We start from the raw sequence: 72,089 nt of genomic DNA on the forward strand, positions 1-72,089 counted from the left end.
AGTCCCCATACAATTCCCACCACCCCCTTGTTTTGATCCTACTCCCTTCTCTCCCTCACTTCCCTCCCCCTGTGTGTGTCTCTGGTTTATAGTTTCTTGTTGATTTTGATTTTTACTTTATAATAATTAGTATTTTTCCTGGTCCCTTATTTAGGTCTCATCACAGCTTTTAATTTCAAACTGTGTTGCAAAACTATAGTAATCAATCAGTATGGTATTGACATGAAAACAAACAGATTAATGAGCCCATAAATAAACCTGTACATATGTGGTCAGTTAATCTATGACAAAAGAGTATAAATATATAAAGATGAAAGGACAGTTTCTTTGATAAATGGTGTTGGGAAGACTGAAGACTGAAACTGGGCCCGTATGTCATCAACCAAAATGAATTAAAGAATTGAAAGTGAAACCTGAAATCATAAAAGTCCTAAGAATATATATAGGCAGGGTCCATGACATCAGACTTAGTGATAGTTTATGTATCTGACTCCAGCAAATATTCATTGAGCATCTTGTTCTGGCCAGGCACTGTTCTTGGCACTGGGGGGCACAAGACTGACAGTTACTAGCCTTCTGGAGGTTACTATTGTTGCATGACAATCATCCCCAAAGTTGGTGGCTTTAAACTACTGTCATTTTACTGTTATTCCGGTGTTCTGCAGATGGCCCACAACAGGCAACATTTCTCACAGAGGCCTTCCACACTTGAGGTTATTCAGGCTATAGCTGATCCTGAGTTGTCCAGAGGATTCCTTACCCATATGCCTGATGCCTTAATTCAGATGAGTTAAGCAGTTTGGGCTTCCTGGGCATTGTGGTTTGGAGGTAGTCTCTTATGTGGTGCTTCTGGCATAGTGACTTTAGGGTTCCAAAGCTAGTGACCCAGGAGAGAATGAATTCAGTAGAATCTGTGTGGACTTTTCTCACCTGGCCTTGGATGTCACACATCATTGTTTCTTTCCCATTCTGCTTAGCCAGGCTGTCCCAGAGTCAACTCAGGTAACTCCTCTTGATGGGAGATGTGACACAAGTTTGTGGACATGCACTACAGTCACATATTCTCTTGCTCTGTGCCCCCAGGCATTTCCTCCTTGCCTCCAAACCTCCCTACCTGCCTGGGCTCGCCAGACTGTTCTTGAGAACACAGTTTTATGACTTTGTATCCTGACTCCAACGTGCCTATGGGCCCCTACATCCTTCCTCTGCTCCAAACAGGGGCACAGTTTGCTTCATATCAGGTGCAAACTGTGGGGAGGTTGGTGCTCCTTGTGGACTGAGACCTCATACATCTGCTCAGCTGACCCACTTCCTGGTTGGGTTGTCAGAGAATACACATGGACACAGGCCCTAGGGAGCCTGAGAGATGGCCAGAGTGGCTGAGGGGCTAGAGTGCAGGGGCTTGAGGTAAGACTGTACTGACAGTGGGATTTGGGCAGGATTTGGCTGTCAGTCTAAGAGCATTTTGGGAAACCACTGAAGGGCCAGTGTTCTGATGACTACCTGTTAGGAACATTATGAAGACTGTCCTTATGGGAAGAACAAGAGTTTGTATTGTTTTTCAACTAATCTGTAACAATGATTGACATACCAAAAGGAGGGTATATTCTTAACTTGAGGACAGGAAGCATAGATCACTATCCTAATTGCCTCAGATGCCAGATCACTGATCTGTGATTAGTTGTCACAAAGTTGGTGAGCAGAACCAGCAGAGCTCACAGCACTATTATCTAGTACAGTTTGTTATTTGCAACAATCCTACCACTGCAGTGTTCTGCCGCATGTGCACATGTGCCCAGCTCCTGATGCAACAGACCTTGGAAAATGACTCTTAAAACTCAGGTATTATATACTAGTTCTTTGCCCTATTTAGTAGACAGGGCAAAGTTTTGTGATAATAGTACAGGATAAGCATAATAGACAGATAATAGACAGATGTGATAATAGTACAGAATATACATTCATGTAACTTATGCCTGTGGAAACTTGTGTAAATAAGGATCCTGGCTTTGCTTTTTATAAATGATAAGTATTAGTTAGGATTAGCATTAAACTGCTTTAGCAAACTATCAAATTGCAATGGTGTGAGTCTTTTCATGTCCTGTTCACCATTTGTATGTCTTCTTGGGAAAACACCTTTTAGTTCCTCTGCCCATTTTCAAAATTGAATCATTAGTTTTTTGCTATTGAGTTGTGTAAATAATTTGTATATTTTGCGTAGTAACTCCTAATCCAAAATGTAGAAATGTGTGATTTATAAATACTTTCTCCCATTCAGTTGGTGGCCTTTTCATTTTGTCATTTCTTTTGCTATGCATAAGCTGTTTTGATACAGTCTCACTTGTTGATTTTTGCTTTTATTGTCTTTGTTTTTAGTGTCAAACCCAAAGAATTATTACCAAGACCAACATCAAGGAGCTAACACATGTTTTCCTAAGGAGATTTGTGATTTCTTACTTTTCTCTAATTCATTTTGAATTGATTTTTATGTATGGTGTGAGGTAGTGATCCAGTTTTCATTGTTTCATGTTGATATCCAATTTTCCCAACACCATTTATTGAAGAGATTATTCTCCCCCCTCCCACATTGTATATTTTTGGCATCTGTGTTGTAAATTAATTGACCGTATGTGTGTGGATTTATTTTTACACTCTTCTATTGATCTATGTGTCTGCTTTGTTTTGTTTGTTTTTTTTTTTTTGCAATAGCATACATTTTTGGATTAGTATAGCTTTGTAATGTAGTTTGAAATCAGGAAACAAAATGCTTCCAGCTTAGTTTTTTTCTTAAAATTGCTTTGGCCTTTGGGAATCTTTTGTGACTCCATAGAAATTTTAGGATTTTTTTTCAATTTCTGTGGAAAAATGCTATTGGGATTTTGATAGAGATGCCACTGAACCTGTAGGTCACTTTGGTAATAAGGCCAACTTGACAATATTCATTCTTCTAATAGGTGTGGAATATCTTTCTGCGTATTTGTCTTACATTTTTTTCATTGATGTCTTACAGTTTTAGGGTACAGATATTTCACTTTCTTGGTTAAATGTATTCCTAGATATTTTATTCTTTTGATGCAGTTGTAAATGGAATGTCTTTTAAATTTCTCTTTCTAATAGTTTATTATTAATGTGTAGAAATGTAACTGATTTTTGTATGTTGATTTTGTATCCTGCATCTTTACTGAATTCATTTATTAGTTCTAACAGGGCTTTTGTTGGAGTCTTCCTATGTATATTTCCTATATAGATTACTGTGTCATCTACAAAAAGAGACAGTTTTACTTCTTCCTTTCTTGAATGGCTTTTATTTCTTTATCTTGATTAATTGTTCTGGCTAAGACTTCCAATACAGTAAGTGCACAAAGAAGGGGTATTTTCATCTTTTTCCTGAGCTTAGAGGAAAAGGTCTCAACTTTTCACCATTGTATATGATGAGTACCATTGACTTTGAGGCTTGTGTTTTATCATGATTTTAACCTAAGCTGAACCTAAGCTTTGGAGGTTGTAACAGTGTTGTTCCCTACTTTACTGGAAAGGAGTTAGAAAGCACTTCAGATCCTTTCCCAAACAAAATGTCTATGATTCTATGTGACACTGCCCTTAGCTTGTTTTGGTTCTACTATCTCTCTACCAGTGCAAAGGAGCAAAAAAGAAAACAAATTAGTTTTGAGATCTTGTTTTGGAATCTGAACCACAATCCTTGGGTATCAGCACATAGAGGGGCCCCATGGCATCCCCATCAGGTGACTGCTCACACTTAACCACCTCCATGGGCAGGAAGACTCATCCTGTACTGACAGGCATGCTTTCAGCCACCCACTGAACCACCCATCAGTTTGTTAAAAGATATTTTAAGAGGATGAAGTTCCTACCCTCCATCATTGTCATTGATTATAATCTGCACAAAACCTAGTATCCTAGAGTCATGGAATGGGCTGGCAGTGATCAAGGGTTGTGTCAAGCTTAATGGGTGATGTGCTCCCAGCCTGAAAAACACCTTTGATATCTAGTGTGCATGAGTGCTCCCATCCATGTACCCATCCAGAACAAAATCTCCTGTACAGAATCATTAATATACAAAATGCAGGTTTCAGGAAGCATTCCTATACTGTCAAGTGCCAGATTCATATTGTGAAGCTGTAATTCTCAGGACCTTTTAAGCCCCCTCCCTTTGTGTATTTTTTTTTTTTTTTGCTTTAAAATTTTGACTTTTACCATTCTAACTTTTATTGCACACCACTTGTATTTCCTGCCTATTTAATCATTTTGGGTTTTCCTTGATATTTTAGGATACTTAATTGACAAGTTTGCTTGCAAAATAACAAGATTCAGCTATATTTTTAAAGTGGCTTTGTGGTGAGTAAATCATGCCAACTACATGTTCTCCTTTTCTTGTTGAGGTACTTATAGTTGCTCTTGACATTCTAAAATAAGAGTGCCAGCAGCTACTTCTAAATCTTAAGAAATAGCAAAGCAGCAAAGTTGGCTGGAACAGACTTCTCCCAAAATGTCAGAAAAATAAGTAAAGAGGATGTAAACGTGAAAATCCTGACTTGATGAATCCATTATTTCAGTCTGTTCTGGTCCTGAAAAATGATCAGCTGCCTTGACAGGTTTGTCCTTTGTGGAGCTGGGAAGAGCCTCCAAGGAGAGAGTGTAGAAATATGCAGTTCACAAATGAAGAGAAAATGTTAATATCTTAGGGATTTAAAAATACTAAAGCTGCAGATTATCTGCCTCAAATCCTTTTTAGAAAGAAATGGTAGCTAAATAATTCATGCTGCATATTTAAAAACATGTAAAGCATGGAAGAAAGTCTTGGTGGAACGTGTCATCAGGAGGCTGAAGGATGCTGCTCTACCCCTTGTCACTGCCAGATTATACTTGAGCACACCAGCCCTGATATTTTTTAAACATATAATTAAGACTCTATGTGCTTTGATTGCTAGATCTGAAAAGTGCTGGTCCTGTCATCAGATGACTAGGTTTGAGAATAATTTTGTAGAATAATTGCGAGTGTTGTCAGATCTTCTCTAGTTGTGGGCTGTCGCTGCCTCGTTCCCAACAGAACTCTCTGTTCAGATCTCTTGCTCCTGCCCTGACTGGGTCTCCTGGAGGAGATTCCTGATTGGTTTTACCCAGTCAATGTAGTCCACTCCCCGCCAGTGCCTGGTTTGGTGTTGGCACATGTCACAGTTCTGGCAGTTGGGCATTAGAGTCTGCTGGAAGGTTTCTGGAAAAGGTCTCCTTGCTCTTGAGTAGATGTGAGCAGGATTGTCCCTTCTGCCTCTTCATATTGTCAGGGTGACTGTAATACCTGGGAGTGTGGCCTCCAACTTGTCATCCTTAGGGAAGCCCATCCTAGAAACAGGACAGACATGGAGGATGGCAGGGAGCCCAAGATAGAAACATTCTGGCTTCCCAATGATTCCTTTGACTTGCTGAGTTACCTCACTAAACTTGGAGCAGCTGTTCCTAACACTAGGATTTGTTACATAAGAGTATTTATGAGTCCCAGATCCCTTTGCATTAGCTAGGGCTTTCTGTTAACTGCAACCAAGCTGTAGGGTAAGTAAAAATGTCAGGCTTTTCTGCCCTTCCGCCATCAGGATAGATGATGGATCCTTGCAGTCCTCAATGCTTGTCTGATGGCGGGCACCTGGAATAGGGTGTGGGCATAGGTAGATGGGATTCACCTGGGCTAAGACTGTGCTTTTTTAAGGGCGGCGTCACGGGGACGCCAGCAGAAGCCAAAAGAGAAGCCGAGAGAGAAGTAAGAGAAGCGGAAGCTGAGAGAAGGCCGGAGAGCCCAGTTAGAGTGAAGACCTGCTGGGGGCTGGGAGGCCCCAGCACCCTTGCCTGCTGTCTACCGGGTAAATCCCAATAAAAGACCTGCAAAAACCACTGAGGAGTCTGACTCCTCCTTTACCCGGTCTGCTGGATCATAGAAAACCTGCTCAGTGTTCCTTCCTGCCCCTTACAATTGGCATAGTCGGCAGGATGATCCCTGCAGATGAGTATGGAGCCCTCCGAAGACCTGGAGGGACTAAGGAATAACAGACTATTTGCCTGTGACAACACTGGAGGCATCATGGCGGCACAGGAGATGGACAAGGTCCAGGAGTTACAGGACAAGACCTGGCATGAAGGAGTTGCCCGAGAGGACCAGACAACGACCCCTGAGGCAGCAAGAATCATCGGCAAAGAGGACCATGATTCGGAGCTCGCCAGTGCTGATTCAGGGAGAGGCCAACGAACTTGGCCTAATGGACTTGGACTGACAATCCCGCCAGAAGGCGGAGGACCTTGACAGGTTATGTTTTTTTTTTTTTTTGAGAATCTGGGGGTGGCCAGTGGGCCTTGATGGCCAAAAGCAGCCTGTGTATGCCCAGCAGCCAGGCAGAGGAGGAAAGTCAACTGAGAAGGCAAAGGCTGGTGCTGATGCTAAGTTTGGGAAGGCTTGAGCGGCTGTTAAGCAGCCTAAGTATACTGAAGACCTGTGAGTCTCGTAAAATCACCTGTGGGTGATGCCCTGCACGTTGTTGAGTGAGGGTGAGGAGCTGAGGAACCCATCCTTGGGGGACGGGTGGGGAACGTGGCTTGGGGTGGAGCCCAAGCTGAAGACGGGACCCAAGAGAGGCCGCATGTAGAGTTTGGATCCCCAACCCATGTGCTTGTGCAATGGGTTGGCCTGAGTGCAGGGGTCTGTGTGTTGCATTGGTGGCTATGACAGCCGGGTGTTGGAGTGACCGTAGACAGAAACCCTGAGGGTTGGTCGATTACCCCCAAAGAGTAGAGAATCCCCAATCCAGGAGTGAGTGTATCCTGGGGGTGGATGCTGTGTGTGGCTTGTAGCCGAGACTACAGCCAGAGAAGGCCAGGAAGCCTGACGGCTCCTGGTGTGATATAGTAGATGCCATGAGTGATTCCCCTCCCTCGTATGAGCAGTGCCTGCAGCAGCAGATTTGGTGGCTCATCTGCTGGTACCAATAATTGTCTTTTGCCTCTAGGTTGGGGCCCTGCCTGGACTTATTTGTGTTCTGTTGTATTTGGTTGTTATATTGTGATGTATTTGCTTTTGTGGGCCATGGCTGCATTGTTTATGCTTGCTAAGAAAATTGTGTGTGTGCATATATATATACACTGTATGGCAGAAACCCTGAGGGGGTGGACTGTAGGGTAAGGAAAAATGTCAGGCTTTTCTGCCCTCCTGCCATCAGGATAGATGATGGATCCTTGCGGTCCTGAATGCATGCCTGATGGCGGGCACCTGGAGTAGGGTGTGGGCATAGGTAGATGGGATTCACCTGGGCTAAGACTGGGCTTTTTAAGGGCGGCATCACGGGGACACCAGCAGAAGCCAAAAGAGAAGCCGAGAGAGAAGTAAGAGAAGCAGAAGCTGAGAGAAGGCTGGAGAGGCCAGTTAGAGTGAAGATCTGCTGGGGGCTGGGAGGCCTGCCAGCCCCTCAGCCCCCCAGCACCCTTGCCTGCTGTCTACCGGGTAAATCCCAATAAAAGACCTACAAAAACCACTGAGGAGTTTGACTCCTCCTTTACCCGGTCTGCTGGATCATAGAAAACCTGCCCCTTACACAAGCGTTCTTCATAGATACAAAGGTTTCTGTGACCGAATATCCTTTATGTCCTATCTATGAGTTGACGTTCAGGCTGGAGGGTGATAAGATTTCTCTGCTTGATGCAATCCATCATGAGTGTGTGTGTGCCCACTCATCACGCCCTACAGAAGGGCCCCATGAAAAGAATCCATGTTCTTTAGTGCTAATGGCAAGTTCTAGTTAGGATATTGGTTGACTGCTTTAATGGAAGTGAAATAACAATGGCTTTAAAAGGTTATGAGATTGATTTTTCTCTCCCCAAACCATCTGAGCTGGTTGGCAGTCAAGGAGATGAGTGGCCTGCCTTGGGTTGTCCACACAGATATCTCCATGTGCATCGAGAAAGCTACTCACACCCCACCAGTGTTTCAGAGCCCAGGAAGGGGGGATAGAAATTCAGAGTAGAGTGGGGCAGGTGCTCTCTTTTGACCCAGAATTGTACTTATTTCCAGTCACAGCTCATTGGCCAGAATTTGATCACCTGACACCAACCACTTGCAAGGGGATCTGAGAAGCACTATTTCTAGCTGGGTGGCCTTATATCCAGCTAAAAGCTAGAGGATTCTGTTAGTCAGAAGGATGAGAGAATGGACAATGGGGGACAGTTAGAAGATTCTGTAACATTGGGTGTCCTCTGCAGTATGGAGAAAGACATGATAAGGGCAGAGTGCTGAAAGCCAGTCTCTGATTGTGAAACAGGGGTTTGAGCCCCAAGAGCCAAGCTCCCCAAACCGCCTGAAGCTTTGTGCCAGTTCCAACTTGTGCTGGTCTGTCTTCCGGTCAAACAAGGTACTTGAACCAGGTGGTATATAAAACCTCTTCAGACTGATTTTCTCTGACACAGTCTGGCAGGTATTCTACTTCAGGGTAGAGGCAGAAACAAGGTAGAAATGATGGGTACCTGAGTAGGAGTGGTGGGTATTAAAATCATAAGGGAAGTTACTTTAGGCATTTGTAGAGAGCTCATTAGGAGCCAGGTACTGTATCCTTAACAGTGATTAACCCCATCAGCCCTTACACAGCCTCTGCTCTGGACCCTGGGTTTGTTCTCATTTCATAGACAGGGAAGGTGAGGCACAGTTAGGGTTAGCGAAGGGCCCTATACCTAGCCAACAGGTCCCTGAGCCCTTGCGTTTAACTGTGAGTTATGGGAAGGACTGGGTAGGATTTGTTGGATATGGCCAGATCATCATGAGCCTTGAAAACAGAGCAGGAGAGCTTTGGGCTCGATGCCACCGGCATCCAGTGCCAGCTTCTCCGTCTGCAGCATTAATTGGCCCCCTGCTGGCTACCCCATACTCAAAGTGACTGTTGTCACCCCTGTGTCATCTGAGCATGATGTTGTTGTGGTTACATCACCCTTTGCTACTCTGGGGTAGAAAACAGACTTTTTTCAGGAGAGTGCCTGGGTAAGAGAGGATTCCTGGGAGGGCCAGTCATAGGGCAAAGGGAAGACTGGTCCAGGGCTGGCATCATGCACGGCTGTGCCCCTTTAAAGTATTGCCCCTCCTGTGTGGGTCAGGACCTGCTTCTGCCCTGTACTTCCAAAGGGTCCTGGTGCTTTTCACTAAGAGCACCCTGGTCTTAGAAAATGAGAGCCAGTCCATGAAGTGGGCCTGTGCCTCAAGCTGCAATTGTTTGGTGGCATGGCTCCTGGGATCAAACCTCTTTGCTCCCACCTGGGAGTCAGTGACTTCGTGCCCAGAAGGGATGTTAGGGAGCGGGTGGGAATCCTTGTGTATGTTGTCTGGTCCCTTTGGTGGTGGACTCCTTGGGGTCCGTGGGTAGACTGGCCTGCATTGGGAGTCAGTGACCTGACAAGGGTGCCCTCACCCTGACCTTGTGGGGCCTCTGGGCAGTTAGCTTTCTCAGCTGCTGCAGAATCTACTACATGTGCAATAGAAACTGTGCAGCTGTTGGGTGGTTCTGGTACCAACCCACATCCCTTCTCTGGCTCCTTCTACTTTCCCCTAACAGGCAAGATAGTCTTCCTTAGTGCTATTTCTTTGGTTCATTCTGTTTTCCTAAATTGTAATTACAAATGCACCAGCTCCAATGAATTTTAGGGTTGAGCTCTGGCTGAGCCTCTGCCAGGAAACCTAACCCTTCCTCTCAGGGCCTGGATCTTGCTTCCTCACGATGGCACTGGTTTCATGTGACCTAACAGTCTGATTACTCATCGCTCTACTGACCAAACTGGGGCTGCTTTTTCTTTTAACTCCTTAAAACTGAAAAAATTTTTTGACTCAAAATACCCAAAAGCAGAAGTATCATGTGTCCTCAGACACCCATCATCCAGCTTCTGCCATTGTCACCATTTTGCCAATCTTGCTTCATTAATTCCCCCTCAACCTCCCTCCACCTAAACTTCTCTGCCCCTCAGGATATTTTATTTTATTTTATATTTTTTATATATATTTTTACATCATATTTATACAATGTTTACTTCCCCCCACCCCTTCAGGTATAGTCCCCATAGAATTTCCTTCATGGATGCACCCGTGCACCATCACCTCAGTCCCCTGAGCCTCCCTCCCTCCCTCTGATCCCTCTCCCGCCTCCTCCCTTGCAGGATGTCTCTGGTTTATAATTGTCTCTTTGTTTTTGTTTTGTTTTGTTGTGTTTTGTACTGTTATTTTTTTCCCCTGATGTCTTATTTGGTTCCCCTGTATTCCTCCTATAAGTGAAACCATCCAATATTTTTCTTTTTTCTCCTGACTTATTTCACTGAGCATAATTCCTTCCAGCTCCATCCACGTTGCTGCAAATGGCATGAGTTTATCTTTTTTGATTGCTGAATAGTATTCCATTGTGTTATATATACCACATCTTCTTAATCAAGTCATCTATTTTTGGGCATTTGGGTTGTTCCCAGGTTTTACCTGTTATGAATAGTGCTGCAGTAAACATAGGGGTACAGGTATTCTTTTGAATCAATGTTTTTGTGTCCTTTGGGTGGATCTCTAGGGAGTTGCTGGGTCATATGGTAGCTCCTCAGGATATTTTAAAGCAAATTCTAGGTCTCTTATCATTTCTCTAATAAATACTTTAATACATTTCAGCTGTGAGTTTCAAGTTTTAAATTGGCAGAAACTATCTCCTGTGTTCTGTGTCCTCAGCATTTTGAATGGCACCCAAATGGGTGGCATATTGGAAATAAGTTGTATTGAGCCAACTGACTGAATGAATGAATTGGTTTCAATCTTTAGAACCAAGCCTGCAAATTAGCTGAGATCCCTGGAATGTGAATAACTTCTGGAGACCGCAGCCACCATGGTGCCCATAGTGTTGCTAGGGTTTCCAGGAAGTTCTGGAATTTGTCTGTCATTCATCAGACTGTAAGGCTGGTGTATTCTTAGCCAAGTATCTTTGATTTTGCAATTAAGCTCCACATTGAGGTGACCTTGGAGATTCTATTAAGATGTAGTTTTTACCTTTGCTTCGTATATATTTAGTTCACAATTATAGACTTGAGGATTTTTGTAAATTATAATATTGTATTTATTTAAGCCAAAATGATTAGGACCCAACAAATTAAAATGTAAACTACATCTAAAACATTTTCCTTAATGCCATCTTCCTATTTCTAGTAAAGATGTTTTAACTACACAGGTGAGAGGTAATTGAATGTGCATTTTTCTTTCAAGCAGTTGTAGCCACATTTAAAATCCTAAATCCTATGGATCCTCAAGGAGATCCTGAGACCAGGGTCACTAGACATGGCATTTTAAGCTCTTAGAAAGTAAAAAAATCAGTCAGGGCCTGGGCTTTGGAAATCTCTGGTGATAACATAGTACCTTGAAAAATGCCTGAACCACATTTTTTCCTCTTAAATTCAGAAGTGATGTTTTACCATAATATGAGAACTGCCTATTAGTACTTTTTTCAAAATTATATTCTAAAGTATTTTCTTTCACCATTTAAATCTGTCATAAATTTGAATTAAGTTGGCTGAGTTTTCTGTTTATTTTTTTTGCTGTCTCACTAGGAATTCAGAGTAATACTATTTCTGGATTTAAGATATTTTTACCATGTGGGTTTAGCACAGAGGACTAAACTGGTAACTGTTCTAAGTTCAGTTTGGAACATAAAACAGTTGTTTCCACTGAATTATTTACATAAATTGGATTTGGTCATAATGCCATATGGAGCCTCTTGTCCATAGAAGGTGATGGAACTTGAGAGATGTGTGGGATTAAGAGCCGCGGGAGCCACACTACAGTAGGTGAGAATAGCACAGGGCCTCACCTGCTGATGTGGGGGTGACACTTCCCAGGGACTTGACTTTCTGAACTGCGAGTGATTCGGCTATGGAGTTTCCATTGTGAGCCCACAGTTCTGACTGTCACTTGGGGTGTCTGGGGAGTTGCAGTAGACCCCATGGAACCCCTGTGGAAGAAATATGGAGGAAAGTGGCCAGAAGGAATCCAAGAATTGCCTCATTTCTAGCGTGACTGTGCAAGCCCCTTCCCTAGGGTTCAAAAAGCAGGGAGAGGGCTCTGGAGAGCAGAGGGAGCCTGCTGGCTGGTGTGCTCCTCTTAGGATAGGGTCCAGCAGAAGCTGAGACAGATGTTCCAGGCTGGAAAACCTGCAGTGAGGCAGGGACTCTGCAGCTGAGTCAGCCCCAAGCAAGGCTTACGTGGTCAAGGAGCCAGGAGCGGGGCCTGCAGAAGTGGCTGGTGGGGGTGGGACCGGGATTTGGAAAAAGAACCACCAGTGGGGCATGAACAACAGCTCAGGAAAAGGGTAGATCTTTGTTTCCATGATGGTGAGGGATTGTGTGAGTTCCTTAGAGCCCAGCAGGCCAACACAGCTTACCGGCTCCGGGCCAGGTATTCTGCGTGTTGTATTCGCTCGTCATTGCCTCCTGCTCCTTCATACTCTCAGCCCCAATCTTATTTAAAGGTCAGGATTCTGAGACTCAGAGAAGTAGAACCAGTCAGGAGGTCACACAGGAAATAAGTGGCAGAGCAGGGAACTGTCACAGACCTGCCTGTCTCTGGGGCCTCTTCCTTTCTACCACATCAGGGCTCCTGTCAGCCTCTCCCAATAACAAAGTGACCCCAGCGAAGAATTGGACAGCACACGTGCACACACACTGGGGTCCTATGTTCAGCTGCAAACACAAGGACCTGCAAATCTATGTGAATTTTTTGGATTTTCTCATTTTTATTTCCCCATTTAAAAAATTAAGACTAAAGCATGTCCACCATCATCTCCAACTTTTCTAGGGAACTAAGCTCCAGAAGTTGGTGCATGTTTATCCTGGGGCTTGGTGTGTTCCCCTACCTTGCCTGCCCCCCTTCTTCAGGGTGGTGATCACACCAGGTTGGTTCCTAGCACAAGTGACGATAATGAGACACCGTTATGTGGCATTTGGCCTTTGGGTACTGCCAAAGGAGAGTCAGAAGAGGGAAGGTGCAGAAACCCCTAGCCTATCAAGGGGAAAGATGGGCGTTCCCACACCCAGGCCTGTGTGTGCCAATGAAGAGCCACCGATAGGCCACAATATCACTAACCAGGGAGCTAAAAGCAGTAAGGCAGTCACGTGATCCCAGCCATCTGGTTAACCCAGCAGATCCTCAGCATTTTAAATTTAGAACTAAATTTATCCCCTTTCCCAAAAAGTACTGACTATATTGAGGAATGCAGGCAAGATGGAGCTTTCTGTGTGGTGCTTGCAGATGAGGATATGGGGCGCCTGACCCTGGCTTTGAATTCCTGGTAAAGAGGTAAGGCATTTCTGCTTTATTAGATTGGTTAACTTTTGCTTTGTATAAAACTCCCGAAGCTTAGTGACTTCAAACAGCAAACACGATGCTTGTGATCGGCTGGCCATGTGGATTTTAAGTCTGGGCTGGCTCTTGTTTTCCATCTGCTGGTGGCCTCGCGAAACTGGATGCTCTAGGACCACCTTGCTCCCTGGTTTGCCGATTGGCAGGTTGAAGAGACCTCAGCCAGGACCGTTTTCCTCGGCACCTCGCAGTCTCTCACCCTCCAGCTGCTAGCCTGAGAGTCCAGGCAGTAGTGTCACCGTTCACCAGTAGCAAAGCAGGATAAGCCTTGTGCATTAGTACCTCCCACGCCCTGCTTGCTGCTCACTGCTCTCATCCCATTTGCCCCACAGCAAGTTTAGAGTCAGTGTGGAAGGCACCTGCATGGTCTTGGATCCTGAAAGGTGTGAACACTCAACAAATCCTATAAACCTGAGCTTTAGCTCAGCAAGTAGTGACTGTTTCCTCCTCATACCCACCTGACGCCAACTCTGAGCTATACTGTGTTTCATCCTGCATGCAAAGGCAGTTTTCAGTAAAACCACACGCAGCCAGCTTAGCAGTTCTGGTGCCTAGCCTCAGCTGCCAGCAAGTGTGGTAGAAAATCCACTGAGAGGGTAGAGGCAGGAAGTGGTTGCAGGACCAGAACTGACCCAGCACAGGAAGAAAGACCTCATATACCCAAAACACAGAGCAACCAAGAGTTAGGTCTGGATTCTGACATGCCGAAGTGAGAGACCTCACCAGGCTCAGAAAATGGGGGTGACTGATTCCTCTGGGCCAGCAAGGTTGCTCCCCAGACCCAGGTTAGAGGGAGCACTGAGCCCTACCCACAGGGGGAGAGATGTGTACCAGAGCACGTGAATGGTCAGTCCTCATGTGGCTGAAGGAGCCAACAGAGAGGTTAAACCATTCCTGTTTCCCAGGAGGAGGGAAGCAGCAGCAAAGTGAATTGGTAGAAGATGAGTAGGTAACAAAACCAGTTAAAAACATTTTCTTTTGAATGTTTGCAGTACCCTGGGAGTTATACTTAACCTTTAATTTAGTCCTCAGGCAAGCAGTCCCAATTTTCAGATGAGGAAACTGAATCCAGAGATGTTAAATAAATTGCTGTCACTGAGCTCATTGTCCTACTCAGGCCTGCCAGACCCTCTCATGCTGTGCCCCCTTCTCTGTCCCATGCTGTTGCCATGGTCCACAGCAAAAATCAGAAGCCTCCTGCCCCTAGAACTCTGAAAGACCCCAGAGGCCCACTCCTAGCCCGGGACACTGGAATGTTTGTGTCAAGGAAAAGGAGAGACTAACAGAGGGTGTGGAAGGCATGAAGCTCAGCACATTCACTTTGGGGGGCCAGGGATACCCCAAAGGAGACATTTGCCCTGAACCCTCTCCCCATTCTGTGGCCTGACCTCCATCCATATCCTCCACTCACTTTCCCCCATTTGGAGGACCTTATAAGAAGGTCATTGGTAGAATAAGTCCATTCAAAGGGGTTCGGAAACCCCCAGGCTATTTAGCCAGCAGCTGCCGGCCATCTCTGAGTATCTGAGAAGCTGGAACTTGTCCAGAGTTTACTTACTCTGTGTTGATCCAAAGGTTGCAGCTAGAATGGATGTGCAGACATGGGGGAGACTCTAACCCACACAAAAACTGAGAGGCACAGAAGTCCATTTTGTGTCTTGTCACTCTCACTCACTCACTGTGTACCTTGAGTTTGGGTCTGTCTGCACATTAGAAACACACACAGCTGCCCTACAGAGTGTAAATGAGGTGACGGCAAGGGGCCCAGGTGGAGACTGGCTCAGCCTTTGTTCATGAATGAAACCTAAGGGAACTGATGGTTTTGAGCAGTTAGATGGTCCTGCTTCCTGGAGTGACAGCAAAAGTTGGAGGCTACCTGGGGAGGCTGCTGAGGGGCTCCTGTCCTGGGTGTGAGGGTATACTGTTCACATGGGTTATGTCTAGAAGACACTGTGGCCAGTTTGCAGGTGAATATTGTCACCTTCCATGTTCATCCCTCGGGAGTGCAGCCAGGTAACAGAGTCTGGCCAGGGCAGAGGACAAAGAGATGGTGACTTGGATTTGAATTAGATGGCTTTCTTGTAGGGGGCTTTCCTGTTGAATCATCAGAGCTTTGGTAAGGGCATCCCCTAAGGTCAAAGGTACCAGACAGCAGGTTATTGTGACTCCCAGGGGCCCCAGGCAAGGAATTTATTAGGCTGAAGCAGGGGCCCAGGGCCACCCAGGAATGACATATTATGTGTGGGATTGTCCTGGTGCTGCAGGGTTTAAAGTCTCAGCTCTGTCAAGCTATTGCCAGCCACTGTGGCATGAGTTCGATCCCTAGCCAGGGAGCTGACCCACATGGCAGAGCAGACCTCTTCTGTCTTGCCTGCTGCTCCCCTCAGCAGTGTTTTTCAGTAGATCCGCCTGTTCTGCTCCCCAAGAGTGGTGAATCCTCTCACCCCTGCACCACTGGTCTAGACCCCAGTTGTATGCATAAATAATTAAATATGTGGGATTGTGTTTGTCAGCATCAAGCACTCACCCTTTGTTGCCTCGGGAGGGAACATTTGCAGTGCCCACAAAACAGCCCATGTTCTATCTTGCACTACCACCTTAGCCACCTTGGGGGTCAGGGCAGTCGGTCTAGTGCCAACATGCACAGGGAGGTTTACTGTTGGTTCTAGCATATGGGTAAAGAGAGTCCAGGAGCCCTCGGTGGATTTTTCAGGCTTTAATGCTCTCAGGGAACCAGGCACACAGGGACCCCAGGCAGGGATGCTGGCATGCAATGAGGCAGGCACAGGCTGGGTACGGGGTATCTGAGAGGCAGGCAGGCAACCAAGCCCCCCAGGCCCCCACAAATCTTTCTTGGCCTCTCTCTGGCATTCTCTTTGGTGTTCTCAGTCTTGAGTCACCTCATGTCTCACCTCAGAGTGGTCCTCCCTGCCATTGTTGCCCCATCTCACAATGACGCTGCTCTTTTATCCATCACCTCTAGGCCCAGGTGGGAGCATCCATACATGTGCATGCCCCGTGCTTGCTGGGCCCAGGTGTCCATTATTGGATGCCCATGAGCACCTTGGCATAGCAAAGGTTGGGCATAGCAAAACCTGACCACTCCATTTACCCTACACGCGCCATCCTCTTCACCAAGCACGAGCTACCTTTCAGGGTGTACGTGTCCTTTCAAACCCCTCTGGTGGAGGCTTTGGTGAGTTTGAATTTTGGAAACTAAAACATTTATTTGGGGTGCCTAACAGGTTGACTCCTGGGCGGGACCAGTGAAGGTGATGTGTTGTCTTAGCCAGAAATGCCAGAGCTTTGTAAGACTAGTGAGTCCCTCTGCCCTGTGCAGGAAGGGTGTGTCCCCAGAGGAGCCCCACATCCTCTTGGGACACTAGGCCTGGGCCCTGGTTGGGAGCAGCCAGGAAAGGGGCAGGAGCAGTGCTTGTGTAAAGGGTGGAACTGAAACCTGTTTCAGTTAACAGAGCAAACAGGTGGCTTGAAGTACAGGTTCAATCATATGGTACAAGTACATTTTTGTCCATCTTCTAACAAATGTTCTCTTTTTTGGTAGACAGACTGACAGATCCCTTAAAGTAATGACTTCAAAATTCCCTTCTAGGGCCCATTGGGGGAGGGACAGGGGGCTGGACCCCAGGATTCTGCCTCCTGTTTCATTTCCTGCAGATGTGTCTCTTTAAAAACCACCTTTGTGGGGCCTCCCCTGTGGTGCAGAGGTTGAGCGCTGGGTTGCAAAGCTGCCTGGCAGCCCCTGCAGCGCTGGTTCGATCCCTGGCTGCTCCCTGGCCACTGGAGGAGGGTCCCACATGGAGGGTCCCACATGGTGTGCAGACCTCTCCTGCCTCTGCTGCTCCCCTCAGCAGTGTACTTCGGTCCTTCTGCCTGCTCTGCTCCCCGCTCTGGCTCTGGTGAATTCTCACCCTGACCACCCAGCTTCTGACTGTATCCAGTGCTTGTATAAATAAATAAATAAATAAATCTTAAAAAAATAAAATAAAATAAAATATAACATAAAAAAGAATATTATATTAAAAAAAAAAAAAAAAAACAAACGCCTTTGTGGAGATAGAGCCCACACACCACACAGTACACCCAAAGTGTTAGTAAATTCACAGAGTTGTGCAACTCTCACCACAGCTTTTTTCTGCTTTTGTCTGTGGAGGTTCTGTAGGAGATATGTTTAAAGGAGGAAAAGATAATGCCACAAAAATAAGGTTTGAAATGACTCCTGTCACCTTGCTGCAGTTGAAGAACCTGTTCTGCAGACGGTGCTCGTTTTCAAGGTTTCTTTCAAACCACAATGAGAATCAGGAAATAAGCTTGATTTCTAAGTCTGATGGAGCAAAATCGACAGCAACTGTTTACTTTTTTCACAGAAGGGTCACTAAGGACTTATTCAGCATTTTTTAAAAGTCCTTTTGCACCTATTTAACATGGCTAGAGGAGATTAGAACTGGTGGAGCAGGAAGACCCCTGGATGTGGCTGAAATAGGTGAATGACCAGGATGGGGGTGGGGGGTGGTCTATAATCAGCAGCTGGGGCTACTTAGAGAGGAAATAAATGCTCGGCATCCCTGCCACCCTTTCCCTGAGGCTTTCCTGCAGGACTTGTTGCAGTAACTGACAGTGAAAATCAAAGAAGACCAGAGTCATTTTAGCAAAATGTGCATCAAAAAAAGTCGAAGAGCTAGAAGTTGTGTACCAGAATGGATGAGCTTTTGCTGTTCCATGAAAAGCTCATTGAAAAAAGCTTATTGAAAAGCTCATTGGCGCACTATAAGTGCTCAGTGAACTTTCTTTGTTAATTTTCCCCTTTGGAAAGATCGTGTCTATAAAGCGTCTCATTCCCTGTCGATGTCTGATTACTGAAGCATTGAGAACTGGCTTATGTATATGAATTTGCAGGAAGCATTCTTTACTGGGCTTATGGGGGGGAGGGTGCAAAGATTAACCATAGAGTGTGCTATTGTCCCCACTAGTATTCACCTTCTTTGCAGGAGGACTGGGCTAATTGGATTATTTTCAGTTGACAAATTTGGTTTTCTACCTCTCAACATATATTTATTGCCTCTGCTTTATTCACAGGATGAGTTCCCAGCTTGAGGTGAAACCATGAAGAGCAAATAGAACAAATAAGAATGCTTTTCCGCAATCGCTTCTTGCTGCTGCTGGCCCTGGCTGCACTGCTGGCCTTCCTGAGCCTCAGCCTGCAGTTCTGTGAGTGTCCCATGCTCCTCACTCCGAAATAGAGAGCCCTTTGGGGAGGAAGCAGAGCCTTTGTTTATGAAATGAACACTGAGATTGAAAACAACCCAGCCCTTTAGTATTGGTGCTAATGGTGGGTAGGTATGAGCAGGAACCTTGAACCTGTGAGTGTTGTTTTCGGTGCTTTTTTTTTTTTTTTTTTTTTTTTTTGGCCAGGAGCACTCACTAGGCCTTGTGACCTATTTTTGGCTTCTGCATGGATTCCTGAACTCTTTGGTAATTTCCAGATTCTGGACACACAGAGTAGCAATTTGTCTTCTCCTCTGGCTGCACCCCACAGAGGCCTGGGTGTCCACTTTAAGCACAATGGGCCGTGGGGCCGCAGTTGTTAGGGAACTAGGTTACTGGTGCCAAACTCAACTCTCCGGGCCGTGGGACTGTGCATGGCATGTCCCATTGGTCAGGCAAGAGCTTGGCTAATGAAACCAGTCAGTGGGCCTTACCACCCTTCGCTTGCCCTTCTCTGGGAACCTGTGCTCAGGCTGGACCCCAAGTCTATGCACCTCTCTACTCCAAGAGCAGATATCCTCAAACACAGAGCTGATCCAACACCTCCTTGGCAGCAACCCTTCAGTGGTGGTTTTCGGTCTTCTGGGAGGCCCCTTACCCTCCTGTGGCCCCTCTCGCAACTTCTGTTCTATTTCATAGCTTTGCCAAGTTGCTTGACATTCTTCTCTGCATGTGCCAGTCTCTTTAGGGTTGTTCTATCAGCCCCCTCAGCTTGGAGTGCTCTCCTCCTCACCTCCATCCACATAGTTCACTCAGCCCTCTTCTCCGGGAGCCTTCCATGAACCCCCCCAACTGTGCCTAGTGCTTCTTTGGTGTACATCCAGGATGCCCTGAGCCTGTTCCCCTTCTTGCACTAACCATGCAGTATCATGATCTTCACTTCTTTTGTCCTTTCCTTCTGCAAGACAGTCTGCTCCTCGGGACCAGGGACCATGTCTCGTTTCCCTCTGTACCCCAAGTACCAGCAATGCCAACCATATAGTAGGTGTTTTGTGAATGATTGTCACATGAATGAGTGGGACTGCACTTGCTCTGAAAAGCAGGCTGGCTGGAGTTCCCTTTCCTTCCTAGGAACATGCCTGTATCATGCGGGAACTGTGTTTGCAGTCACCTGCCTCCTTTCAATCTAACCACCTCGCCCTCATGAATGGGAGACAAAAGGTTGGCACCCATCACCACCAGGGATGGCTCTGTAAGGAGGTGGTGTTTCTGTTGCTATTTGAATGATGGATAGAAGAGCAGGTGGTGCAGGAATGGGCTGTTCTGAGTGCATGGAGCACCGTGGGGCAGTCTTGGCATTTGGAACAAGTGGTTTGAAGAAAAGAGATGCTGAAAAGTTTCCTGACCCACCTGTGTTTTGTGACATATCCCCATGCACACAGCTGGTACACATGCCAGGCTCTTTCTCATGTAAAGAGAATGAAAGATACTTATTAGATCCTTCCAGAATAGTAAAAGAGTCCAAGAGAAGGTGAGCATAAGAAATTCCAAGATACTCCAGATGGTTAATGAACTGTTAAATATGAATCCTTTCCAAAAAATGTGCTAGGACTCTCAGTAGTTTGTTTATAACTTCATTAAAAAATTTTTCCACCCTCTGGTTGGAAAGGCAGGATGTTACAATCAAACTTGAATTTTATTCTGAGAAGCTGACAAGTTCTGAGACATGAATGTGGGTTACTTGTGTTTGCTGCGTTTCTCTTGCATGAGGTGGTTTCCATGTCCCTGAATTGGCCTGTGTACTTTGCTTATATAACTCTTCTGAAAGTACCTTCTGTTTTAGGAGAGCCAATTTTCAGCCATACTTTTTTAAGGAAAATTTTGCTGGTTAAATGAGCCTGCCTGGGTCTGTGCTCTTTATTCTTGGATTGTTGCAGTCCGGGAAGGTATTAAGATATGGACGTTCTTGCTACTCTTCTGCTTCTAGGTAAACTGTAACTCTGGCACCTACCTATATCTCTGAATATGAAATTTAATTGTTTTTATTTGCTTTATTGACTGCTAATCATAGTGGAATAAGAAATTGCACTAACTCATAATACAGAGGGGTATTCTTAAATAATACTTACGTTTTCACCCTTATCCCAAAATGTAAGGACTCTTTTTTCCATTTCTTTTGACTAATTTTTGAATACCGAATTAGCTCGTATAATTCCTGTAGGTGATATATTTGAATTTATCAAATATGACTTGGTTGTTTCTTCATGCTTTAAGTAAGCAAGGCAGTTTTGTTTTCGGAAATAATTGCATTTTGTTTTGTCTTGTTGGTAGTTTTCATTTTCTGATGTTTCAAATATGAGAAAGTTATGACGCAGGTTAAAATTTAAACATTTGATTGTTTAAATAAACATTCCTTCTTCTTGAATTAGAAAGTGTATATGTGAGCCCACATATATTCATTACCTACTTTTTTGTGTTGGGTAATTTTCAACACAGTGGGGGCTAAAGTGGTAGGGAAAGAATCCAAACAAGATAAAGGTGCAGTTTATAGTTTTTCAAAATATGTTCATTTAAAAATATGTTAATGACTTGTTTTGTGCTAACAGCTGTTAATGAAAATCATTTACTTTGTATTTTCAAGTCCTTGATGGCTTTTAGTCTGGAAATAGGAACATTCTGAATTTCTGATGTTCAGATTGTGGGAGAGAACAAGTAAGGCATAAATATCTTTAGTTGTTCTAGTTAAAACACATGCAAGTAGAAAAATGGCTTCTCATAATGAGGGACTCTTTTTGGGCAGCAAGAAAAGACAGTCAGATGTGAACACTTGTGAAGGAATAGTTATGTTTCTGCTCATTTGTAATCGTCCATTTTCCTGCATCACTCCAACCTTAATGCTTTTTTAATGCTCATTTACTGCTGGCCTTTCCCACGTGGCAGTGTACAGAAACCCACGGCCTCTGAAGTAGCTACCTTGGCTTTGAATCCTGTTCTTAGCAGCCTCGTGCTAGGCAGGTTTCACTTCCAAGAGCCTCTGTTTCCTCTTCTGTAAAATGGAGTTAACGGTTGCTGCTCTTTGATGTTGGTGTGAGAGAGGAGATCTTGTGTGAGAACCTTGCATTCCAGGCAGTAGTCATGGTTCTCAGAATATTAAATATGGACCTACCATGTGACCCAACAGTTCCACTCCAAGGTGGAGTGGAACTACCACCGTATCTCCACTATTTACCTGAAGAATATAAAATCACTAATTTGAAGGATATATGCACTCCTGTGATCTTGCAGCAACATTTACAATAGCCATACTATGAAGATAACCTAAATGCTCTAAAACAAATGAGTGGATCAGGAAAAAGTGGTGTATATATACACCTTAGAATACTAGTAGCTAGGAAAAAGGTAAACTCTTGCCATTTGTGACCACATGGATGGAGCTGGATAATATGTAAGTGAAATAAATCAGAAGGAGAAAGACAGATACCAGATAGTCTTACTTGTATATGTGGAAGATAGAGAAATCAAACGAACGGTCAAACAGCCAAATGCAAATTTTTAAAACCATAGTAAAGCCACATTGCCATGTGCCATCCTCAGAAACCAGGACTCTTGTGCCTCAGAGGCTGCCAGGGCTACTGTTACTCCAGTTGTCAGGGAAAGCCTTTGAGATAGCATATGTTTCAGTTGTTTTTGATCAGTTCATTGGCATGACTGGGGACAGCCTAACCTGGGCACATGTCACCCATAGCTTGGTGTCACTTCTTGGGTGGGACTCCAGTTGACCAGAGCATGTCAGAGGGAAGTGTCCAAGATGGACTGAAAGTTCAGATCCTTGGTGGAAGGGGGAGGGAAACCTGGAGAAGTGAAAGCCAGGGTTGTCTTTGATGTCTGAAGTAACTCTGTGCAGGACTCAGACCGGTGCTGTGTAGCACACCTGGTGGTGGAGACATGTGCCAGTTAAGTATAAGTCTGAACTTTCTACATGTCAGTGTTGCAGAGGTGGAATGGGTGGTATGCAAACTGGGGTGCATTTCTCTATAAAGAGTAGAACATGAGTCATTTAACCTGATTCCATTTAACGTCTCTTCAGACCCCAAAGCTTTATGAATGTTATCTATCTTTGTGGATCCAGTGCCAGGAGTATGCACAGATTTGCCCTTCAGTATATGTTTTCAGGTTCCCTCCATTGCACCCCGGACTGTGAGTTATCGCTCAAGGGCCTCTAGGAGCTCGCTATACATTGGAGGAGAGTGATGAGCAGACGCTCGCACAGCATGCAAGATGCCAGGGCAGGAGAGGGGTGGCAGCAATGGCTGCAGGGAGGTGGGCGAGAATGGACTGGAGCCAGAGTGCCTAGGTCAGTCCTTGTCTTGCCACTTATCAGCTGTGTGAACTCAAACAAGTTGTTGACATTCTCCAAGCCACCTTTCCTCATCTATAAAATGTGAATAATGAGGGTGCCTATTTCATAAGGTTGGTAAAGGATTAAGTGAGCTAATATTTGCAAAACACCTAGAATTACTATTGTTAATGAAACTGAATTAGAGATAATTTTTGGGAAGATGATAGGGGAGCTAGAGGACAGGAGCTAATCCAGCCTGGGAGGTTGGAGAAGACTCCAGCAGAGGTGTCATCAAGCTTCATCCTTGAGGCATGAGTAGGTGTTGACCAAGAAGGAAGTTGGAAAGGGCATTCCTGGTGGAGGAAGGCAGGTGTGCAAAGACAGAGGGAGAGAGGGGGCTGGATTAGTCACCTTGTGTGTAGCTGTGACATTGGACTGAGGTCAGGGCCACTTCCATCACCATATTTTATCGAAGGCTTGGGAGCCATTAGTCAGGGAAGACACCCTCAGATTTGTATCTTAGAAAGACCACAATTCCGGACAATGTCTCCCAGAGTGTGGCCTTTCAGCATCTTGATCCGAGTGTCCCAGAAAGCTTGTTAAAAATGCTTGTTCCAAAAGCAAAAAGAGTGCTTTTTTTTTTTTTTTTTTTGGCCCTTCCTATAGAGTCCAAATCTTGGGAGTGAAAAGTAGAAATTTGCATGTTTAGCAAGCTCCCTGCTTGAATCTAATGTGCACAGAATCTGAAAACTACCTACTCAGAGGCTGGTGGGAGGATGAAGCCTGGAGGCAACTTGGCCATTTTATTCATCCAGTAAAGGACTGAGGATGGTGCTGATGACCCTGAAAGGAAGAAGCAAAGCCAAGCAACCTGGGGTGATGCTGTGGGGCTGCGTAGAAGGTGGTGGGGAAGAGGGGGCAGGGTGGTAAGAGAATAGGGGAAGATTCCACTGACACATAGGAATCTGGCTATGGATTTCAGAGGCTGCTTCATTCATTCACATAAACATCCCATTTCTATCTGGGTCAGCGTGCCCAAGGCTGAAGGACATGCATGCTCTGGACTGGAAAGTGACCCATATGGGGTGGATGGCTCAGTAGCTCTGGATAAGGAGATCCAGGGAGAGTGCTCAGAGCAGACAAAAAGCTGGGCAAGGCCCAGACCACTGGACATGCTGGGGGCAGAGCAGTGGCATTCATGATGTGCTTAGGGGTCATTAGAGGAGAAGTTGGGTCCAGATGGGTGCAGTGTCCTTCCAGAGTGTAGATTTCAAGGTCAGAGGATAAGAGAGACCCTAAGAGAATCCTGTTCAGGGACTTTGTGTTCACTGTTCATGAAGCCCTGGCTTGGGGTCAGGCCTCCTGGGACCATGTGGAAACTGCTCTAGACCAATAGCCTGTGGATTTGTTTTGTTTGGCCCAGCTGCTATTTTTACATTTTTTTAATTTATTTACCAATGTTTTAAAACTAGGCAATTTCACACAAATTTCCAGCCTCTTGAAAAACCAGATTTTCCTACAAGCTGAGGCCCACAGCTCCTTACAGGGGCAGTCAGTAAAAGCCAGCAGCCTGGGAGGGTGGCCCCTTTAAGGGGAGCTCAGACTCCTCCTTCTCTACCGTCACCACCTGTGGAGCCCCTTCAGCTGCAGAGTTGGAACCCTGCAGAGTTGGTGCAGGTACATGGTAAAGACCAAGACAGGGCCGTGCAGGAGACTAACCAGAGGCAGAGGTGGGGCCTTGTGAACAGGTCTGATCCTGAAGCTGAGGGAGGCCTGTCTAGCCCCAGATTGTCATGTGGGCTATGGGAGAGCCCCAGCTTAACCAGCTGTGTTTGTGTGAATGTGTTGAGCATACAAGTGTGGCAACTGTGGTGTGTGCATGTGTGTGTGTGCATGAGTGGGATGTGCATATGTGTATGTGGGGGGCGTATATATGAGTGGTGTGGGGGGATGTGTGTTCTGTATTTTTCTGGTACTTTCTTCTCTCCAGAGCCATCATTTTACTCCACCTCTCACTCAGCTCCCCTCCCTTTTTTATATGCTGCTTTGGATCTGTTTTCTGTGAGGAAAGAAAATAACTGTGATTGGTGGCATCGTGCATGAATGAAAAGAAAATTGCCTCTGAGTAGAAGGGTGAGCCCTGAAAGGGACCTGTTTGTTGTGACTCACCTTGATCCTTCAGACCATGGCCTGCTCAGCTTGGCAACCCTGAAGCTGGCAGTTAGCATCCCGGCAGGTCCAAAGGTCCGTGGCATCTTCAGGAGGGATTTGCTGACACAAATGTGGATTGTAACAGCCGAAGTGAGTGCCTCAGCTGCCAAACAGCCTGGACTTAGATCCTGCCAGGGGCTGGGATCCCTGCTCTTCACCCTGTGCCCAGGAGAAATGCTTGTGTCTTAGGAACTTGTGTTATGTGGGGATCATGAAGATCTTGATATGGTGAGGTTTAGGGGATCCAGCCCTTCAATGGCATGGCTTTAATGTACTGTAGACAGTAAGTCCTGACTTGATAATGTTAGGTTCTTAGTATTGCAACTTTCTGTGAAGCAAATGAACCTGGTAGATGCTATTTTAAAGCCACTGCAAGGTTCTTCCTGGCTTTTATTTTGGTGAGTTGGAGGAATTTAAAATGAGGAATTGTATTTTTAACCTAAGATCTATCACAATATTGCCCTCTCATCCTTTAAATTTAAACTAAAAGTTTAAATTTAGTATTTTAAAATTAATTTTGGGGCCTACCCTTTTGGCGCAGGTGGTTGAGCACAGCGCTGTGAAGCTGCTCGCAGCCTCGGCAGCACTGGTTTGATCCCTGGCCAGCCGGCGAGGGTCCCACATGGCACAGCAGACCTCTCCTGTCTCGCCCGCTGCGCTGCTCCCCTCAGCAGTGTATTTCGTCAGTCTGCCTATTCTGTTCCCCACTCTGTCTCTGGTGAATCCTCTCACCCTCCTGTGCATGCGGCTTGTAACCCGGTTCTTGTATAAATAAATAAATTAATTTTAAAAAAGTATAAAAAAATGAAATTAAATTAATTTTGATCCTTTCCTCAGATTTACTTTCTGTTCAACTTCTGAGTTTTACCTCTGAATGTTTCATGTCTAACTACCACAGAGTCAGAGATCTGTGATTGAAAAAAACTATAGATAAGTAACAAAATGAAATCTGATAAATCAGTTCTCGTCACCTCTGAGGCTCATAGGGCAGTTACACTGGGACGTAACATTATTTCTTTCTTCTCACCCACCCAGCTCTCCCTCTTTCCTGCCCCTCTTCCCTTTCTCTTTCTTTTCCCTAGACTATTTTTCTCCTTCCTTCCTTCCTTCCTTTTTATTTATTTATTTAATTATTAAAGATTTATTTATTTACACAAGAACCGGGGTACAGGCCAGATGTGCGGGAGGATGAAAGGATCCACCAGATACAGAGTGGGGAACGGAACAGGCAGACTGATGAAATGCACTGCTGAGGGGAGCAGCAGGTGATACAGGAGGGGTCTGCTGCGCCATGTGGGACCCTCGCTGGTTGGCCAGGATTGATCCAAGCGCTGCAGAGGCTGCGGACAGCTTCACAGCATGGCCCTTAACCGCCTGTGCCACCAGGGGAGGCCCATCACCTTCATTCCTTTTTCCTGGCTTTTTTTCAGAATTTCTCCTGAGAATACTAGATGAGAGGATAGAGCTATATATTCCAAGGTGCTCATCACAGCATTGCTTATAATAGGAAGAAAGATTGCATAGAACAGTCTGTATTGACTTGGATAACTGTCCACAATATATTAACTAGAAGTACGTAAGGAATTTTTATATGAGGGTGTGTGTGTGGGTGGGTGTGTGGGGGTTCAGTCAGCAGTGTTGATAACAACAGGACTCTCCCGCTTAAGATGAGAGGAAAAAAGTAAGGCGAGTTTGTAAAACTAAAAGCATTAATGAAAGTAGTCAGTGAATTTAGTCATTATCTGCAGATCACCAAGATGGTATTAAGAGTTAGACAAAATGGGAGAGAGGGCAGCAGGTGTTTACACGGGGGCAACTAGCCTCTGAATGGGGGTGAGCCAAAGGCACAGGAGGCCAAAAGCATAGGAGGCGGCTCAGGCGAAGTTTGTATCAACTCTGCTGACCAGCTGGGACCCCCTCCCTGTTTGTCTTGGCAGTAGGGCTCCTGCCCAAGTTGCTGGCACTAAAAATGAGAAAAGTGCCCCCTTGAAGTGAAGTAGGTGGTCACCAGAGGCCGAGCCCTGTGGTCTTGAGAGACGCTCCACCTTGGGGAAGGGGGTTGTGAAGCTGAGCGGGAATGAGGTCTTGAGGGCAGAAGCTGAACCCTGAACTGGAGGTACAGTCAGGTGTGCCTGCCAGAGAGAGCTCTGAGACCACTGCTGTCCTCCTAGCTGGTGGGCCTGGCATGACACCCAGCAGAACTGGGCTGCCTCGGGCAGAAGCAACCTTGATTCCTGGGCTGCTCTGGTTTATCTGTACCATCTGATTTATCTGTACCATCATCCCTGCCTCTCCTTGCCTCCCTCTCTTTTTCATGAGGGGTTAGGGGGTCTGTCTTCTGAGAGTCTGGAACCCTGCCAGGGCCCTGGGTATCAATCAGAGGGTGGAGTGACTGGTTTTTATTAAGTCTAGAGACCTAGGGTGCGAGTTGCTGCCTCAGCTGCACTATCTCCTTTTCAGAGTTCACCTCCTCATGGCTTCCCCACCTTCTTGGCCTTCTCTCCTTTAGTCCTTTCCACAGAGGGCCAATGACAAGTCCGCCCTTCCTGGACAGATGATTTGGTGACCTCAGGGGGGGCAGACCTTTGAGACGTAGGGAACATTTGTACCTCTTGGGGGAAGAGAAAAACATCCTTGGGCCTTGGTGCCTCTGTCAGAGCCAGGGACAAAAGCGCAAGTTTAACCTCTGGCAATATACCGACCCCACAGACACACCACAGTGTTCACTGTGGGTTTTCACACCTCAGTGTTGAGGTATAGTTTTAGCATGAAAACATGTTTATGTAAATTGTAAAGATCCCTTTTCACTCTGAAAAGAGAAAAATCTCTTCATATGGCTGTTGAAATTGTAATCCTGTCTCCAGGCCCATTGGGTTCTTAGCCTGAGTCCACAGACACCTGTGTCATCTGATATGTTTCGGGGTCCTTAGAGCCCCAGAATCAAATTCAAAAGCTTGTGTATACAGTCCTTTTCAAGGGTGAGGATCAGTAGCTTTCATCAGATTCTCAAAGAGGAGGGCAGAGCAGACCCCGGCTCTGAGGTGGTTAGGATTGACCGAGGCTCTTTCTCCATAAATCAGGGGCAGTGAGTTGCTGCTGTCCTGCCATCTCTTATTTTCCATTTCTAGTTTTGGTCTTGATTGGGAGTCCTTGGTGCTTGTGTCATTTAATCCAAAGGTCCCAAGTCAGGTCAAGGCCAGTTATCAGTAGTCCTCAAAGGAATGGACGTTTCCTGCCCCCTCTGGGAGGCCACAGCTGAGCTAAGCTGAGGCCACAGTGAAAGCCCTGCCTCTGTTCTCTGCAGATGTCAGAAGGAAGGGTCAGGCAAGGAAAGATGAGAGCTTTCGAACAGCTGAAGGCATGAGTCCAAACCTCAGCCTCACCCCTGTTGTGGTTCTCTGGCTCCCTAAATGGACTGAGCTGCTCATTGGCACCAAAAGCATTTCCTAGATTCTTTCCTAACGTGGTCCTCCATGAGGCAACAAGAATAAGGGATGAAGCATAACAATGGCGGAAGCAAGAAAGACTGGTATTGTATTGTGGCTGAAGTGGACAGAGCAGAAAGGAAAAGTAGATTCAACTGATTGGTCAATTTTGTCTTCTTGAAACTGAGCCTCTCAAAATGTACAAATACAGACTTAATTTTTCATGTTTCATATAAACACTACTTCCCTTCCTGAAGGCAAGTGATAGACTTGTAGGCTCTGGTGTCATGATTCTGGTTTATAATTGGTTTATAATTGCATACAGAGATACTAAGATTCAGGAGGGAGGAGAGGCAGAATGGGCATTTAAGGTAAGGTAAGGATTGAGGAGCACTGAGGAATTGGGAACTGTCTGGTAGAGCAAGTCATTATTTTTTTGGCAGCCCAGTGAAGGAGAGAGCATTCAAGAGCCTTTTGAAGTATTGGGAGGAAAACATTGAAGAAATGAAGGACTAGGGGCATTCAGTTGATGAGAAGGTGCCATTTTGGCTCAATGTCGGCTAAAGTTTTGGGGTATTTGAGAGGGGAAAGGAAGCTGGCTCATAGTGCTTCTGTGAGGGTCAATATCCCTTCCTGATCCCTGGTTGAAGAGAACGTATTTTTAAAAGCCTGTCAGGAAAAGGGATAGCCACCTCAAAGGGACAGACATGGGGGCCTCCCTGGTGGCGCAGGCTGTTGAGCACCGCCCTGTGAGGCTGTTTGCAGCATCTGCAGTGTGGGTTTGATCCCGGCCGGCCAGCAAGAATCCCACATGGCGCGGCAGACCTCTCCTGTCTCACCCGCTGCTCCCCTCAGCAGTGTATTTCATCAGTCTGCCTGTTCTGTTCCCCACTCTGTCTCTGGTGAATCCTCTCACCCTCCCGCGCCTCTAGCCTGTACCCCCGCACTTGTATAAATAAAATAAATCTTAAAAAAAAAAAAAAGGGATAGGCATGAATATAGCACTACCTGATCCTTTGTCACATTCCAAGTCATCCTCGCCACCTCCCTGCGATAGTTATTATAATTTTCACTTTACAGATGAGGGAAATGAGGCACAGAGAGGCAGAAATATTGCCACGGTCACACAGCATGGAAGTAACAGGACTTGAACCCAGGTCTTTGTGACTCAGTGACCCACCCCCCAAGTCTCATACCACTCTCTGCATTCAGAACCATGGACAGCTGTGGCAGCAGGAACCATTGATGATAGACTTTAGTGGTAGTGAAAAGAGGAGTCCTCAGAAAGAGGTCACTATAGTCCCAAGAGGAGATGACCAACCCAGACTGAGATCCCAGTAATGAGCAGACATTGAAGCCAGGAAGGTAAAAAGTAGATGATAGGACCATGACTTGGTCCTCGTAGTGCAATCAGTGGTGTGACCTGTGCAGGAGCTAAATGCAGAGTGATGGAGACAGAGTTGAGCCGTGGCTGGGACACCTCTGGGTTCCTGACACCTAACTTTAATCTGCCAGGATGTTGCTGTAATCAGAGAAAGAGCTGTCCTTGTGAGGACAGGAATAGCAGGAGGCAGCTAAGACAGGGATGCTCAAGGCAGGGGTTCAGAGGTTCCAGAATTCCTGTGAAACCTGTAAATCTGCCTCTTCCACATGGGGATGCCTCTCTGTCCTGGAAAAAGCACTTTCGGGCACAGTTAGAATTACATTTCTATCCCTGAACCAGTGAGCATGCTAGGACAAGGTCCTGGAAGAGCAATGTGATAGTCCCCATCATGACCCTGGGGAGGTGTGGAGGGAGGAGCCAACTCCACAGGGAGTGATGATGACCTGACCCAGGATTGGGCACCTCAAGTTCTCTGTCAGAGTTGACTTTGAGATCCTTGCATAGTAAAGACGGTTCTTAAGGCTGGAATCTAAAGAAGGTTCTAAGGTGGGAAAAGGCCAGGTATGCTGGTAAATTTTTGTCCTCTCTTAGGGCTACAGCCCTGATATGGAAAGAGAAGCTGGACACCATGGGTAATGGCTTGGTGCCTGGAGAAAAGGCCTTGACCTGTTCCAGGCCAAGTCAAAGTGATGCCCAGGTCACGACTGCAGTACCATTGCCTACTGACTCCGTGGAAATAACTAAGGGGGCCAGAGACCCAAGACCAGATGGGTTTGTGAAGTAGGAGCCTGTGCTGTTAAGTTATGATCTGACACTGACCCTGCACCCTTTCCCTCCTTTCCTCTAGTCCATGGGGACCATCAATAGAATAAAGAAAAATGAAAGGAAGCAAATCATCATTGATCAAACACCTCCCTCCAGACACGATCATAGTGTTGCCTCCTGAGCCAAGACTCACTGAGAGGCTGTATTTTGCCCCGAGCTACTCTTTCATTTTTTAATTTACTTTTTATTTTTTTAAGATTTATTTATTTATGCACACAAGAGCTGGGGTGTAGGCCAGACATGTGAGGGTAGGGGGCGGTGAGAAGGTTCACCAGAGACAGAGTGGGGAGCAGAATAGGCAGATCTACTGAAATACACTGCTGAGGGGAGCAGAGGGCGAGACAGGAGAGATCTGCTGAGCCATGTGGGTCACCTCCCTGGCTGGGGATGGAACACATGTTGCGGTGGCTATGGATAGCTTCATAGTGCTGAGACTCAACCCCTTGCACCACCAGGGAGGCCCCTAATTTATTTTTTATTTTATTTAAAGCCAACATGTATGAAGTCCATTAGGTTCATCACTAAAAGTGATTGACCCATTTGTTTAGATTTTCCCACCATCCACTCTTTCTGTTCTGTAACTGCTCATCAGTCTTATAGTCTAAAAGTTTGTGTTTCACTTACTTCATCTATTCGTTTTCTCTATATTCCACAATAATGAAATCTTAGAGTTTGTCTTTCACTGTCTGGCTTATTTTACTAAGCATAATATCCTCTAGGTCCATCCATGTTGTTTCAAATGGCAGGATTTCATCTTTTTTGAATAGCTGCTGAGTGTTCCATATGAGTACACATATACTCATGTTCTTTATCCATTCATCAGTCACTGGGCACTTAGGTTGTGTCCAGTGCTGGGCTCTCATAAATGATGTTGCAGTAAACATGGCGGGGGGTGGGGAGGGTGCATGTCCCCTTTGAATTAGTGTCTTTGTATTTTTTTGGTACCCGAAAGGCTCTTCTTGCCCACTATCATGGTGACTTCCCAATATTTCCCTTATATCCAGGGCTTTACTGCACCATCCTGCACCTGCACCCTCAAACTGGGGGTGTTTGGGAAACACCATGACTAAGAAGGCATTTTCCTCTTAAACCATATGCTTTCTGTTTCCCTTTTCTTATTTAATATCTGATCAACCTCTCCAACTGGATTGTAAACTCCAGGAATACTGGGCCTTATTCTCTGAGTTCTGAAGAATTCCCAGCAGACATTCAATAAAATGTCACATGTCTGAATGGAAGAGGTGTAGTAGCAGGCCTGGGATTCAGGCTGTGTGATCCCAGGCAAGTCCCTTGACCTGCCTCTGCCTGAGGTCCAGTGCCTGGCTCATAGTCACTCTTCCCAGGATAAGGTCCAAAGCTGGACAAAGCAGTGCAAGCTAGTTGGGCTTATACTGGAGTCATAGCTGCAGGAATGCTTGCTAATAATGCACATGAATCTGCGCAAGGAGGAAGGAGAGGAGGGGGGGAAAGGAGTTGGAATGGGAACCCACACGAAACAATACCTGGTTGTTTCACTTGCTGCTTTTAAGAGTGAAGGGACCCAAGGGACTTCTTTAGAGGTAATGTTCTCTCCAATGTCCCCATTGTATCTTAATACCAGAAGGTTATAGATGTGTCAACAGGACGAAGCTGTTTGTAGACTAGATGAGCAGGTAAAACAACCATAAATGAAAGACTTATTTCCATAAGTGGCTTTTAGAAACTACTTGGAAATCACACCATGGACAAATTTTTGTGTGCCTTTGTACCAAGTAAAAGATGTCTCTTATTCTGTCATTCACGTTGGCCATGGTAGTACAATGGCACTCATTTACATTTGTGGGGATTTTTATACCTACACAGAGAAATCCACTATCCTTTCATCTATCCGAATGCCCACTCTCCCTTCTGATCATCCCCCAGTTATTTTTATTTACCTGATGACATCTGAGCTGCTGTCAACTGCTTGGGGTTAGCAGAGTTCCCAGTTGTTCCATGGGGCAGCTGGAGGAACCAAACCTGGGCAGACCCTGCCAGGAGAAGCCATGCCCTGAACCCCCAGGCCTCAGAGTCTGTTCCATAGCCCCCAAGTTTGCCCTCTTCCTTCTTTGTCCAGATAAACAAGGCAATCTGGGATAGCTGATGTGGCAAGCCCGACCAGAAGCAGCCTCCCCTCCTTTGCAGCTAAGCTCTCTCAGTGCTCCCTGCATGTCATCCCTGCTGGAGCCTTCTGGGCCAGGCCTCAAAAGGGCATCTTCAGCCAACTTGCTGCTTCTTGTCCATAAACAACTGTCCCTCATCTGGCCTGCTCCACATAGCCAGCTTCACTTAAGCCCTTTGGACCCAGATTTGAGTGTCACTTCAGGAAACCTGCTTAGACAATTCCCCCCCCCCAGGCTGGTCAGGCAACCCCTTTATTTCATTGCTCCCATGTGAGGACTCAGTGAAGTATTTCTCCAAAAGAATGGAGCACAGAGCCTGCCTTAGAGCAGACCTTCAGTTTAGCAAGTATTTTTTGGAGGATCTGCCCTAAGCTTGTCAGTAGAGTAATATAAACATGAAAAAGACAGTGTCCTCACCCTCTGGACATTTGGGATGGAAAGTTGACAACCTGTGAATACCCCAGCTTATGTGTACTATGGTGTGAACAATAAAGACATTGAGAATCTGTAGGGCTCATGGAAGAGGAGTATTGAAATTGAGCAGTCAGGGTGGACTTCCTGAAAGACATGGCTACTGGGATCAGTTATGGAGTTGGCTAGATTGGGGAACAGAGGTGGGACGAAGATAAGTTGCAATCAAAAAGAGAAGCATGGGTGAGAAACAACCTGTGGGAGTGAGGAGTAGGAGTCTCTGAGCAGTTCAGAACAATGAGATCCAAGTTAGGGGAGGTGTGCAGGAAGATGGAGACGTCTCACCCCATGACCTCCATACATCAGAACCTCTCCTGAATGTATAATGTCTGGAGGATTCCTCCAGAGACCCCATATGAACTGACCCTGTGTCCTGGTGGCTTAGGAAGGTTCGATGAGCATAGGGTAATCTCAACAGCTGGTGGGTAAGACAGTAAGGCCCCAAGGCCAAAGGAAACAGAAGATAAAAATCTTTGTGGATGGATGTTCTCACTCAGATTATCATCTAGTCTTTATCTGTGGCTTTCAAACCACTGCTTCCTTGGGTCATGGATGGGTCATATGGGCTCAACTACCATGGTTCCCATGGGCTTTTTAACAAAAATACCATAATGGGTGGTTTATAAACAGCAGGAATTTCTTTTTCTCAGTTCTGGAACCCAAGATGTCCAGTGTCAAAACATGACATCATTTTGCTGTAACCTTACATGGCAGAAGAAAGGGGGAGCTTTCTTGGATCTCATTTTTAAGGGCATAAATCACATTCATGAGAGCCCCACCCTCATGATATAGTCACCTCCCAAAGGCCCCCATCGCCTAATATCATTATCCAGGAGTTTAAGATTTCAACATAAATTTGGAATTTTCAGGAGAGGCAAATGTTCAGCTTACAGCCACTCCCACATGGTAGCCCAAGGAGCCTGACCCTGTATGTTTACAGATTAATCAGCAAACCATGGGTACCTTGGGACACCCAGGGCCCATGCCTCTCCATTCCTGTGTCACTCATGTTATCATGTCTCCTTACTTTCACCTCTGCCTAGCTCAGACTCAAAGGGAGTCTGCCCGTGAGCACAGCCAAAGGCCAGGATTTACCATTTCATAAAAGTCAAAGACTGAGGGGTGCCCCACAGCCAGCCAGACTGGGGTCATTAGGACACTGCTTTAGGACATCTATTTTTCTCATTCCCTTGCCCTGGCACAGATCCCCATCTAGTAAATTAATTCTGGACACCTCAACCGTGTGTTGGCATTTCTCACCCCTTCCAGCTTCTGGGATAGAAGAGACTTTAGGACCAAATGAAGGGTCAATTTTGATTTGGTGAAGGAGCAGCTCTGGAGCTCTGTAATGTCTTGCTAACACAAGTAGCGTAAGTAATGAATGAAAATATGCTTATTGTATAAAAATAAGTGGATCTGGGCAGTATATAGATACACATATATTTTTAAACACACATAATATGTTCTTTATGCTTACTGTAAATGTATCTACATATGGGTATATAAACCAGTACAGACATTTATGGAGAAATGAATAAAAGTACCTGTTCACACCCATTCCACTTTTCCCCAGAGGAAACCTTTGTCTATTGTGATGGGTGTGCTTGTCGACATTTTTCTTTGCATTTACTTTTGTGTATTACATAATAAACAGTGTCTACAAAGTCAGACATTTATAGTTTGTTATTTCCACAGAGGATTATATAAATGTCCAGTGACTTTCATTTCTCTCTGATTCTCTTCCAGTCTTTTTAACTGTAGCAGAATATTCCACACCGTGGTTGCAACATTCTATTCTGCTAATGATGGAGATTTGGGTTCTTTCCCTTTTTATTGTTACAAACAGCATTGCAGTGAATTGTTTTGGTCAGACCTTTTAGTAGTGGGAATTGACATCTTTAGCATAGAGTCCAAAGTTTAGAATAATGGGACCTGGGATAAAACACAGAACATTTCAGTGGCTATTGCCGAACCCCTGAGAGATGGCTCCTGTCTCCACTGTCACCGGCAAGTATGGAGTGAGTTGGTGTCACATGGTTTCACAACCTCCCGGAAATGAGATTAAAACATGCTTTTTCTCATCTGTGGGGACTCATGTCCCGTTATTGTTTTGTTTTGTGTTTCTCTAAATGTGAATAACATTGGCATCTTTTCATATGTTTATTGGCCATTGGTATTTATTTTTCTCTAATTAGCCTGCTCACATCCCATTCTGATTTTTTAGTTACAGGAGCTCATAGGCACTTTGGATATTAATAATTTGTCAGGTATGTTGCACACATTTCCCTCTCAGCGGATTGCTTGCCTTTTACCTTTGTGTATAACATGTATTTGCTAAAGGGAAGTTTTGAATATATATTTAGAAGAATTTGTAGAAGAAATTATGCAATGTAAGTGGATTTAGACTGATGATTGGGCCTTGTTTTATTACTGTTCAAATATTTGTATACATTATGGTCATTAGTAAAACTTTCCAAATATAAATAATTCACGGGCACAGTTTTTTCCTCAGTTGGTGGATGAAAAACATGAAACTATTTTTGCGTAGGAAGCTTCAGAAATTCTGGTGCTACAAAGAGCATGGAGAGATGAGGGACCACTGACCCAGATGATACACTCACATTTGCTAATAAATAATTGATAAACTGTATTAATCAGGGCACAATTGGTTGAAAGTAACTGAAACCCAACTCAAACTAGCTTAAGCAAAGAGGACTTTCTCAGCTTATGTAACTGGGACATCTAAGAGAGGTTCTGACTTTGACTTCAAAGATGGATGTCCTCAGGTAACTCTCTGTTTCTCTGGTTGGTTCCTTTTATTTGTTGGTCTGGCTTGTCTTTACTTAGCATCATTCTCTTCCACTGCAGACAGAGGCTGTCCATGGAAGCACTAGATGCCTGGGGCAGCCCCAAGTCTTCATTCTTAGACATCAGCAGCCAGAAGTAAAAATAGCTCTCTGCTAAAGTCTGTATATCACCTCCCTCAAGGAAAGGGAGTCTAGTTGCCCAGTCACTACCCTCACTGGCTCCTGGCACATGTCCATCCTATCCAGCAGGCAGGGGCACTGCAACTGGAAGTTCATCCAGAACCACAAGGGGAGAGGAAGGAGTGCTTCACCAAAAGAAAAGGGGACAGGACAGTACATGGATAGACATAACACTGCTGGACTGTGTGTGGTATCTAAAGAAAGGGGTGGAGGGGGAATTCTGGGGGGTGGGGTATGGACCTGGACTGGAGGTAGAAGAGTGAGCTGGAGGTGGATTTCTGTCCACCAAATATGCCTTAGTGTCTCCTCCTCCCCCCGGATCCTTGGTTCTCTTCTCTGCAAAGTGCTCTTGTAAGAATTAATGAGCAGGTGCCTATGCTCAGGCTCTGGGCTCCACAAGGCACAAAGCAGATGCTACTAAATAGATACATCAGATACACTTTGTAGGTAACCAGTAGGTGATGGTTTCCCTCCTTACAATTTACAGAATAAAAAGGCCATTCATTCAGAGCAAAGTAATAAGATTTCATAAATTTGGTGTGTCCATTCTTCCTGTACCTCCATGAGTGAAGGCCTTTCTCAGGAATGGCCCACCACTGTGGCTTCATAATCACTGGTGAGGAGAAGGCAGTGTAGAAAGAGACAGGGCATAGTGGGGCTTATGGAATGGTTTGTGAATGAGACCTGACCTTTTGCTCTGTTGGCGTGCACCCTAATTCTGAAGTAGAGAATAGTAAGTAACTTCAGTGAAGCTACAGTGATGCTTCTAGTGACCTGCTTTGCTTCCTTACAGTCCACCTGATCCCTGTATCGGCTGCTAAGAATGGTGTGAGTAGCAAGAGTCGAAAGAGGATCATGCCCGACCCAGTCACAGAGCCCCCTGTGATGGATCCCATTTACGAAGCTCTCCTGTATTGCAACATTCCGAGTGTGGCTGAGAGGAGCATGGAAGGTAGGCCTGGCCCGCTGCCTGGCTCAGGACTCGGACAGACACCTCTTTGGGGACTAGTTCTTTGAGCAACACAATGCAGTGGTGAGGAGCTAGATCCTGCAGCCGCCACAGGCTGTGCCCTTGAGTGAGTCCCTGGGTCTCAGCTTCGTCATCTGTCAAATGGGAGTAACTTCAGTAGCTGCTCTCAGGGAGCATTAAGTGACCCCTTTGAATAGCACGTGCTTCAGCATGTGGTTCCACAAACATTTGTCATTATCATGGCTTTTACTGAGTCAGTAGCGAGATGGAAGGGCAGCCTGGGTGGGCTCAAGAGCATCACCCTCAGCTACCCCCTTTCAAGGCAGGCTCTCCCCAAGGCCTTGGGATATCCATAGGTTGCTCTGACAGTATGGGAAAACATTACTACTTTGAGCTTTGCTTTTTTTGAAAGTGTATGAAAGAATGATATGAAATATCTATTTGTGCCCTGCTTTGCTTCATGAGAGCTTTAAGCAAAGTCGCAAAGTCATTGTTGCCAGTATTTCTGTGTGCCCCCTCCCCAACCCTCCCCATTGTTGTCATTTCCTACTTTCATTGGCATCCAGCCCCCAACCACCATCCACCCCCACCCTGCCCCGAGTCTCCTGGTGACTTCTGGGGGCCTGGGACGTACCAGCCCTACCTTGTGAGGCTATGCAGAGGCCCTCGTTCCTACTCACCCCTCCATCATGTGTCCCGACCCGCGGGATTCGGAGGCACGGGAAGAGAAGGGCTGAGGATTGAAATGAGGGGCTTGATAACTTGACGCTAGCGTTTGCTTCTTTATTTTTCCTTTATCCTTTTCCTACTTTTACATGTCTTTCCTTTATCCTGACTTTCTTACTTCCCTGGCCTTCTCTCTGCTCCTCTCGCAGTAACCCTTGCCGTATCTCCTTACAGTCTCCTCGCAGTCCTTTCTCACAGTCCCTTGCGGTTCCTTTCTTATACCCTCGTAGCTCCTCCCCCTGTACCTCCCAGTCTTATGTGCTTTAACAGGAAAAACCTGTGGTTCTCCAATAGGCGAAACGGTAAAGCGAATTCATGGCAAGCATATGCAACATGGCACATATTCCGGACGGCTCCGGACAATCATGCTCACCCCACCCCGCCTTTGCAGAGTGAACGGGAATGACGTTGCTACCTGATAACCGGATGTGCCTCTTTCCCACAGGTCATGCCCCACATCATTTTAAGCTGGTCTCAGTCCATGTGTTTGTTCGACACGGGGACAGGTATCCACTGTATGTCATTCCCAAAACCAAGAGACCAGAAATTGACTGCACTCTGGTGGCAAACAGGTAAATTGCACTTTTTCTCAAAGTTGTTTTCAAGACTCTCGTCTGTGTCCCGTCAAAGTGCTGACAGCAGAATTGCACGATGGGGTGTGACCCAGATTTATTGAGCAAGTACAGGAGGCTTATCTTCAGAACAGTCCTCCATGTTAGTGCCATGTGCAGTTAAGAAGGCCCAGGAAGGTGAACACACCTATGTAAGGCCACACAGCAGATGTAGTGAAATTTAAGGCTAAGCCAGTCTGATGCCTGCTCTCCTGCCCTGCTATTCCTCAGTTTGAGAAGCAGCTGGGACACAGTATTGTGAGCACTGGCTAGAAGTCCTCAGACCTGGCTTAGCTGCTCCATTCTGGAAGCAGGTAAGTCCTAAAGTCTCTGAGCCTCAGCCTCCCAGCTCTAAAATGAAAATGATGCTGCTGACAAAACAGGGTTGGAGTGAGAATAAAGGAGATGATGAAGAGTAATATACACTATCAATTGCAGAGCTATATAAACGCAAAATATTACCTAGCCTTTTAATTTTTCATGGGAGTGGAGGCAGCCTGTTCTGATTGAAAACCCTAAGAATGAAAAATAGTTGAACAGAGAGTAAAAACTGTGCATATGGAAATGGCATGGTCCTAAAATTAGAGGAACAGTTAGCAATAAAATGCCAGACCAGGCCTCAGCCAGTGTGTCTAGGGGCACATAACCTCCCTAGCAGTTTCTGAATGAGGACAGAAGTGCCCAGTGGGGAAGACGTTATGTTGATGGAATGCTTCTTGGTGCCAGTTTGCCCAGGCAGGGCTAGGATTGTGGAACTGTGGATTGTCTCCCTGCAGCCAGGACTGTTCTTTGAATGTGTACTGTGATGGAAGCCCAGGAGTTCAGATTAACTTTTTGCATCTCAAGCCTTCTTATTGTTTGGTATCAATGGGAAGATTAACTGAACCGTTTTCTGTAAAAGCATCATGAGATACTGTGTGACTATCCACTTTCATATATTTTTACTTTTCTGCTGGATGTCCCAAAGCTCCCAGTCTCAATATTTTTGTCTCCTTTCCTGTGCTCATCAAACATGAGTGCACTATGACAGTGGAGCAAGGAGGAGACAGAAGGGGAAAGGAGATGGGAAGAGGAAGGAAAGTCTCTTCAATAAATGGTGTTGGGAAAACTGGACACTCACATGTAAAAAAAAATGAACCTGGACGACTGTCTCAAACCATACACAAAAATCAATTCAAAATGGATAAAGACTTAAATGGATATAAGACCTAAAACCATACATACATGAAGAAAACAGGCAGAACACTCCACAACATGGGCTTTAGTGGTATCTTTGTGGATTTGTCTCCAACAGCGAAAGGAAGGGAATAAAAACAATTGAGATTACATCAAATGCAAAAGCTTCTGCACTGTAAAAGAAACTAACACTAGAAAGATACCCTATTTAATGGGAGAAAATATTTGCACATCATTCCTTACAAGGGGCTGATAGTTAAGATCTACAAAGAACTCATACAAATAAACAAAAAGAAAACAAATAACCCGATCCAAAATGGGCAGAATAGCTAAATAGGCACTTTGCCAAAAAAGGCAAACAGATGCCAATAGGCACAAGAAGAATTGGTTATCATCACTTATCAGGGAAATGCATATCAAAGCCACAATGAGATGCCATTTCACACCTGAGAGAATGGTCCATATCAAAAAGACCAAAAGTAACAAGTATTGGCAAGGATGTGGAGAAAAAGGAACCCTCATACACCATTGGTGGTAGTATAGACTGGTCCAGCCCCCATGGAAGATTATATGGGGATTTCTCAAAATATTAAAAACAGATCAGCCATATAACCCAACAACTAAACTCCTAGGTATTTATCAAAGAATTAAAAAACCACTAATTCAAAAGGATATTTACAAGCCTGTGTTTATTGGAGCATTATTTACAATAGTTAGGATATGGAACCAACCTAAGTGCCCAGAGACAGATCGATGAATTAGGAAGATGTGGTACACACACAATGGAATACTATTCAATTATAAAAATTATATACTCTTGCCATTTGCTATAATATAGATGGAATTAGAGGGGATTATATTAACTGACATAAGTCAGAAAGAGAAAAACAAATACTAGATGATGTCACTTATATGTAGAATTGAAGCAGAACAAAGATGCAGATAAAACCAAACCAATAACAAACCCTAGAAATATGACTGCAGAATTTAGGCTGCCAGAGGAGGAGGGGACAGTGGACAACAGTGGAGGACTCTGGGTGGGTGCCTTGGTGATGTGTATGGTGTGGTAACATACACCTGAATGGTGTGATGCTGCACTTCTAAATCTTATACAGTGTTGTAAAACAGTGTTACCTCAAAAAAAAAGTGTGTGAAGAAGAACTAGCATGTTAATTTAGAGGAAACTGATTTGAATTCTGATTTTTAAAAAATGGATGCATGTCCTAGTGCCCCAAGAATTGGAAGACACCCTGGTCCAGTCCAGCCTTGCAGACCCTAGCTTTCTTCCTCCAGTCTCAAGCCTTTGTTGCCGGCCTTCCCACTGCCATTCTTTGCCCTTACCATACCCACTTCCTACTGGCTATTCACCCCTTCAGGCCGTAGCACCTGTCATTTGGCTTGTTTGCCCCATGTCTGCTTTGCCATCTCCTAAAACTCCTCCTTTCAAGGATGTTGCCTCCTTGGGAAGCATTCAACTTGGGAAAACATCTCTTGTATTAGGATGGGTTGTGTTGAGCACTGACCCTGCCTTACTCAAACTAAAAGGGAAGATTATAGAAGGGCCTCAAAACAAGGTATTGCATGACCAAACCTTAACTGGCCTTAGAATTAGTGTGAAGGTGAAAGTCATTTGCTGGGGCTGGGTGTTAACCTTTGTTTCTGGATCATGGAGACAGCGTGGAGCATCTGGGGTGGCAGGAAAACATGAGCTGTAGTGCATTGTAGACATCTTAGGTAAATGGCTTTGCTTCATGGAGCCCAGCAGAGTTTCAGCATGTAAACAACTGGAAGACTTCTGCCATTGCACACTAGCTAGGAAACCACCCTTGAAACATCCCAGGGATGAATGAGCTGCTAGATCTCTGAACAGGTGGGACCCAAGGTAGCCTCAGGTCTTTTTAGACAGTAACATGTTACTACTCTACCAACTCCTGGTTCCTACTTCCCTTTCTCTATCCTCACTTCAAATCCCCAGGTAAACCACCCTCTACCCTCTTCCTCTCTGGTAACTTCAGTTCTGTCGTCCATGTCCACTGTTTATTTGTATTTTATTTTGTTCATTCTTCTGTTTTGTTTCCTTCTGTTGCATATATAGGTGTAATCATCCAGTATTTGTTTTTCTCCTTTTGACTTATTTTGCTTCACGTATTCCCCTTGAGTTCCTTCCACTTTGCTGCAATTGGCAAAATTTCCTTTTAGGAAAAAAAAAAGATTTATTTTCAAGGGGAATGAGAAGAGGGAGAACAGAGAGAGAGAGATTACTTGATCAACATGTGCTACCAGCAATACTATCTGAACTGAGAAACCAGGGTACAAGTGAATGGCAAAATTCCATCTTTTTCATAGTTGAATAGTATTCCATTGTGTATAGATACACCACATCTTTATCCAGTTATCTATTGTTGAGCATTTAGGTTGTTTCCATGTCTTAGTGTAAATACTGCTGTGATAAAAATTGTGGCACATATAACTCCACAAGTTTACAATTTCATATTCTCTGGATAGATCTCCAGAAATGGGATTGTTGGATCATATGGTAGCTCTATTTTTAGTTTTTTTGAGGAAAATCCATACTGTTTCCTGAAATGCTGCACCAATTTACATACCCACCAACAATGTGTGAGGGTTCATTTCATTTCTCTCCACAGCCTTGTCAACACTTGTTTCTGGTTTTGTTTTTGCTTTTAGGTTTTTTTTTTTTTAAATGTGGGGTATTGTCACAAGTGTGACATGATATCTCATTGTGGTTTTGAGTTTTTTTTTTTTTAAGATTTTTTTTTAAATGTCTTTTTAGGTTACTTTGCCTTTTTTTATTTTTTTAAGATTTATTTATTTGTTTATACAAGCACTGGTACAGTCAGAGGCGCGGGAGGGTGAGAGAATTCACCAGAGCCAGAGCGGAGAGTAGTACAGACAGAGTGACTAAGTACACTGCTGAGGGGAGCAGCGGGCGGCAGGAGAGGTCTGCGCGCCATGTGGGACCCTCGCCCGGTGGCTGGGGATCGAACCTGTGCTGCAGAGGCCGTGGGCAGCTTCTCAACCCAGCGCTCAACCACTGCGCCACTGGGGAGGCCCTTTTTTTAAAGATTTTTGTTGACGATTTTTGCATCTATGCTCATCAGACATATGTGGTTTTGTTTGTTTGTTTTGGCATAGAAGAACTGGAGTGTAGTCCAGAGGTGTGGGGCGGGAGGGTTGGAAGAGGATTTACCAGAGATAGAGTGGGGAGCAGAGCAGGTGAATTTATTGAAATACACTCCTGAGGGGAGCAGTGGGTGAAACAGAAGTGGTCTGCTGCACCATATGTGGGTTACCTCCCTGGTCTAGGATCGAACTCAGGCTGTAGCAGTGATAACACTGAGACAGAACCTCTAGGCCACCAGGAGGCCCTCATTTTGGTTTGGATTTTGTTAAAAATAAGTAATGATGATGACTGGATCAAGAAGATGTGGTACATATACACCATGGAATATTACTCAGCTTTCAAAAAAGATAAACACATGCAATTTGCAGCAACGTGGATGGAGCTGGAAGGGATCATGCTCAGCGAAATAAGCCAGAAAGAAAAAGAAAAATACCGGATGGTCTCACTCATAGCAGGAATCTAGAAAACTTAAATAAGGGACCAGGAAAATGAATAACTATAAAAAGAAAATATCAAAATCAACAAACAACTATGAACCACAGACACTCTATGGGGGGTGGGGGGTGGGGAAAGGGGGGATTGGGGTCAAAATAAGGGGGTTGCATTTGTATGGGGAATATAAAAATAAAATTAAAAAAAATAAGTAATAATGAGCATGTTTTTAGGTGCCTGTTGGCCATCTGTATGTACTCATCTGTAGAGCTCTACTTAGTTCTTCTGCCCAATTTTTAATCAAATTGTTTTGTGTTTTTTGGTTGTTGAGTTGCCTAAGTTTTTTATATTAAATCTTGGATATTAAATCCTTACTGGAGATATAATATAAAAATACCTTTTCACTTCCAATAGACTTTCTTTTTAGTCTGCTAATATTTTCTTTTGCTGTGCAGAAGCGTTTTACTTTGGTAGAGCCTTAGTTGTTTATTTTTGCTTTTATTTCCCTTGCCTTTGGGGTTGAGTAACCAAAGACATCTCTAAATGCTGATATCATGGAATGTATTACCTATGGTTACTTCTGTGTATTTTAGTTTGAGGTCTACATCTCAGTCTTTAATCCATTTTATGTTTTTTAAAGATTTATTTATTTATGCATACAAGAACAGGGGTACAGGCCAGAGGTGCAGGGGGTGAGAGGATTCACCAGAGACAGAGTGGGGAACAGAACAGGCAGATTGACTGAAGTACACTGCTGAGGGGAGCAGCTGGCAAGTCAGGAGAGGTCTGCTGCGCCATGTGGGTAGCTCCCTGGCCTGCTGGGGGATTGAACTTGTGCTACAGAGGCTGTGTATAGTTTCACAGTGCTGTGTTTAACCCCTTGCACCACCAGGGAGGCCCTTCTTTAATTCACTTTTAATTCATTTTTGTGTATGGGGTTAAATAGTGATCCAGTTTCATTCTTTTGCGTGTAGCTGTCCAGTTTCCCCAACACCATTGGTTAAAGAGATTTTCCTTTCTCGTTTTGTGGTTGTGGCTCCTTTGTCATAAATTAGGTGTTGAAATATGTGTGGAATTGTTTCTGAGCTTTCTATTCTATTGATTCATGGTCTATTTTTATTTTTTAAAGATTTATTTATCTATGCATACAAGAACCGGGGTACAGGCCAGAGGTGCAGGGGGTGAGACGATTCACCAGAGACAGAGTGGGAACAGAACAGGCAGATTGAAATACACTACTGAGGGGAGCAGCAGGCGAGTCAGGAAAGGTCTGCTGCTCTATATGGCTCACCTTCCTGGCTGGCTGGGGAATTGAACTCATGCTGTGGTGGCCGTGGATAGCTTCACAGTGCTGTGTCTTAACCCCTTGCACCACCAGGAAGGCCCAACATGGCCTATTTTTATATCAACATTGTTTTAATCACTATTATAATATAGTTTAAAATCAGGTAACCTGATGCCTGAAATTTCTTTTCTCAAAATTGTTTTAACTATTTGGGGTCTTTTGTGGTTCCCGATAAATTTTGCTATGTTTTGTTCTGTTTCCTTTAAAAACATGATTAAAATTTTGATAAAAGATTGAATTGAATCTGTATATTGCTTTTGGTAGATCACTGTTTAGACTATATTAATTCTCCCCATCCATGAATATCAGATGTTCTTCTATCTCTTGAGTCTTTAGGGTTCTCTATATACATTATCATGTCATCTGAAAATAATATTTCTCTTCTATTCCAATCTGGTTTCCTTTTCTTTCTTCTTCTTGTCTAATTGCTCTAGCTAATTCCTTTAATACTAAAATAAATGAAAATAGTGAAAGTAGACACCCTTGGTTTGTTCCTGATCTTAAAGGAATGCTTTCAGTTTTTCACCGTTGAGTCTGATATTGACTGCTTATAGATACGGCCTTTCTTATATTGAGGTATGCTCCTTCTATACCTATCTTGTTAAGAATTTTAATGGGTGCTATATTTTGTCAAATGCTTTTTCTGCACCTATTGATACAATCATGTGAGTTTTATCCTTCCTACTGTTGATATAGTGCATTCTATTAATTAATTTTTGGATGTTAAGCCTACCTCACTTCCCTGGAGTAAATCTCACTTGATCATGGGTATGATCTTTATAATGCATTGTTGAATTTGGTTTGCTACTGTTTTGTTGAGAATTTGAGAATTTCCACATGTATGAACAATCAGAGATATTTGTCTGTAGTTTTCTTTTTTTGTGATATTCTTTTCTGGTTTTGTTCTCAGTAATATTGGACTCAAAGAATGTGTTAGGAAGTATACCGTCTTCCTCAAAATTTGGAAAACAGTTATGTAAAATAGGTATAAGTTTTTCTTTGAAGGTTTGGTAAAACTCATTTATAAAGCCATTTTGTCCTGAACTTTCTGTTTTGGGGAGATCTTTGATTGCTGTTTCGGTTTTCTATTTCTTTCTTACTCAGTGTTGCTAAACTTTATTGTTCTAAAAATGTGTCCATTTCTTCACAATTATTACATTTATTGACATATAGTTGTTCAGTAGTCTGTTAGGATCTTTTGTATTTTATGGTATTTGTCATAATTTCCCCTTTTTCATTCTAATTCCATTAATAACGCTTTTTCTTTACGAGTCTACCAACATTTTGTTTATCTTTTCAAAAAACTAGCTCTCAGCTTTATTGATCTTTCGAATTGTCTTTTTGATTTCTACTTCATTTATTTTTACTCTGATTTTTATTGTTCTCTTGTTTCTGCTAACTTTTGGCTATTCTTTTTCAAATTACTATAGGTGTAAGGTTAAATTGTTGAGATTTTTCTTGTTTTTTAATGTAGACCTGTATTGCAATTATCCCCTCTTAGTACCACTTTTGCTGCATTGCCTAGGTCTCTTCATTTTCATAAGTTTGTAAATATTTTTTAATTTCTACTTTAATTTTCTTGCTGATCCAGGGCTTATTGAGAAACATGTTGTTTAATCTCCTCATATTTGAGGTTTTTCCAGCTTTCTTTTTGTGATTGATTTCTAGTTTTTTGACATCGTGATCAGAAAAAATATAATCTTTGATCTTCATAAGTGTACTGACAGTTGTTTTGTGTCCTAACATGTGGTCTGTCCTTTAGAACATTTCATGTGTACTTGAGAGAAATATAAATTTTGCTGTTTGGGAATGGAGTTTTCTGTGAATGTGTGTTAAGCTCATTTGGTCTAATTCATCATTTAAGGCTATTTTGTTTTTCTTATTTAGGCTCTACCTGGTTAATCTGTATGTGGTTGTAAGTAGGATGTTGAAATTCCCTAGTATTACTGTGTTGCTACCAATATCTCTCTTTAGTTCTGTTAATGGTTGCTTTTATGTATTATGCTCCATTCTGTGCATACGTGTCATATCTTATTGTTGTTTTGAGCCATTAATAATTATTATAACATCCATCCTTATTGTCCTTGTACCTGGAAATCTATTTTATCTGGTGCAGGTATGATTGTGTCTCCCTTTTCTTTAGTTACCATTTGCTTGTAGGGTTGTCTTCCAACCTTTTACTTTGGGCCTGTATTTGTCTTTATGAGTTTCCTGCAGGTAGTAAAAAGTTCGATTTTTTTAAAATCCATTCAGCAACCTTTTAATTGGCGAATCAATACCATTTAGGGTAATCATTGAAATAAAAGTCTTTATGGTCATTTTATTAATTGTTTTTGGGGGGATGTTTTTGTAGCTTGCCTTTGTTCTTTTGTTTTTCTTTCATTCTCTTCTCTTGTTCTTAGACTTCTTCCTTTTGTGTTTTGTTTGAATCCCCTTTCCATCATTTTATGTGTTTCTTCCATGGATTTTTGTACTGAGGTTATCATGAGGTTTACATGTAAGGGTCTATACTATAAACTATTGGCTGGGCTGATCTCTGGTACATTTTAATGGTCCACATTTTTACTCATCTCCTCCCCACATTTTTTGATGTTTGCTGCTTTTAGGTGAGATTTCTTTTTGTTTTATAGGATCCCCTTTAGTATTTTTTACAATGTCAGCTGAGTGAAGATGAATTCTTTTAATTCTTGTTTGTCTGTAAAAGTCTATCTTTCTGTTCTTCTGAGTGACTAGAGGGTAGAGTATTCTCAGCTAAAAAGTCCTTTTCTTTCACTTTCTTGTGCCATTCCCTTCTGATCTGCAAGGTTTCTGCCAAGAAATCTTAGAGGGATCCCCTTGTATGTGATTTGTTTTTTTTCTAGATGCTTTTAGTATATTCTCCTTATTAGTTTTTACTACTTCCATTATAAATGTTTAGGAGTGTATCTGTTTGGGTTTATTTTGTTGGGAATTCTTTGAGCCTCGTGGATCTTAATATGTTTCCTTCCCCAAGTTTGGGAAGTTCTTGGGTATTTTCTTCAAATGAGGTTTCTACCCCATTTACTCTTTTCTCCTTCTGGGACTCCTATGGTGTGGATTTTGTTTCTTTTGATGTTATCATCATAAAGTCTTTGTGCCATTTTTTGTGTCTATATTCTTTTTCTTTTCTTTTTTTTTTTTTTTTTTCTAGTCTGCTTTGGTGTCTTCCCTTCCCCTATTTCCAGCTGACTGATTATCTCTGCTAAGTCTTGTCTATTTTTGACTCCTCTATTGTATTTTTAATTCAACTGTTGTGTCTTTTATTCTGTTTGAAACTTTGTTTGAAACTTTTTACCTTTGTTGTAGTTCTCATTTAGTTCATTGATTGCTTTCCTTATTTTAGTAAGCACTGTTAGACTATTGCTTTGAACTATTCTTCAGGTAAGTTACCTTGTTCTGTCGCATTTAGATTTTCCCCACATTTTGTTTTGTTCCATCACTTGTGGTATATTCCTCTATCTCTTTATTTAGTTTAAAACTATGTGTCAATTTCTATGGGTCGTGCTAAGCCTCTTTCTTAGTTTAATGTCTTGGCCTTGTATTAAAATAACAGGTTGCAGGATATGATCCTAGGTTGTTTGCACAGGATACTGGAGTGTCTGTTGCTCTGCAGACTGATGCATCTGCACCAATGTGGGTGACTGGAATTTTAGTGCCAGCCCAGGGTAGGCATTGGCTTAAAGGGAAGCAAAGAAGTTGCTGCTAGATTGTATCAAGAGTTCAATTTCCCGATCTGCCAAGCTGAGGGGGAGATCTCAGCCACTCCCCTTCTCTAGGCCAGTTTCCCAGTGGCAGCTTTCTCAGAAGCCTCAGGCTAGCCATGATCCCTCAGCTGTGGTCTCACTTTGATCTGCAGGTTCTACAATCCCTATTTTCCCCATGGGTGTGGGCAGGAGCTGAGCCATCTGGGAGCTGTAGGTTTCATCACAGGCAGATGAAGGGCAGGTTTCACAGGATGTGTGGGCACTGTGTGTGAAAGATGACTTCCCTTGCAGCTTCTATCCATCCTCTCTAGGGAGTTGTGGTCCCATCAGAGGACTGTGGTCAGGTATATTCCCAACAACCTCCAGAAACAGAGCTCCCCCAAGGTGCTCCAGCTGCCAGACCCCGAGTGCTTTGAATTCTGACTAAAAGCAGCAAGCACCATAGGTGAATGTTCTCCCAGCAGTGGCCCGACACAGAGGTGGGACAGATGTTTCACATAATTTGGAAGCCAGTTGTAGAGAGGACCCTTGATTGTGAAGGGACAGCATGTGGACTTCATTCAACCTTAACAACTTCCACTATCAGGGCCCTCAAGGCTCCAATTTAGCTGTTCACAGGAGGTGATGGTGAGGGACAGAACATGTAACCTCAAGCTGATAGTCACTACCTTGAACAACCACTAGGCTGATAGTCATAAGAACTGTCCAGTGGCCTCATTGTGGGTGTTTCACCCTCTGGGCCTATCTCCTTGGTTGCTTTCTAGCCCTTGTTGTCTACTCTTGTCTACATCTATCTGCTCCCAGGCTAGGATGTAATGTCAGCTCCCTGAGGGCAGTGATTGTTTTTCTTCAAAAACTTTGAATCCACTTGGTATCCCAAGTGCCTAGAACAGTGCCTGGCATGTAGGAAGTAACAGTAACAGTAAATACATGTAGATTGAATAAATGTTGGAGGCTGGGACTCAGGGAGTGGCAACAGATGGAGAAAGGGAGTTGGAGCTGAGAGAAAGTTGTAGGGCAGAGTTGATATGAGTACTGGGTAACAGGTGGGATGGGGTGAGAAAAAGAGTATAATAGCCAGGTTTCTGACTGGGTGTCTGATGGTGGTGGTGTACCTCCCCAGAATAGAGTCCAGAAGAAGGGGGGAGTGGAGGAAAATTGGTCTCAGGACGAAGTTTGAGTTACCATGAAACACTCAAGTGACAATCAAGAAGGTAGTAGAGGCCGTCTACCTGTGGGGCTCAGAGCTTTGTTTTTCTGAGAGATAGAGGTTGATTTGAGGGTTCAACTATTTTCAGGTTTTTGGGTTCTTGCATGTTGCTAGGTTTTGGGGTTCCTGGGTCTTGGCTATGGCCATGAAAGAATTCAAAGCCACGTCTAGGCAAAGCAAAACAAAGTTTACTAGAGACAGAGTGAAAGTATACCCAGGAAGAGGTCCTGGGCTAGCAGAATCCAGGGAACAACTACAAGGAAAGGTGGGGAACTCCTAGCTTAAATGGGGTGCAGAAGGCTGCTCACTCCATCCCTTGCTGGGGTTACTGCACACCCACTTCCTGGGTATCAGCTTATAGTTCGAGAAAGTCTAAGTCACTCCCCCTTCTGTTGTGCTCCCCAGGTGGAGTTTTATAGGTCCCAGCAGTGGAGGGGAGGCGGGGGTCTGCCTCTCCCCCTTTGCAGCTTTTTTGCTCTTCTCAGACTTTATGGGTCTGCCTGTAGGTTGTGGTAGGGGACTGTCTTCCCCTCCTGGGAGTTTCTTAGCTTTCCCCCAGGCTCTGGCAAGTGTTTCTTGGGGTTCTGGGCATAGTTTAATTTTCTTTAGGCACCACCCTCCCTGCTCTACCTTCCTCACACAATAATAGGACAATAGGTGTGGGCTCCACGGGGATGGCAAAGCCTGAGTCAACATCCTGGGAAACACCCCGGGACCTGTGATAGGCACAGAGGAAAAGAGGGAGCCCAGGAGATATAAGTTGCAAACAGGGAAGAAGGCAGGAGAGTGATGTTTCGAGAGCTAAAGAAGGAGAGAGTCTCAGGTAGTGGGGGAAGGGGCAGTGAGGCACGTCAGGTGAAGCACAAAGGTCCAGAAAGTGAAGGTCTGGGAAAAATTCATAATGCTTATCTTTATAAATTATTTCATTTTTTTAATGATATAAAATAACAAATTTTTAATCAGCATAACTTATAAACGCCTGTGGTTTCCAGCCCTGTAAGATTTTTTTGAATTGTGCTTTCTGCTAACAGTGTCTCTGGCCATATGATCGGTCTCTGTTTGTCTTATCATTCTGAGTAGCACCCAGTAATTGCTCAGATTATAGCTAAAGCTCAGCAAAATTTTCTCATGGGTGTATGGTTTAGCCTCAGGGTTCTGTCTTAAGCTTTATGGGAAAATAGGTGTAAACAATGCCTATAAAAATGTAAATAAGATCTCCGAAGTGAAAGGTTTGAAGGTTTAAGACAGCACTTTTTAGTCTCTCAGTTTTCAACATGAAAGCAGATTTCCAATGAGGTGGAAAAAATTTCCAGTTTTTCCTGAAGAAAAATTCATCATCACAGATTTAATCATTTGTAAGATAAGGCTGTTGTTATAAGGAGGCACAAGAATGAATTGCCTAAAGAGCAAAGAAGTTTATGATCCTGTGTGCAGGTCTGAAAAGAGAGTTGCAGGTTCACCTGGTCATTCAAGGTCCCCTCTATCCCCATTCCTCCCAGAGCTGGGGATGCCCTGGGATGTCCAAATAATTGAATCTGGGTTGCTGCTGGCCTGAATCATGGCCAGAGGGAAGGAAGGGAGTGTGAACGGGACACGCTCAGGATCTGAAAACCTAAATCCAGAAGTGACAAACATCCTTCCATTCCATGGGTGATGCTTCACATGTCGCTTTACCTAACCACAGGGATCTCAGAAACGGGATCTGACCCTGCAAAGGAGAGGAGATGTTAGTGCACTGCTGGTAAAGAAAAACCAGAGCCAGACGCTAATGAAAATAGAATTTATTCAGGAACTAATGCAATAGGGGAAAAGAGCCCTCTGTAGAATCAGGCTCAGATTGGAATGCATTGTGATCACTGGGAAGTATAACCAAGGAGCAAAGTGGGTGAAAATTACCAAGAGGAAACATTGGGGATATGGGGAGCTTCCACATAAATGAAATCGACAAGATTCCTGCTGAAGGCAGGCCTGGAGGTTGGGCGGTTCCATCAGCTATTGAGGGTGATCAGATATCAAGAGAGGGAGATCCTGCTGAGGGGCAGGATTTTTACTAAAACTGGGCAATGCAGAGCTGCACATATGATTCCAAAGGACATGAAATCCAAAGGTCGAGGATTGTTTGGCAAGAGGTTCTTAGGAGCCTAATTAGAATTTGGTCAAAGGGAGTCTGTCACAAATAGTAGTGTCACCCACTACTAATATTTGAATATTTTAATCAACTTTCTGGAACTTGCTATAGTCATTGCTACAGACTGTGGAAGTCTTGACTTTCCACGAAGGATCCAAGGAGTGGAGTCTCCATTATGTACAAGGACCCCTTTCCACTCCTGGAAGGGAGTGTCAGGCCAGGCAAGCAGGGCAGACCCAGGAAGTCCTGGGACTCAGGTTACCTGGTCCTCTTCCCATTAAGTATTTCCAGTCATTTGTCATCTGTTCCGTAAGTGAAGTTTTTCTTGTATGAATCTTCATTTCGTACCAGAAACAAGTTTTCATGAAAACTGAAATTAATGCATCAGTAGGCAGTCAGATGCCCTAAAAAACAACCTGGGACAGTTCAGCAAATACTTCCATTAGAATTTCTTTCTGAAATAGGCAGCAAAGCTTTCCCAGCTTCTCAGACATCACTGACCTGGCCCAGAGCAGAACGTTTGATGCCTGTTGATGAATAGCCTTTGTTTCTGTGGATTGGTATGGGCAGCCTCATTATCAGTCTAGAAATTTTATTTCCCAGTTTGCAAATATTTATGTGTTTTAGCCTCGGGAAAAATAACATACCCTTTATTTTTATGGGAAGACATAATTCCCTGTAGCAATCCCGGGTGATTTATTAAACTATACTGTTAGTCAAGATTAGCATTTTCTAATTTTAAAACATATTTTCTAAAAGATGGATTTTTTTTTTTAGCTTTATGTTTTTGAAAGATAATAAACCCATTTTGGCAGCCATTTTAAAAGCATTGCCAAAGTTAATTGGGCTTTCAGACAGCAGGGGGTCTGCCATTAGAACAATCTATCTTGCTGCTTTTCCTGCTGATTTAGTTTAGTTGGGTATTACTCTGTCCACTTCTGCTCAGCTTGAAAATTCAGACATATATTCACAGGCCATTTCATCATTCAAAGGAAAGGTGTGTATATTCATAGGTCATCTCATTATTTAAGGATTTGTGTATTAGTGACTGGAAAAATAAATTTTATCTTGATTTACCACATGTACTTCATGGCAGAAATCTAACTAATGTCAGCCCTCATAAATAAACTGCTTTTTAGCTATTCATTACCACCCCACATGAAACCTGATGTTATGTGTGTAAAAGCATTCTGAGCTGTTGAGTGCTATAGCGATCTTGGTTATCTTAAACAGTTGAGACTTTTAGAGGATTTCCCCCAGGTCAGGTAGGTTAAGGATTAAGTTTATCCAGGTAAAAGTTGGGGGAGGTTTCCCAGGAGGAAGGGGCAGCATATGGAAAGTGTTGGCACGTGCTGGCCCGGGTGTTTGGGGAACAGAAGGAGGCCGACAGTGTGTGACCAGAGCAGTCTTGGAGTAGAAAGGGCTGGGCACCCTGCACCTTAGGGAGCTGGGGCTGGAGGAGACAATGGCCAGCTGGGCACAGCTCCCCCAAGAAACTTATTGTGGGGAAGAGCAAAGAGTAGTCTGATTGCCCTTTAAATCCACCCTCAGCTCTGGCTCTGGCTGAGGCAGGACTCCAGGGGCAAGATTAAACTGCAGGAAGAACAAAGAGGAAGCCCCTGCCATCTAGACGAAGGCTGCGAGATTCAGAACCCTGGTGGTGGTTGCAGGAGTGCAGAAGAGAGGGGTGAAAGCCAGGTAGTGCACCCCTGCAGCACTGGGCAGCAGATGGCATGTGAAGGGAGAAGCCAGGGACTCCCCGCTAGGCATGGCTGCCTGCTGGGGTTGGTGGCCTCCTGGAGAGAGACACAGGAAGGGTGCAGGTTGGAGAGCTGGATGGTGGGGACAAAGCTGGGGCCCATGGTGCCAAGAATGATGGGTTCTTCCACAGAGGTTAAGGCTCAGGCTGGCCTTGCTGAGTGGGGGTTTTATGCTTAGGTTCTGTGGTAGAGTAATAATGACACTGGAACTTTAAAATGATCAAGCCAGGACCTGGTATTGTGGTCTAGAAAGTCTGTGGTGCACCCGGGATGTCCTTGCTGGAGTTGAAACCATGGTTGACTCTTCTGAAACTCTGACCACTAACTCTCTGTGTTGTCTCTTTAGGAAACCGTATCACCCTAAACTGGAAGCTTTCATTAGTCACATGTCGAAAGGATCTGGAGCCTCTTTTGAAAGCCCCTTACACTCCCTGCCTCTATACCCCAATCATCCGCTGTGTGAGATGGGGGAGCTCACGCAGACAGGTATGTTTGCTTGCTCGCTCACTGTCCTGCCTGCTCTCCCTATTGGCCCCCGTGTAGAACAGACACTCCTGGGAATGGTGCTGTGGACTCGAGGTAAATAAAGACTGACAGCTCAAGCAACTCTGCATCCACCGAAGGAGCTAACTAAACATCTGACTTCCTAAAGTTAAAAATAATCTTTTTTTCTTACTAGAAAAGTAGTGCAAAGTCATGGAAGAGAAATAAAGACAATTAAGCAAAAGGGAAAAAAAACTTAAAGCACCCATAATCCCACCAAAGAAATTAGTAGTCTCTCTCACTGTGCTGTGTCCACACGTGCATGCACACACACATGGACACCTGCACACACACACAGTGGTATCTTAGTAAACACACTATTTTGTAACCCACATTTTCACTTAATGATAGAGTGTGATAATCTTTTCCTGTCAGTAAACATACATCTATATCATATCCGACGGCTACATCTTACTGCACGATGGATGGGCCATAATTTGTGTAACCACTCCCATGTTCTTAGATACAGCAGACAACATATCTGTGAGGTTTTAATGGCGACATCTCAAGAAGCAGCACATGTGCAGATCCCCATGGAGTTTGCTTGGCCCAGATGCTTGGCATCTGTCCTTGTGCAGCCAGTTAACTGTCAGGGTATATTGGCAAATTAACTGTGGGGTCAATTTCATTTGCTTTTGTTTGTTTGTTTTTAGTCTAACTTGATGTTTATTTTTATTATTCTTCTTATAACTTTGCATTGAGGTAGTGTTGGTTACACTGTAGGCTGTATTCCGGAACTATGGGATCCACCCCTTGTGGTGGTGCCAGAGCAAACCCACCACCAGTGCACCCACCATGCCCCACCATAGTCCATCATGCTCCCTCCCCCTTCCTCTCCTGCTCTGGATGCCCCAGTTCTGTAGTCAGCTTTCAAGGGTTAGCTTTTGAGTTTGGCTTTATCTAGGGGGTCAATTTTTTTTTTTCTTTTTTTGGAAGAGAAGGAACTGGTATGCCCCCAGCTTCCTGGTTCTTCAGTCTATGACCTGCAAGGACCTCTGCTTGGGCACCAGCCTTTGTGGAAGAAACCAGAGCATCTATAAGCTTATGTTCTGATCTTGTACCACCAGCACCTTAGGACCCTCAGCTCTCGTGGAAATAGGGTCTTTGTCCTATAGTTGGCCCTGGTTTGCTTTTACCATTGCTATGAAAACCATCATTATTGGGGAGAAATATAGTGAGCAGCCAACTGGGACAAGCTGAAGGTGCTGGAGGACTAGCCTAAACTTGATAATTAGTTCCATAGGCACAAGCTTTGCATTAGTTTAGAACAGGAGTTCTTATTCTAACAGGTCCACCACTCTTTTTTTAACAGGCATTTTTTGTGCTCCTTTAACTATCCTAATGTGAAACTCAAATATCAGTATAACCCTTCTGTGTGCATAATTTTGAAAATCAGTTACATCAGGATCCCTTCCTATAATGTAATGGAAAAACAAAATTAATTTATTATATAGTTCTATGTATCTTGATATAATGCTACTACACTAGAAAAGAGAAGGCGTCTCAAGTGCTTTCACCTAAGTGTAGATAGGTGGTGGTGACAGCTGCAGGGGCCCCCGATTGAGGATGTTACATTCAAGACCCTGTAGTAACAGGTTGAGACATGATTTCTTGACAAGTTCTGATCAAAACAAATTACGTAAGGTCCTTTATTTGTATTGCATGTCTAGAAGGCTGAGTGGATATTCATGTTATGTAAAAATGGTTTTGTGTTTATAGACACAAAAACAGATCCTAGGCTAAAGTATTTCAGCATGTTTTTTATGTGTGGGAATGTCTAGTAGTGCTTTCAAAAGTATGGGGGATAGAGAACAGTTCCTGTGGAGACTCCTAGCCCCCTGTCCCCATCCCTTAGGTATCAGGAACTACCCTCCCCATATTCATGTGACAACCCAACCCCTAAGCCCTCCAGGATCGCAGTCCCATGCTTGTTGAGAACCACCATGCTTGTTTAGGCACTCTGGTTGCAAGTATGGAAACAAGCTGAAACAAAAGAGGGAAATGCATTATAAAGATTTAGAGTGACTCACAGACTCTCGGGGCAAGAATGTGACCAGCCTCCATTGCCTGGAACTGGCAATTAAAATAATACTATTATCCTTGCCTCAGAATGACAGTCCTGGCCACAACCAGAGAAAACATGCAAGTTTAAATTTGAGGGTCAGTATCCATGAGCTGACTAGGAGGTGAGGGTGACTTGCATAGAGCAGTGGGGGCTCAACCTCTGGATCCCTGAGAAGAAATGGGGGATGGTTGCCCTCACACACTTAGAGACAATCATTCCTTCCAGCCTTTCTTCTCAATTGATCTATTATCATCATCATTTTCTCAATTAGTCTTACTCTAGAAATCATTTTGCTCCTGTTCTCTTATTCTTTTTTAATGGTCATTTTTATCTTCTATTTTTAAATGTCATTAAAAATACATAGCTGTTATAATAATCATTTATAACTGGCACCTGATGGCTCCCCGCAGTAACTAGATAAGACTGATCACTAGTACCTACTCTATCCAAGAGGCTTTGGCAGCTGCTGAGTGTGAAGACGGGGGTGGTCAACTGAAGGAGACCATCCCCTGCCTGTCCTGCAGGAGCCCACGACTGCAGAGGGACAACACTGGGACAGTGAACTGTGCTGCTGGCAGCTGCAGCGTCTTCTGGATTCAGCACAGGTTTTGGAGTAGACAGACTGGCCTAATGTTTCCCACCAGGGCTGGCGGTAAATTGGATTAGATTGCACTGTGAAGTGCCCCACACAGCACTAGCATATGCTGAGCTTAGTGAATGCAGTTAGGGGTGCACAGCCTGTGGGAAAAGAAGGGAATTATTCATTTGACCTGGGAGAATAAGAAGGAAGACTGCAGAGAAAGTGCTATGGGAACCAGCAGGCGTTGGAGGAAGATTGCTCTGGTCAAAGAAAGGGGAAGGGTGTGAGCAAAGTCAGGAAGATGCAGTCTGTGTTGGGGTGGGGGGAGCGTAGAAGAAATCCTCAATGGCTTGGGCTTTGTATTTCTGTGTGAAAATATCCAAGGAAGGTGCTGCAAGCAGGGACACAAGTTTGGGGTCCCTGAGGGGCTTAATTTCTGATTCATCCACTTCTCAGCTCTGAATGGCTCAGCACCTTGGTTTCCTCAACTGTAAAATTAGGAAAATGGAGATGCTAATGATATACCTTCATTATTAAAAGGGCTCTTGTGAGGTTTAAATGAGAAAAGTCTGGCATACCACAAGCTCTCAACTTTAAGATATAGTAGCCAAAGAATGGAAAGTTTGCCCCGAGATGAGCTGTGGCAGGATGGAGATTTGTTAGGTTCATCACTTACAGGGTGCCTCATTGTGCAAGTCATTTTGCAAATGTTAGACTTTCCTTGCCTAGATCTTGAGGGACTTCTCTTCAAGGACCCCCCATTCAGACTACAACATGCACCCATCTTTGTGGGTTCCGTTTTGTTATGTTTTTTTTTGGTGGGGGGGCGGGCTTCCTGGGCCAACACAGTTCCTTATTTTCTGTATTTCAGCCTCAAATCATCTCATCCTTGTGGTAGAGCTTTTCAAACCATTTGGACATCTGAATAAATGACATTATGGGTCATAGGACCTGCATGTGGTTTACACTCTCAGAGAGTTCTTACCATGTCATTGAAATTGCGCCCCTTACATCCATCTGCTGGAGGATGAGCTTGCTTTTATCTTGAACTGTCTGCTCCTGCTTGAGGATAAGGCTTTTTCATTGTTGTTAAGATAACTTAATAATGTAATAATTGATAATTAAAACAACTTAAAAAATAGACTTCTTACCCACAGCCCATCCAGCCATTCTGTGCCCCCCACCCCCATCACCCTGGATAACCCTTTTTTTGTGTGTGTATTCTTCCAAAGTTTCTTTGTACAAAAGAGAAGCAACTGCAAATACGTGTTTTTATTTTGCCTTCATTTTTATATAAAAGAAGCATAATAAGCATACTGTTCTGCACTTTGCTTTTTTTCAAATATGGTATCTAGGGGATCATCCTATATCCATAAAGAGTATCCTTGTTGATGAGCTGTCAAGCCCGAGCAGGATTAGCAGAATGTACCTGGAAGGTTAGCAGAGGCCTTCTTTTTTTTTTTTTTTTTTTAAATTTTTCTAGAGGCATGTCTTATTTATTTATTTATTATTTGTTTGTTTGGTTTATACATGCACTGGGTACAGTCAGAAGCGCGGGAGGGTGAGAGAATTCACCAGAGCCAGAGCGGGGAGCAGAGCAGGCAGAAGGACCGAAGTACACTGCTGAGGGGAGCAGCGGGCGGCAGGAGAGGTCTGCGCACCATGTGGGACCCTCCTCCGGTGGCCGGGGAGCAGCCGGGGATTGAACCGGCGCCGCAGAGGCCGCGGGCAGCTTCGCAACCCAGCGCTCAACCGCTGTGCCACCGGGGAGGAGCAGAGGCCTTCTTTGTTAACAGAAATGGCCTTTGCTGGGCTAAATAGAGTAGGGAAGAGGGGTGTGAAGGAGAACTTCCCAGCAATGCGGAGTCTAAGCAGCCAGTGAGCAGCATTTTCTCTTCACAAGCTGAGTTCCCTGAGCTCTTCCTCGCACTGAGAAAGCTGTGACCTTGGGACAGAGGAAGAGAACTCTCCTTAGTTCCATGCCAGTTACAGCCTGCATGTCCACCAGTATGGTGATTCGTACTGGCTGCATCTGCCAGTTATAAGACCTCCCTCAGGGAAGGCGGACAGGTCCAGATGTAGGGATTATGGCATATGGACCTTGAGCGCCCCACAAAGGCCATGGGTCCAAGCACAGGCCTCACTCTGCTCATCCCTTCATGGGAAACCCCAGGGTCTCTTTGCAAGGTGGACCCATTCTTGCAGCTTCCATGGGACAGGGAGTGGACTCCCTGATCGTAACTTACACTGACCTAAAGCACTCCAGAGTCAGATGCCAACTCAACTTCTGTTTACTGTCACTTTTGCCAAGCTGGTCGTAAGGGAAGCTGGTGTCCTCTGTGTTTCAGGGATCGTGCAGCATCTGCAGAACGGCCAGCTCCTGCAGGACATTTACCTAAAGAAACACAAACTCCTGCCCAACGATTGGTCTGCCGAGGAGCTTTACTTAGAGACCACCGGGAAAAGCCGGACTCTGCAAAGTGGGCTGGCTTTGCTTTATGGCTTTCTCCCAGATTTTGACTGGAAGAAGATTTATTTCAGGCACCAGCCCAGTGCTCTGTTCTGCTCTGGAAACTGCTACTGCCCAGTGAGAAACCAGTATCTGGAAAAGGAGCAGCGTCGGCAGTACCTCTTACGTTTGAAAAACAGCCAGCTGGAGAGGACCTATGGGGAGATGGCCAAGCTCGTGGATGTCCCCACCAAGCAGCTCCGAGCCGCCAACCCCATAGACTCCATGCTCTGCCACTTCTGCCACAACGTCAGCTTCCCTTGCACCAGAAATGGCTGCATCGACATGGAGCACTTCAAGGTGATTAAGACGCATCAGATAGAGGATGAGAGAGACAGGCAGGAGAAGAAACTGTACCTTGGGTATGCGCTCCTGGGCGCCCACCCCATCCTGAATCAAACCATCAGCCGCATGCTGCGTGCCGCGGAGGGCAGGAGAGAAGAGCTGTTCACCCTCTACTCTGCTCACGACGTCACTCTGTCTCCGGTTCTCAGTGCCCTGGGCCTCACAGAAGCCAGGTTCCCTAGGTTTGCTGCCAGGTTGATCTTTGAGCTCTGGCAAGACAGAGAAAAGCCCAGTGAACATTCTGTCCGAATTCTTTATAATGGTGTTGATGTCACATTTCACACCTCTTTTTGCCAAGACCACCATAAGCATTCTCCCAAGCCCATGTGCCCGCTGGAAAACTTAGTCCGCTTTGTCAAAAGGGACATGTTTGTGGCCCTGGGTAGTGGTAGTACTAGTTATTTTGATGCATGTCACAGGGAAGGATTCTGAAAGGCACACGCAACAGCACTTAGAGAATCCATGCCAAATACAGAAGCTGCTTCTAGTTCTGTTTGTTGCTAAGGGTACAAGATGACTGGTTTTTAAAGGCTAGAAATCATATTTGGGAGCCAAGGAGATGGTTTGGATTGAACAGTAAGTATGTTGCTATAATTAGGTACATGAGTTGGTTGGTATGTAATGGCCAGTTCACAGAGAAAGGAAGGTACTTTGGCGTGGCCCGGCTTTTCTTACAATGCTAGAATAATATTTCCGCTCTCAAGTTGCCAATCCAAACGTGTACTCTTTTAACCTGTTGCGGTACTGTATGCCAGGACCAGCAAGTCTCAGCCAAAATGTTCTTAATCTGGGGCAGTCATACTATATCCTCCTTCAGTGCAAAATTTCCTGAAGTGACTTATCTAAAATATGGGTTGGCAAACTTTTTCTGTAAAGACCAGATGGTAGATATTTTAGACTTTGCACACCGAAAAAACAGTTACATACAGTCTCCGTCACAACTATTCAACTAAGCTCTTAGAAAGTGAAAGCAGGCAGAGACAACACAGTGAGCTACATTCCTGGGCCTCCAAGACAGGCAGTGGACCAGGCCAGGCTCAGCCCCCAGGCTGTCGTTTGCTGACCTCTGATCTGAAAAACAGGCTCTCCTACAATTTGCACTTTCTGCACTTTGAGAACCAGTTAAAAACCAAGAATTATTCAGTGGTGCCTCCAGTAACTTCTGCTAGAAACACAGGATTTGGTCTGTATTTGAAATTAGAAGAAATCTTAAGGGGAAATAACCATTGAATCAAAATGAATCATAAAAAATCATTAAAATAATACTTGATGTTCATGATGATTGTGGTATAAGATAGTTTTAAGTATGTTTTAAATATTTGTCGTAGTCTGTTTGCTGTATATGCTGAAATTTTTGTATTCCACTTAGTATTTTTATAGTCTAGGAAAGTATTTTCTAAGACCAGTTTTAGATGTGCTCTTTTTCCTATGTGCTATTCAATTTACTGTACCTAGTGGGTGGTTAGAAGGGAGCCAGAGCTGAATTCACGCACTTTCTTCCAATAAAACGAATTATGGCTCCTACCCTTGACAAGCCGTAGAATTAGATCGATTTTTAAACCATTTTCATCAGTTTCAAATGGTAAATTCTAATTGATTTTTAAATCAGTTTTGGGAGAACTTTGTTACTAGATCACTAATCTTTATAAGGTATTTTATATATTAGAAACAATTATAATTAAATATGTGATTTCTGAATTAATGGTGCTAGTTCTGTGTGATGAAATGTCAAGTGCAAGCGATATCTTCAGTGTTGTTGACCTTCCTTTTCTCTGTTTTTCTTCAGTGATGTATTTGAATATGTCTATTTCTATTAATAAATTTTTGAAGACTACTTGTGCACACAACTAATGGTTTGTACCTGTAAGTCACTCTACTTTTTTTCAAGTAAGAACCAATAGTTTTAGTTTATCTTAAATGTTTCAGTTGCCAAAAATCATGTGCTGTCTCTTGAATATTTAAGCCTAATCAGTTTTACTCCCACTCACAATATATCTGACTTAGAAATGCTGAGTACAGCTTGAAGTTACACAAAGAAACGTGAATCAGTTTTTTTTTTAAATCAGTTCAACAGTACCTATTGTAGATATTTTAGATAAGAGCCAACATTGAAAGTATAGATAAAAGTTTCCCCCCCCACCCCAAGACATTGGGTATGGGCAACATTAAAATAACTTCATCAAAATCAAGTTCTGAGACACGGAGCACTGAGCTAAGTTGATGGATTATTTCTTTGTTTCTGGGCAATAGTCTGATGACTTAGTTCATGACAGGTATGTATGACAGTTGTCTTGGGTTTATGACAGTTGTCTTGGGCTTATGATTAAAATGAATAAATGCATACTGGGACACACTCAAACTATACTGAAAACAACCTCAAAAGTGAAGTTCTCTTCTAATTCCACCTCCAGCGAGCACCTGCAAACTGCTGCTATTCTTACAGAAATTTTCCAGCAGACACAGAAATAATGTGATTTTTAAATAGAAATAAGATCATATAGATATATATCCATACCCACATATATACATTCATATGTGTGTGTGTATATATATATATATACACACACACATATTTCTTAAGGGAAGCAAGTCACTATATATTTTTTTTTCATTCACTTGTTTCCTTTCACAGTATGTCATAGAAATATTTCTCATTGCCCTGCTCCCCTTAACTGTACGTCTTGAGATAGTTCCACAGTGAGAAAGGGGCGGGGGGGCAGAAGCTGGCTCTTTTTTTTTTTTTTAAAGATTTATTTATTTATGCATACAAGAACTGGAGTGTAGGTCAGAGGTGCGGGGGGTGAGAGGATTCACCAGAGACAGAGTGAGGAACAGAACAGTAAGATTGAAATACACTGCTGAGGGGAGCAGCAGGCGAGACAGGAGCGGTCTGTTGCACCATGTGGGTAGCTCCCTGGCCAGGAAATCGAACTCGTGCTGCAGTGGCTGCAGGTAGCTTCATAGGTTGCGTCTTAACCCCTTGCACCACCAGGCAGGCCCAAAGCTGGCTCTTTTTATAGCCACTGCATAATATTTCATGATATTGCTGAGACATTTTCTAAATGTCATTAAAATTTAGTGAAATTGAAACTTAAAACCAAGCTACTAAAACAGGACTACAAAGCTTTTGAGGTAGACAGAACAAAGCAGAGGCCAACAATGGTATGTGTTGGTTTTCTAATTCAACTGGACGATGAACCCTGTTTCGGCGTAGCTGGAGGTGTTTATTAATACCAGTGGTATTAATATCAGCGGAGTAGTCTTTCTCTAGTTGAACTTATAAGCAGAATTGAACAACTTAATATAATGTTGCTGTTGAGTCTGTTTGAGTGTTTTCATGGCTATAGAAGAATTAGACTTAAAAGATATGAGTGATTCCTTTTAGGAGAACTCAAAAAGGCTGATGCAGGACAAGTGAGGGTTAGTGCTTCCTTTCCTTTGACACCTTCTGAACAGATTTAGCAGCCCAGACAAGGGTGAGCGTGCCCTCATGAGTTCAATACAACCACGAGTAGAAAGCAGAAAAGCTGAGGTTTACGCTGCAGGCTTTGATGGTGGCCAACACTGGCCTGGGCATCAGTTAGCGCCACTGCTCAGGCTGCTGACCCCAGTGTTGGGGCTGTACCCTAACATAGTACCTGCCTGTTGGTCAGCTCAGATAAGTAATAAGAGCCTTTGTTGAAGAGGAAGCAGCTTAGCCAAGCTGGACCCTGTGGGGGCCTGCTGTCTGCTTCACTGCCAGTATTAAGGCTCCATCTTTGGGTGGTGTGTCCCCACAGGCAGATTTCTTTATCAATCTAAACAATCCTCTGAGGAAAAGCCCTATTACTCTTTTTTTTTTTTTTTTTTATAGAGGCATGTTTTTATTTATTTATTTATTTGTTTGTTTGTTTGTTTTGTTTATACATGCACTGGGTACAGTCAGAAGCGCGGGAGGGTGAGAGAATTCACCAGAGCCAGAGCGGGGAGCAGAGCAGGCAGAAGGACCGAAGTACACTGCTGAGGGGAGCAGCGGGCGGCAGGAGAGGTCTGCGTGCCATGTGGGACCCTCCTCCGGTGGCCGGGGAGCAGCGGGGATCGAACCGGCGTTGCAGAGGCCGCGGGCAGCTTCGCAACCCAGCGCTCAACCACTGCGCCACCGGGGAGGCCCAAGCCCTATTACTCTTAATAAAAATGAGGAAACAGACTCCAAAAAATTAAGTCACTTACAAGGCAAGAGTCCAAACTCAGAGGCTAGACCAAGTGTACATCACGCCAAGAGAACATTGCTGCTCGCGTAGTATGACACACCATTAGTTACCTACACTAATTTAATTGTCCCAATAGCACTACAAAATATCTGCCAGCAAATATCAATAAATGCTAAAACATAGTGGGGTACAACAGTCACAAATTTAGATCTAAATGGTTAGAATATTCCAACCTTACCTCTAACCATCTGTAGTTACTTTTTTGGTGAACTCTGTAAAACTGATTATTTGTGGTGATGTTATAGTATAGTCAGCCAATAGGGGGCAGCATCAAATACAATGTTCAGCCTGCAGGGCCTCCTCTTCCATCTGTACAGGAGGTACGGTTTTGGGGGATATGTTTTAATAGGATGAGGGGTTTCTCAGGACATGGAACCTAAGTGCTAAAACTGGCCAACTCCCAGGCAAACAGGAACACGTTGATTACCACAGTGCTATGTGTTGAGACATGCAATCTGACATAAGACAAGGGAGACATGCCAGGGTGACATGTGTGAGGGTCATGTAGTTAGCTCACTAGCATGCAGCAAGATGGGACTCAAAGCTGTCCATGTGCTTAACTGAAAGGACCATTTTCTTCCACACCATATGATCATTCCTGTCTGAACCAGTTAGGTCTGTGTGGTGACATGCAACAGAAACCTGATTATAATGGTTAAACAGATAAAGCCTTTCATTTTCTTGTGGATCCACCATGTGATCAGAAACCCAGACTGTTGTTTACATCTCACTGGCCAGAATGAGTTCCTTAAGCTCCAGCCAGTGCACAGGCATCTAGGACAATGGGTATTTTCACTTATTGGGCACGTTGCTGTCCCAAACAAAATCAGCCACCTTTTACTAAGGAAGAAGAGATCAATGGGGACTGGGTAGAGAACTAGCACGCCTGGCACATTGCCCAAATCCTTCACACCATGCAGCTCCCCCTTCAGGACCAGGAAAGCCCTCCTTCCAGGGCAGCCACATCCACTGACCCATAGGGATGTAAAGCACCATCCAGCTCAGAGGCCTGCGCAGGGCCAGCTGAGGCCTTATGACTGCTTCTCGGCCCATTTCTGCCTCATCCTGCTTCCTTCTCTTCCTTCACAGTGTTACCCCAAGAAAACTCCCCACTCAACTTCCTGCAGAGTCAACTTCCCAGGAACTCACCACAAGGAAAACCAAGCACATCCTGGGGCGAAGGCGTGTGCTGTCTGGGCAGTAAAAGTGGAGTCATTTCATTGAAGGGATAATATATCTACTCATCACAAATTCTGTCACTGCTTTTTAGATGCTTGCCGTTTATTGTAGAAGTGAAGTAAGCACAGATGAAGCAAGAGGAGAAATTTGTTTCTGGACATTCCAAAGCTGATTACAGCTTTGGAATTGTACCACACTTACCATTTATTGAACACATACCAAGGACCTCACAACAGGCTAAACACCCACCTGACAGTCTCCATCATTCATGGTATCAGTAGGCATTTGTTGTGTCCATTTTACAGGTAAGAAAACAGACTTGAAGACATCAGCTCAGTATCAGTGGTAAGTGGAAAACTTAGAAGTGGGACAGGGATCATCCTAGATTATGAAGTACTTCCAGACCCCTTAGCCCCTTAGCATACCACTTCTTTCTTTTTTTTTTTTTTTTTTATTTTATGTATTTTTTACATCGTTTTTCATTTTTGCACAATGTATGCATTTTCATCTTGGTTATAGTCCCAACCCCCGTGTTTTGATCCTATTCCCTTCTCCGCCCGCCCTGTAGTGTGTCTCTGGTTTATAGTTGCTTATTGATTTTGATTTTTACTTTATTATAATTAGTCTTTTTCCTGGTCTCTTTTTTAGGTTTTCTAAATTCCTGCTATGAGTGGGACCATCCTGTATTTTTCTTTTTCTTTCTGGCTTATTTTGTTGAGCATGATCCAGCTCCATCCATGTTGCTGCAAATTGCATGAGTTTATCTTTTTTGATTGCTGAGTAATATTCCATTGTGTATATGTACCACATCTTGATCCAGTCATCTATTTTTGGGCATTTGGGTTGTTTCCATAGCTTACCTATTGTAAATAGTGCTGCTGTAAATATAAGGGTGCAGGTGCCCTTTTGAATTAATGTTTTGTGTTCTTTGGGTAAATACCTAGGAGTGGAATTGCTGGATCATATGGAAACTCCATCTTTAGCAGATTGAGGAATCTTCACACAGTGGTTGGACCAGTTTGCACTCCCACCAGCAGTGCAGGACAGTTCCTTTTTCTCCACATCCTCGCCAACATTTGTTAACTAGTTTTTTTTTTTTTTTTTTAATATATGCCATTCTCACTGGTGTAAGGCGGTATCTCATTGTTGTTTTGATTTGCATTTCCCTGGTTACAAGTGATGTTGAACGTTTTTTCATATGCCTGTTGGCCATTTGCATTTCCTCTTTAGAGAAGTTTCTTTTTAGCTCTTCTGCCCATTTTTTGACTGGGTTATTTTCTTTGTTGTTGTTGAGTCTCATCAGCTCTTTGCAGATTTTTGTGATCAGTCCTTTATCATTAGTGTTGGGTGCAAAAATGTTCTCCCAGTCGGTGGGGTTTCTCTTTGTTTTTGTTATTGTCTCTTTTGCTGTGCAGAAGCTCTTTAATTTGATGTAGTCCCAGCTGTTTATCTTTGCCTTCACTACCACTGCTTTAGTTGATGTGTCTTTAAAGATGTTACTGAGGTGTATGTCATGTAGTGTTTTGCCTATATTTCTTTCTATATATTTAATGGTTTCAGGTCTTATGTCTAGTTCTTTAATCCATTTTGAGTTGGTTTTTGTGTATGGTGTGAGGTAGTAGTTAAGCTTCATTCTTTTGCATGTTGCAACCCAGTTTTCCCAGCACCATTTATTGAACAAACTTTCTTTGCTCTCTTGCGTATTCTTTGCTCCTTTGTCAAAGATTAGTTGACCATAAATCTGTGGGTTTATTCCTGTTCTTGTTCCAATACCATGCAGTTTTGATTATTATGGCTTTGTAGTATAGTTTGAAGTCTGGAAGTGTGATACCTCCATTCCCTTCTTTTTTTTTTCAGGGGAGCTTTGGCTATTTGGGGGTTTTGGTGGCTCCATATTAATTTCATTAATATCTGTTCTGTTTCTTTGTAGAATGTCATTGAAATTTTTATTGGAATAGCATTGAATCTGTAAATTGCTTTTGGTAGGATGGCCATTTTGATAATGTTAATTCTTCCAGTCCATGATCAGGGGATGTCTTTCCATTTCTTTGTGTCTTCTATTTCTTTTAACTGTGTTTTATAGTTTTCTTTGTGTAGGTCCTTTACCTCTTTTGTTAGGTTTATTCCCAAGTATTTAATTTTTTTTGTTTCAATAATAAAAAGGATGATTTTCTTGATTTCTTCTTCAAATTTATTGTTTTAGTATAGGATGACTACTGATTTTTGCATGTTGATTTTGTATCTTGCTACTTTACTAAACTGATTGATTAGTATGATTAGTTTTTCTGTGGAGTTTTTGGGATTCTCTATGTATATTATATCATCTGTGAATAGTGACAGTTGTACTTCTTCCTTCCCTATTTGGATTCCTTGTATGTCTGCCTCTTGTCTTATTGCTCTGGCTAGGACTTCCAGTATTATATTGAAAAGCAGTGGTGAGAGTGGACATCCTTGTCTTGTTCCACCTCTTAATGGAAATGCTTTCAACTTTTCACCATTGAGAATGATATTGGCTATGGGCTTGTCATTTATGGCCTTTATGATGATGAGGTCTGTTCCTTGTATCCTGAGAATTTCAAGGGTGAAATTTTATCATAAATGGGTGTTGTACTTTGTTGAAAGCTTTTCAGCATCTATTGATACTATCATATGATCTTTATGTTTCTTTTTGTTGATGTGTTGGATTACATTGATTGATTTTTGGATGTTGAACCATCCTTGTGTCCCTGGAATAAATCCTACTTGGTCGTGGTGAATTATCTTATGGATACATTGTTGGATTCTGTTAGCTAAAATTTTATTAAGGATTTTTGCATCAGTGTTCATTAGAGAGACTGGCCTGTAGTTTTCTTTTTTTGAGCATACCACTTCTTTCACCCCAGTACTCCATCACCCTCATTCAAGTGAATGTGAGAAATTTGGAAATTGGGTTATCGCCAAGAGTCTACTGTACTCCAGGAAATGATCTCCTTGCATCTCTCATATGGATGTTTGTGTTTTTAGCTCCTTCCCTTTCTCGTGTCCCTTTTTTTTTTTTTTTTAAGATTATTTATTTGTACAAGCACTGGGTACAGTCAGAAGCACGAGAGTGTGAGAGGATTCAGCAGAGCCAGAGCGGGAAACAGAACAGGCAGACTGACGAAATACACTGCTGAGGGGAGCAGCGGGCACGGCAGGAGAGGTCTGCACACCATGTGGGACCCTCGCAGGTGGCCAGGGATTAAACCTCGCAGGTGGCCAGGGATCAAACCGGTGCTGCAGGGGCTACAGGCAGCTTCTCAACCCAGCGCTCAATCGCTGTGCCATCAGGGGAGGCCCTCGCTTCCCATTTTTTAAGGCAACAATTCCAAGAAAGTAGGATTATCTTACAATGGGGTGTTTTAGCCTGGTCTCCTCTGAAAGCATAGTTTGAGAAAAAGTTTAAATGCAGAGTCTGGGGATTGTGATCTTAAGGAGCAGCAGTGAAGGATAGGGGTAGAGATGAATAAGCAAAGTGGGGGTTGGTGCCAAAGTACCAAAGTGACTACGGTGATGACTTGCTCTAGCCTGGGGCCTCCTGAGGAGCTTATGAAATGCATCTCCTATCTATTCGCCCAGGAGAAGAGTGGAGGGAAGTCATCCATGTCTGCCTACCACAGCCATCTCCCTGCACTTTGGGTTGGACATGTACCAGGCCCAGCAGGTCCACCTGGGCACAGCAGCCTCCAAGTGGCCCTCACACAGGAAAGGAATGAGATCTGCCCAATGAAAGCCCACATGGACCTGGTGGCCACTACAGTTGCTGGGAAAAGACTGGAAGCTGAGAGGACAGGTGGTGGAGCAGATGTGTGGGACATGATGATGAGTCAGTGTTCCTTGAGCACTGCCCAGCTGTGGCACTGTGCTGTGCTGTGCTGTGCTGTGCTGTGCTGTGCTGTGCTGTGCTGTGCTGTGTACACATAACCTTGTTTCATCCTCATGGCAACCCTGAACTTAGAAACCATCATTATCATTTCCCATATTAAGTTGGGGGAAGAAACTGAGAAGTCATTGGGCCTCCCCTGGTGGTTCAGCGGTTGAGTGCTGGGCTGTGAGGCTGCCCGCAGGCTCTGCAGTGCCAGTTTGTTCCCCAGCCGCCAGCGAGGGTCCCACAAAAAAAAAAAGAAAGACAGAAAAGAAAAGAAACTGAGAAGTCATTGACCAAGGCTTCACAGCCAGGAAGCCGGAAGGACTGGGAGTCAAACCAGCCTGACTGCTGTATCCTTGCTCATCAACACAGCACCATTATATTAAATTCTCGCAAGTTCCTAAATGGAGGATGTGTGTTGGCTTACTGGTGCATGCAAAACACATACTCAGTATTCCTCTCTCTGATATGTAGAGACTGTAGATTCCTGTCAGCACAAATGCGATCATGCCACTCCTTGTTAAAAACCCTTGACCCTCCACTGCCTTCAAGAGAAAATCTAAGCTCCTCAGGATCTAGCAATCTCCTAGTCTTTCACCCTCATCTGCTGCCCCATCTGTGTGTGGAGTGTGCTGTTCCAGAAGGGGAAAGAGTTTTTAGGATCTTACAGTTGTCTTGTAGGATTCTTATCTACTGGAATGCAGTAGATTATTGGCTATCACCCAATTTCCAGATTCCTGGAGGGAATAATGGAGTAATGGGGTGAAAGAAGTGGTATGCTAAGGGGCCTGGAAGTACTTCATAATCTAGAATGATCCCTGTCCCATTCTTAAGTTTGTCACTTAACACTGATACTGGGAAAATATCTCTTTGAGCCTGTGTTCTTACCTGTAAAATGGGCACAACAAATGCCTGCTGATAACCATGAACGATAGAGACTGTTAGGTGGGTGCAACCATTGTGAGGTCCATGGTATGTGTTCAATAAATGGTAAGCCTTGGTGTAACTTCTCTCTGTAATCAGCTTTGGACTATCTGGAAGCAAATTTCTCCCCTTGCTTCATCTGTTCTTATTTCACTTCTACAATCAATGGTAAGCCTCTCAAGGCAGTGACAGAATTTGTGATGAGTAGATATATTATCTTTTCAAAGAAATGACTCTCCTTTTACTGCCCAGAGAGCAAAGGCCTTAGCACCCTGGATGTACTTGCCTTCCCCTGCTGGTGAGTTTCTAGGAAGTTGACTCAGATTTTCTTGCATCTGTACCACTTGCCAGCTGTGAAACTCAGAGAAAATACCTAACCTCTCTGGCCTCACATTCTTCTTCAGGATGCTACCCTCCACGAGCCACATGAGGCACCTCTACATGGCAACAATCATCACCCTCAAGTTACTTTCTCAACTGCTCTGAGTCACTCAAACCAACTGCAACCAAAACACGTCCCTGCCAGGATGCTCACCTGGAGGCCCAACATCATGCTCAGGGCATAAGTTCAGATACAACTCCAGGCCATATGAGCTTCCCTTTGGGGGAGAAAAGAACTCAAATATTCTGAGTCCTGCCTTTGTGCCTCACATTGTTTGCCACCTTATATAAGCACCTCAATTGGTCCCCAAGGGAAATTAAGCCCATTGCTCACCCTTTGCCCATGTCTCCTTCATTAGCTTATTGACTGGAATAAAGTCTCCAGCATAGTGAGATGAAGAGTTTATTAGAAAACCAAAGTGAGGCTTCAAGCCCAGAAAGCAGTCTGACAGATTTTACTCTATGAGAACTATCCCAACAATCCCAAGTTTGAATTTAGTTTATGAAGGCAGGAACAGTGAGTCATTTGACATTAAAAATGCAATTATTCTTGACAGGGGGGTTTCTGGTTCTAAGTTGTTTGTACCAAAGATGAGTTGATGCTGCCTATGCACAGAGAAAGGCAATGCTGGGGCTGAATGTGATCCTTTCTGAAGAATGTGGAGATGCAAAGGCTGGATATCCGGTATTAAATCTTCTTTATTTGTTCCTTGGCCATTAGTGGAGGCTGAAAAAACTGGCTTTCCCCACGGGCAGCAGATTTAGCACAGCTTTTTCACAGATGTCAAGTCTATGCAGATGGCTTTGCTCTCTTGCCTGCTATAGCAGAAAAGGGTTGTTCCCAGAACATTTCATAGTTATGTTCACAATCTGTATCTAACCTCACCACCTGTCCATTTTAGAAGAAGCAACTGACCACAAAGCTGGGCCACTGCTCTAAACCCTCCTTGGTCCTTAGCAAAGCTGAAGGAAAGCAGCCTGGCAGGTGACATGCACCAGAACACACTCCCACCCTCAGTGCCTCAGTTTAGAGAGCTGTTCCCTGAGGCAACAAGCAGGTCACTCTGTGTCCTCCAAACTTCCTTCTTCCTGCCCCTGACAGCAGTGCCCATGAAAGGCAAGACTTCCTCCCAACTTCGAGTCAAGAATGACTTGGCTAGGAACTCCGCTGGTGAGAAGCCTTTTCAGCAACCTTTCTGCAAAAGTTGGCCCAAGACTGGGACTTGAACAAATGAAGTGAGCCTGCCAGTCAGCAGACCTTCTATATGAGGGGGTGTCATACTGCCCTCTAGTGGTAACTCTGTCTAGCCCGTCAGCAGTTTCTCCTTTCCAGTTGCCCAGCCTAGGTTGAGGCCTCTTTCCTGTCAAATTGAATCTCCCTCTGTTGGCCTAAGAATCAACTCTCTCTTCACCTGTTTACATTGTCTTCAAGATGTGGCAAGTAGACACACTCTGGGTCCAGATGGTTGCATCCTAACTGCCTTCTTCCCACTGATGAACCAGCTGTTAGCATTCTCAACAACTGGCTCTGACGCACAGAGGGTCATTACATTGACCTTCTGACTGATGAACTACTGTCCTTCTGAAAAATTAATTCTGAGTAACTGCCTGGATGTTGGGATGATTAAATTTCTAAACCATGAATCATTTGATTGATCTATCTTTCTAACTGGCCTAGTTGAATTGCCTATCTGACTTGCTCCCACTAACAAGTTGAGCAGCTGACTCCCCAGCAAGGGACCTGCCAGACCGATAACCTGGCTCCATAGCTGAGAGTAATCGAGG

The 72,089-nt window shown here is 44.1% G+C and overlaps 1 protein-coding gene across 1 annotated transcript; it reads left to right on the top strand.

Annotated features, from left to right (window-relative positions):
* Window positions 1-18,558: 18,558 nt before the first annotated feature.
* Window positions 18,559-60,116, top strand: PXYLP1 (2-phosphoxylose phosphatase 1; the record flags this gene model as incomplete). The annotated part of the gene is made up of 5 exons (XM_084232476.1): window positions 18,559-18,637; window positions 37,211-37,369; window positions 38,559-38,685; window positions 53,989-54,128; window positions 59,179-60,116. 5 exons carry the CDS (start codon window positions 18,559-18,561, stop codon window positions 60,114-60,116), a joined length of 1,443 nt encoding a protein of 480 aa, XP_084088602.1.
* Window positions 60,117-72,089: the final 11,973 nt, after the last annotated feature.

The sequence above is a fragment of the Talpa europaea genome (assembly GCF_964194135.1).
Source record: "Talpa europaea genome assembly, chromosome: 4".
NCBI lineage: Eukaryota > Metazoa > Chordata > Mammalia > Eulipotyphla > Talpidae > Talpa > Talpa europaea.